The sequence below is a fragment of the Vipera ursinii genome (assembly GCF_947247035.1).
Source record: "Vipera ursinii genome assembly, chromosome: 1".
Classification (NCBI taxonomy): Eukaryota; Metazoa; Chordata; class Lepidosauria; order Squamata; family Viperidae; genus Vipera; species Vipera ursinii.
In genome coordinates this window covers 114,392,697-114,450,208 of record NC_139512.1, presented here as the reverse complement: position 1 = coordinate 114,450,208, position 57,512 = coordinate 114,392,697, and the positions used below count along the sequence as shown (strand labels likewise).

Below are 57,512 nucleotides of genomic sequence, written 5' to 3'. Positions count from 1 at the left end.
GGCATATTGAAGGCAGGGATTGGCTGAAACACAACCAGTGGCACGTGCTCTCCACCTTTCTTGTATGTAAGATGTAGCCTTTGTATCAAAAACACTTGGGCATGAGAACCTACCAATTAAAATCTGGTGTGGTCACATGAATTTACCAGTAACTCCTTCAAAAATCAGATTGCAGAGAGGCAGAATTACCATATTTATTTTTCCCATCATGGTTCTATGATGAATAGGAAGACAATTGGTTTATTTGTAATATATAAACCAATGGGATTACACTATTTAAATCATGTTTTAAAATTATTTATTATTAAATTTATATGCGATCCATCTTGCTATCCCACACAACTGTGAATGATCTCTGGCGGGCTCGGGACAGGGGTTGCTCCTCTGTCCTAGTCCTATTAGACCTCTCAGCGGCTTTTGATACCATCGACCATGGTATCTTACTGCGGCGTCTTCGGGGGTTGGGAGTGGGAGGCACCGTTTTACAGTGGTTCTCCTCCTACCTCCTGGGACGTTCACAGTCGGTGTTGGCAGGAGGGCAGAGGTCGGCCTCGAGGCCTCTTGTTTGTGGAGTGCCTCAGGGGTCGGTCCTCTCGCCTCTCCTGTTCAACATCTATATGAAGCCGCTGGGTGAGATCATTCGTGGTTTTGGGGTTGGGTATCATCAATATGCTGATGATACCCAGCTTTTTATCTCCACCCCAAACCACCCCAGTGATGCCCTCTCCGTGATGTCCCGTTGCCTGGAGGTGGTCCGGGTCTGGATGGGGAGGAACAGGCTTTGGCTCAACCCTGACAAGACTGAGTGGCTGTGTGTGCCGGCGTCTCGGGAAATTCAGAATATTCCACCGTTAATTATGGGGGGTGAGATATTACCCCCCGTAGATAGGGCTCGTAACTTGGGTGTCCTCCTAGATTCACAGCTCTCCTTGGATGATCATATAGGAGCTGTGACTAGGGGGGCCTTTGCTCAGGTTCGCCTGGTGCATCAGTTGCGGCCCTATCTAGACCGGGATGCCTTGCGCACAGTCACTCATGCACTCGTGACCTCCCAGTTGGACTACTGCAATGCTCTCTACATGGGGCTGCCCTTGAGGACTACTCGGAGGCTCCAGCTGGTGCAGAATGCAGCCACGTGAGTGGTGGTGGGAGTTTCCCGATACTCCCATGTAACACCTCTACTCCGTGAGCTGCATTGGCTTCCAGTTGTCCTCTGGGTAAGATTCAAGGTGCTGGTTATGACCTATAAAGCCCTAAATGGCATGGGTCCGGGTTACTTACGGGAACATCTGCTGCCGGCATCAACTTCCCTTCGTCCAGTGCGTTCCCACAGAGAGGGCCTCCTTAGCGTGCCATCAGTGAAAGAGTGTCGACTGGCGGCCCCCAGGGGGAGGGCATTCTCTGTGGGCGCGCCAGACCTGTGGAACCGTTTACTGGTGGAGCTCCAGACGGCTCCCGACCTTCGCTCCTTCCGACATGACCTAAAAACATATTTATTTGAACAAGCCGGCCTGGTCTGATGGGTTTAGGGGTATTTTAACGTTTTGTAATTTATTAAATTGGGCTATTGTATTTAATATTTTTTAAATTTTTATATATTGTATTTTATTGTATTGCCCTGTACACCGCCCTGAGTCCTTCGGGAGAAGGGCGGTATAAAAATTAAAATAAATAAATAAATAAATAAACCTAGGAATGGCAAAAAGTTGGTGCAAAGAAACCAGAAGGTATCACTGGGATTTTGAGGCCATTCTGGTGATGTTGTAAATCTGTTTTAGGAAGGCTTTTAGACATATCTGGCTGAAGTAATTCTTCTTTAAACAATAGCTGTGGGAATATATATGAAGGTGGCACGGGTTATTTTTATTTATTTGTCCAATGTATTTAACTACCCATCTCATCTAGTAATCCTGGGCTCAAATAGAATTAAATAAAAACAATAAAAACATTATAAAAAATAAAATACAGGCAGCTGAGAAATAACAATCCAAATCACTAACAGAACAAAAAAAAATGGATCCCTGTACATACTTGTCTAATGAAATGACTCCAAGCAGTTGAAAGGACTTTCTGACTTAAGTGCCTACTCTTTTTATTAATTGTCTTCTTATATGAACATTTATGGGGAAAATGCATGGTCAAAGCCATGATTTGGATGTAGGCAATATAAGACTTGCATATTTTGTCATATGAGTTTCTCTTTGGATATGACAATAACAAACAAAAAAGTAGAACTGTGGAAGAACAATGCACCCAGTTACCAGTATTTGTCCTGAGATTAAATAAAGTCCATCTGTTATCATACAATAATGATAAAGTAAGTGCAAACGGAAATTCCTAAGGTCCAATCATTGCAACTCCATGATGCATCTTCCATACTGAGCTCTGCTACATCTTTTCCTGCTTTCAGTCAAACCCATTGTGTTTTCTCTCCATTGCCTTTATCATCCCTACACTGCAAACCTATGGAGGTTTTGCAGAGAGAGCACCTGCAGCCAGCAGAGCCAGATACAACAACAACAACAACAACAACAACAACAACAACAACAACAACGATGATGATGATGTTGGAAGAGGCCTTGGAGGTTGTTATGTATTGAGATAAGTTGCTTGTAAACTGTGTATGCAGCCATTAACAGCCGTTACAGTTAAACTCCAGACAGCTTGTCTCTGGAGTTGTTGCTTTGCATTTTAAGGCGGGAAGTTACTGTTTAATCTCATTGGCTGCTGACTAGCGGCAGCCCAAATAAATAGAAGCTGAGCAGCTTTTGGGGCTGCTTCTGTAGTGTTGAATAAAGATGTGACTATTTCACCATTCTGCCTCGTTAATGTCTCATAGAACCTGAGAACTTAACAGAGGTCATCTAGTCAAACCCCCTGCTCAGGCAGGAAAGCCTATACCATTTCAGACAAATGGCTGGCCAGTCTCTTCTTAAAAACTTCCAGTGTTGGAGCATTCACCACTTCTGGAGGCAGGTTGTTCCACTGGTTAGTTGTTCTAACTGTCAGGAAGTTTCTCCTTAGTTCTAGGTTGTTTCTCTCCTTGACTAGTTTCCATCCATTGCTTCTTGTCTGTACTCCATGCACTTCTAAAAACAAGCTGGGAGGGAGGAAGTGATCAGGCCGTTTCTCCCACATATTGAAGTGTGAGTGGTATCTAGCACTGAGGCACCCTAGAGAGAAAACATTAGATGGTGAGGAGACAACAGGGTTTCTCATAGTTTACCACCGCTTTGCACTGACCATTGTCCAATGAACAGGTTTGTTCAGGAGCAGGTGGGCAGAACACAGAGGGTTCATCCTAGCAACATTACAATTGAATGCTCCCCCATGTGTTTCTGTAGTAATGATAAAAGTCCATTGGAGGGCAGCATTTCAAAGCTTCCTGGGATTTTGTAAGAGAAGACTAGAGGCCAAAGTTAAAATTAAAACTGTATGGTGACACCCTTTACTGGCACATCGGGTTTTCTGATTTTTTTTACTTAGAGTAACAGATTGAAAGCTCATGCATGGGCAGTCCAGTGTAAATGATATTACAGAAAAAGGAAATCATTAAGGAACTAGGATTGAGCTGAACTGATTTTATTCAGTACAGATGAAGGATCTTAAGAAATTGCCAAAAGATGTTTCAGTTTGGCTTCAAGTGCCTATCTTTTTCTGTTAGCGACCGAAATGGTTTCCCTTGAGTTTTACAGCAGGGAATGTGGGGATATCAAACCAAAGGGACTATGAATCCGAAGGTAAAAAGAGACAAAAAGAGGTGGTTGAAAAATAATGCACAGAATTTTATAATTTCAGGATTGACATCAACAATCTTGATTAAAAAATTCAGCCCATCAAAAGAAAAGGGAATATGTCCATTGTAGAGAAAAAGCAACAGCTAAATTGTGCAGTTCTGAGAAAAAGAACCAAGATAAAACTATCAAGCCTTTGTATCTCATCGTTTCTCCTGGAAGAAGCCCTAGTAGTGCTTTCTTTGTAGCATCTTGATCACCAGCATCATTTTTGATAAGAGTTTCATTTTGTTTCTCCCTCCACCTTCTGAATGCTCTTGCCTCACTTTGCTGTAATTTTCAGCTTCCTTGAGCTGCCACCCAGTCTAGGACCATATTGACAGTTTCTTGATGAGTGAAACCACAAGTGAGAGAGGGATGTTGCTGTATGGAAATTAGTTACAACGTCAGGAGAATGAAATACACAGCTTGCTGGGAGAATTTTTTTTTTGCCTAACTCTGAAGATCTTTGTATTTAATATACACTCAAGAGAAATGGATCTGGTGGAGATGTTCGTTATGGCCCTTTTCCTAATGGCGGTCAGAGAAGGTACCTCTTCATTCTTGCTTATTTTTACGTCTTCATTCCTCTCCAACTTTTCTTTTTCTTTAGGTTTTTCTAAATAGTTTGCCTTCAGAAGTTGTGGGTGCTCCATCACTGGAGGCTTTCAAAAAGGGACTGGACAACCATTTGTCTGAAATGGTGTAGGGTCTCCTGCTCAAGAAGAGGGCTGGACTGGAAGACTTCCAAGGTCCCTTCCAATTCTATTATTCTGTGTTTTCAAGGACCTTTGGATGAGGCCTCAGCTCAAAGCCAGTATGTCCCTTCTTTTATTATTCAAACCTTCTCCTTCCTTTAGGCCCTTCCTTTTCTGATGCAGTTGTAATTTCTGCGATTTGTTGGCATGAGCAACACTTTGAACTTAGAGCTGCTGCTTAGAGCTGCTGCTTCTCCCTTCTTTCTTCTGTTCAAGGCAGAAGTGATCTGATGCGATCCCGCATAGATTGCAAGGAAGGGCTCCTGATTAACCCCATTGCCCAAATGGATAGGAGTAGACTTCTTTATTCATTTCTTCTGCAGTTCTTCAATGGCCCTCCAATAGCTGCAGAAGTGAAACTGAAAAGGCAATTGAGTAGCCAATAGATGACAAGTCTCCTAATCTTCTAAGCCCTTAATCATCAATATTATTTCACTGCTCAGATTCCAAACATCACATCAAATATTTGGACTAAGAAGAAAAAGTCCCTGTTAGGAAAAGTGGAAGAAGAAGCAGGCTACAGTCTTTGAAAAGTTAATACTGTATGTAAAGAGGGGTGATGCAGTGCCCGTTTATCACATTACCCCAAATGCAGATTGCAGGGACCTCTGAAGGAGCTGCTTAACAAAATAAAAGAAGCTAAATGGTTTGGGACAAGGATCTATCTAATCCAGCACCACAGCCAACAAACCATTGCTGGACAGTGCACAAGCAGCCGAGTCCAGCAAAGATTCTACTCCTCTCCTACCACTACAGTCTCAGTTTGCTCCTGGCTAGGAATCAGCAGTCCCTGCCAGCTTAGTTTTAGCAGCTACTCAGTTAATATCTGCTGTTAGCTTTATTCACCTACTATGTGTTTGCTTAATCCTCCTTTAAGAGCTATTTAATTATTTCCGAAATAGTAAATTCCTTAAGGGACTATTTACTTTTGTTCTGAATCTACTGCCAGCTAATTTTGACAGGTGATTCTTAAATAAGAATGGTAAAATCAAACATTCAATTAATTTTATAATCTTCCACCATGTCTCCTCCACTCCCGTAGTGATCATTTTTCCAGAACATTAAAAATACTGCATAATCAAAAAAAAAGGTTGCTCTAAGCACTGAATCTCAGTTATCACATTATCATTCTTTTTCTGAATATGAAGAGACATCTTTGCTCTTTACACTGGACTGTTTCAGATTTCTCTTTCCTGATAGTTCAGGAGAAAGAGGGAGAGGGAGAGAGACAGAGAGAGGCACACAGAGAGAGACAGAAAGAGATCTGATAGGAATGAATTTCATATTAGGGTCTTTTACTTCACTGTTGTCATTTTATTTTTTTGCAGTTGGGAAGGAACCTCATAGATACTAGAATTTTCAGAATTTCCATGTATTAGCTATTTTCTACAAGCTTGGTCAATATGTGCTGGTAATAGCACTGGTCCAAATAAGATCACTGGAGGACCTCAAAATTTGTGGTCATTGTAGGGAATTCTGTTTAGCTCTTTAGCTGTTTAGTTTTTTGTACTTTAATAGTTATCAACTCATAATGCAAAAAGTTACATTATCCATATGCTACAGAATCACAACTTCCAGCAGCTCCAGTCCCCCTGGATAAGGGGAGTGGGATGCTGGGAGTTACAGTTTGATGGGAGCTAGAAGACCTCAGATCTCCTATATTATGCTGTAGCTGCACATTTGTTCTGCATTACTTTTTTAAATTTGATTCACAAGGTAGAAGAAGAAACCATCTGACTGTGTTTAGGCTGTTAGCGTAGCATGAACTGAATGCAAGAATACTGTCCACCTCTAAGATGTGCGCTGAATGACAAGTAGCAATAGGGCCATTTCAGTATGTGTAGCCTTTTTTAGAAGCTACTTCCCCTGGTGATTCCATGCACATTCATCGTGTATGATTCCTTAAGGGCAATAATTGCTAAATGGAATAATAAATTAAGCAATAAATTAAATAATAACTTATGGACAATAAGAGGGGAAATAAACAGAATTCTTACAAAGAAGCATATTTTGGGGTCCTCCAAGAATCTGTTTTGGGACTAGTATCTGGAATGGCATTTGATAACTGGTACAAGGTCAGTCTTAAAGCCTGAATGAAGTTCTTTTCGACCATTGGTTTTCATGATCATGAAAGTTGTTATACAGACCGACCTTTGGCCTAAGTGTTAGTCAATTATTTGGGTGTTTTTTGCTTCCTTTGGAGGCACAACTGCATCTTATTAGGCTGAGCTATTAAAGTTTATTGCCAGTCTCTTTGGAGGCCTAATGAAACCTTACAAATATACATTCAGAGCAATTGGCCATGCTTTTCCACTTTAGGAAACAGAGATTTTAAAATTCTGAATCCAGAAGTCGGGTGTGCTCCTAAAATAAAAGGAAGCAGCCCAGAACAAAAGGTGTGATGCTGTGTTACACCTTTCAGCTGCCCTTTAAAAACTCAAGTTGTGTATCTTGCCCAAGAACAATATTTTTTACCACCTTCCAAACACATTACTTGAAAATATATTTGTGGCATATAATTCTGTAATGAGGAGAACTGCAAACAGTCTTTAATTTGCTCAGGACGATGGGCAAAGTCTCTGCATTTTACACAGTGCTGCTACTTTCATTACTGGCCAAATTAGAAATTGACGCAGTTTATTACCCTTTTTGCCCTTGTAGTGTACAGTTGATATCTTTTAAAAACCAACCAGCAAATGAAGAATCTTGATAACTGATTTATTATGAGAGGAAATGACTTTTTTTTATCTTTTCACTCCCCTGCTCTTCAATCAAAAGGAAGCCTGTCTTTCCTTTTCCATTTATAAAATGGAGGAAATTGCTCATTGGCTCCAGCCTTGCTAATAATTGTGAAGGTGGGATAATTCCATCAGAGACTTGTAGTATACTGCATGCACAAAGTTTCAGTCTGATGTAGCCTCTTTCCCCATGTTAACTTCTATTTCTGTAACTAGCTATGCAGGTACAAAACTATGCATCCCTTATAGTTTGACCCTGTTGTATTTTATTTTATGGTACCAGATTTGTGTTTCTTAATTAATTGTTATTAGAAGACAGTACACGTGATCACCTCAACCCGCCGGCGAAGTATGCTCCACGACTGCTCTGTAGTCCACCAACACCTGTTAAGCTTCCATAATAATTTGCCGATAATAATCCAACAAACATTTTGAAACATTATAATCAATATTCTTCAATTTTAGCAAAGTTAATGTTACTTATAGATTGTGTTCAGGGTCCATTCTGAATGACTTCTTAAAAATTGGCAGAGGATAAGTCAACCATCCGTGCTTCAAATTTGATCTGTTTTGTAAACTTCAGTTGCAAAAGGTCTAAAGAACTTTCCAAGATTTACCTGGGATAGAAATACAAAGTTTTTAATTCTATACAACAATATATTGTTGTAAAAGGAGCCAGTGTTAGAGTGTATGCTGTAATTATTAATTTCTTTAGTCTCTAGGATGATAATTGTGGCTTGTCCTATCAATGTAAAACTGATGTTCCTTAAAAATATGGTTGCTTGAGTTTATTAGTTATTGCCTTTTGTCAATACTTGTTTGCTGTTTCTCCATCATTATTTTTTAAATATTTGAACAGCACTCTATGAATAGTTACAACATAGCCTTTTTGCACTTGTCATATATTATTTTATTCTTACTCAATGATTGTATAACAGAAATAGTGAGCAAGTTTACATGATACCAGTTCCTGCTGCCCTTAATATTAGCGCCTCTCTTTTCTGAACCTCTGAACAAATCGATCCTCTCTTTGAACCATCTTCTGTTTCTTTCAGATAAGGCTAAACAGATATTGAGAAGGATTTTAATGATTATTTGTGGGTTTGAATCTTGTTCATGGAGCTACAGTAAAAGTCATTTATCCTTTCAGGCCATTGAAGCATTTTTTATATATAACAATCGATATATATTCCTTCCCGGTTTTCTATCTTATATTTATAATTCACTTGATTGGAAAATCTCTGCCTTTCATTATCAACTCAAGGTTAGACCCGAAGTTTTGCAATTCTAGTATGTTCTGTGGAAATCTCACTGTTCTAAACCAGTGTTTCTCATACTTGGCAACTTTAAGATGGGTGAACTCCGGCTCCCAGAATACCCCAGTCAGCTATATTTTAGCTGGGGAATTCTGCAACTTGACATCCACTCATCTTAAAATTGCTAAGGTTGAAAAACACCGTTCTAAAACTCGAATAGAAAATTCCAGCTAGGAGGGGGCAGGAGAAAATATTGATGTTCCCAGAAATTGTTTATATATCTGTCTGATCCAGTGAAAGAGATTCTCACAGCAGCGGAATACTCTAATGCTAGGAATTAGAGTAGCAGCTCGCAAACAATTATAGTCAGGGTTAAGGCCGTATTGGGTCACTTTCTGGTTGCAACTGTTTTTTGGAGCACAATGTGACTATATGTTTGTCATAGTTGAGGCATGTAAATAAATTAAATTTACAGTTCAAGACCAAACATCAGCACAGAAGTGCTCAAGGACTGCGGAGATTCAGTGTTATTCTATGTTTGCTCACTGATCAAAAATCTAGTTTTATATGAGAAATAAAATTCATATTAGTAAGCTGTGAACAAAAGAAATCAACTAAGCTAAAATTAGTAGAAACAGAAAAGCAAAGATAGAGTTATTTACTTAAAGAATACTCAGATTTGTATCACTGTGACCCAGTAAAAATATTTATTTATTTATTTGTTTATTTACTTACTTACTTACCGGTACTTTATTTTATTGGCTTTAGGGTACAGCAAGAAATAAATATACATTTATTTTTAATAATTAAATTATTAAATACTACTTTACTAAGATGTACACTTCTGTAGACATTCCAAAGGATATGGATGAGGTACTTAAGGTCATGCTAGTAGAGTTGCCAAAGATCTTCACAAATACAAAAATATTTCCAAGTTAAGACAAACTCATTGGCGGTTACTGTCAATGGATCAGGAATAGTTTGTCATATCATCAAAAGTGGCAGTTGCCATACTCTACAGAAATGGGAAATTTACCCATTTCAATTGCCCCCCCAAAAATAAATAAATAAATAAATAAATAAATAAATAAATAAATAAATAAATAAATAAATAAATAAATAAATAGATAGATAGATAGATAGATAAATCTGCCTGACTCCCAATGATTTGGGGCAGTTTACAAATGGCTAAAACATTTAAAAACAAGCAACAATTTTTTAAAAAAAAACCACATGGGCATCAATCATCTTTGCCAAAGGCCTGGACGAAAAGCCACATCTTCAGGGCCCCTTGAAATACCAGAAGGGTGGGGGCCGTTTGAGTCTTGTGGAAAACCTTGTTCCAGAGGGTAGGGGCTTCTGAGCAGAAGGCACTATTCCAGGCAAGACTCTTGGGTCTTGAAGACAGATGGCATGTCTTAACCAACCGAACCCTGAACAGGTCAATCCTGTCAGATCAAACTGGACAGGCAAAAACTCTGGAAGATAGACAGTCCCTCAAATAAACAAGCTCTTTGCCTTCTGGGGCTTTATAGGTAGTGACCAGCATCTTGAATCACACTCAGAAAACAGACTGGCAACCAGGGCAGCTTGTGAAGTTATATGAAGTTACATGGTCATACTGAGACATGCCCATCACTGCCCATGCCACTGCATTCTGGATCAATTCTATTTTATTTAATTAAATCACTATTATTTTAATAATTTTAATTTAAAATTTTAAACAATTTTGATTTTAATTTAAAAACCAGTTAATTTTAATTACCCTTTAGAGCAAATAATAAACACTTTCAAAATACCTGACACATGCACAGTTTTTGATGGAAATGTTGAAACGCATTGTAAAATAATAAGAGAGTCAAGTATTAATAAAGTTCATTTTGAAATGCTATTCTGTGATGCAAATAATAATTTAATCAATACAATTTGGCCACAATTAGAAAAAGCAAACAAGTAAAATCTAATTTTTAAAGGATTTTTTTTTAAAAAAATGATTGCTTTAAGAATCTACACATGGCTTGAGAATTCTTAGGTTAGCTTAAAATAAAGCAGTGTTAACAATAAGGCATTTTGCAATTGCAATAGATCTATTCGAATTAATAGATTTTTCAAGGCTCTGCTAACCCTAATCATTTCCAGACCTGTTGTTATCTGGATTCCTAACCTTCATCTTGGAATCACTTATAATAGATAGATGATCTTTCTACTATACATAACAAAAAAAGGAAGCACCATGAATCTTAATCAAACTCTGAGTTCCTTAGGAAGGACTCTACAAACCAAAAATCTGATTTATCTTTTGTTTGTGGAGTCTGATTTAGGTTGGAATATCCTGTTTTGTGTTGTTGGTATTTGATCAGTTTGTTAAATTGTATTTCTCTGCAGAGTTGGCTTGCTTCACTTATCTCTCTCTAGACCAATCTTTTCCTATATACTTTCCAAGTATGTGGAATTCAATTCTAAGAATTTCTCAGCCAATACTTTATGCCCTCCCTAAGGATGTAAAAAGCTGAAGTTCATATATATGGTAAAACTGCTGTAGGGTATCAAAAATATACAAGAAAGGCAACTATCCTGATCAAAAAAATATTTATAGAGTTACAAACTACAGGAACAGAAAGTATTAAAATGACAAAGAGTTTTGTAGTATCACCTTAAAGATGTAATGTTTTATAGACCTAGGAAACTATTCTATAAAACATATTTTGTTATTCATGAAGGTATCACGTCCAACTGTAAATCACAGTAAATTGAACATATATGAGGTATCTTGTAGTACTTCTCTGCTTCATTGGAACTAACATTCCTTGAGTGATGCACCTCTTCAATAAAGAAACAATTAGTGATATATCAAAAGTATGCAACCTATTGAATGATGCCTTTTTTAAAAATAGATTAATCCCGCTCTTTAAAAATAAAACTAAAGCAACCTGTTTGGTGTAACGATTAAAGCTAGAAACTAAGAGACAGTGAGTTATAGTCATGACTTGGGTATGAAGCCAGCTGGGTGATCTTGGGCCAGTCACTTTCTCTTAACTCTAGGAAAGAGGCAATAACAAACCACATCTGAAAAAGCCTTGCCAAGAAAACTGCATGGACTTTTCCAGGCAGGCTCCGAGAATCAAACGTGATTGCAGGAAAGAGGGGGGAAAACATACAATTAACCATAATTTGTGGCCCAGCAAAGTTAAGTGTTGCCCCAAGAATTCTCTGTTATACTGTCAATATGCCAATGCATTGTGTCAGAAAACAACTGTATGTGTTACAGCAGGCAGCACCAAAGACTTCTTCAAGCCATGTCTTCATGCACTTGCCTGATGACCTAGTTACTTCAGAGCGGAAAAGAAAGACATCTCACTGGAAAAAGCAAATTCTTTGTTGCCTGTTATGGAATCTAATGAAATACAAAACTGGCATGTGTAAATCTGCTAACCTAACTCACATGGCCTAATTTAAATGAGAGAGTGATTGTGTGCAAATAATTATATTATCATTTCTTAGGTGTCTGTTTGAAGAATGAATGGCCTCCAAGAATACAAATATCCATGCTCATAAAATCCTTGGCATTTATACAATTGGAAAAAAAACCCATAATGAATGATTTAAAAATTGAAAAAATTCAATTTCCCATGCAGTTTTGCAAGTGCCCTAGTACAGTTAAGTAGCGCTAGGCTTGACAGTCTCACAGAAACTTCCTTTAACCAGACAAGTCAATGACATGTGTCTTCTTTGCACCTTCTTCAGTCTTAGCTGACTGATTCAGTTGCTCTGTTGCTTACTTAGAATGGGATATCAGGTTCAGAAGGTTATTTAAACATACTTAATTATAAAAACAATAATACAAAGAGTTGGGTTGTGTGCACACACAATTCTGCCAAATATCAATATATTTTAAATCCTAAAACAAACCTATTGATTTGAAAATTGGGATTTAATTGAATTTCAGTTCTGCCCAATAAAATTTCCTTCAAGAAATGGGCCCCTTGGCAGGAAAAAAATAGGATTTTTAATTTGCTTGCAGTTTTTTTGAAAATATATAAGACAGAAGTAGAGATTGGGTGGGTGGACTCTGAGAATAGGAAAAAAAATATTTGATGCTGATGACAATTAAAATCTCCTTATACTGCTTTTGTATATTTAGAATTAAAGAGTTTAAAAGAAATTTGGTCTCATTTCAATCCATAAGAATTTATTTACCATTAATTGATATTAAACTAAGTCAACATTCATGTGAGGGCTTGAAGCAGTATAGTTTTCCAGTCTCATGTTTTTCAAAGATGTGCTGATTACGTGCCATTTTCTTTCTTTCAAATTCATGCAAATTTTTTCCCCACCAGGAATCTATTCTGGATTTAGGAGATGCGATTAATAATTCATTGCATTTCTGCAGAATAAATTTTGATGTGATATAGCAGTAACTGAGAAAATAAACTTCAGAACAACATTAATTTGAATTACGGGAGTGATTTCAACCCAGGAATTTAACATATTTTCCTTCTTTACAAGCCTTTTGCAATTATTAACAAGGGTCAAATTGTTTACAGAAAATAAAACTATAATAAATATGCAGATATTCTTACTCATGAGTATTTCAGGAGAATGGCTTTCAAGAGAAATTAAAATATTGCTTAATTAGATTTGTGTACTGAGATGAAAGATCAAATGTCGATAATGCAGATTTCTGCTACAGTAATCTGCTTACTACCTTGGTTGATCATGACTGTCAGGGGGAATCTCAGGTTATTATGAAAAAAATCAAGATGGGCTGTGCAACACATGCAAAAGCAGATGAAGCATCAATTTACCATTGTGGTCACCATCGTCACATTTTTTACCATATCCCGAGGATACTCCTGAGTCCTGTGTAAATTTACGTACAAGAGTATTCCTGGAAAATCTGTGAGGATTTTTAGTAACTTTTTATTGGATCAGGTCACACAGCAAATACCAAGGTAAGTTCTTCAAGATATTTCACTGATCACTGGAAGGTGTTTTGTACAAACATAAAATAAATGCAGATGTTTTAGTTTATTAATAGAACTAGACACAAAGACAGTTTTTTCCCCTCATGCCATCACTCTGTTAAACACCTAACTCCACCAGCACTGTCTTATGCCTAAAGATATCTAACCATGTAATAGGGCTGTATTACTATTATTCTTCTCATCTTACCTATTAACTGCGTCTATTGGTATTTTATGACTTTGTTGGTTGTATCTTATGATTTATGATTTATCCCTTCATTGCTTGTATATACACTGAGAACTTGTACACTGGAGACAAATTCTTTGTGTGTCCAATCACACTTGGCCAATAAAAATATTCTATTCTACTCTACTCTACTCTACTCTACTCTACTCTACTCTACTCTACTCTACTCTACTCTACTCTACTCTATTCTATTCTATTCTATTCTATTCTATTCTATTCTATTCTATTCTATTCATTTGTATTTAAAGGTACTGAACTACGGTAAGATAGAAAGATGATAAACAAAGTATTTTGGAATTAGTGTGCAATTCTAATTGTTTGCTTGTTTGCTAGATTTGAGATTTCTCTTCTCCCCCTCCCCGCATGATGTTCAAGGGAATTAGCAGAGCGTAAACTGCAGCGAAATATATTTCGGCTTTTGATGGCTGCTGTAGTCAGTAACTAAAAGTTGGTCAGGATGGGACAAGAAAGTTGGCTAACAAAAAAACAGCAGCAATTAACTCCCTCAAAAATATTAATGGATTTAAATTGCATTCACTATACATCCTTAAAGTATATAATGAATATATTTCATAATTTCATTCTATGATATGGCAAATTGTCTTTCAGTAGTCGTTTTTGGAGGGACTCTACTTGTTTTGAAAGTTATTCTGTAGCTTTGTATTTATATATGTTATATAATACTTTGGCTTCTAAACAGTGGGAAACTGTAGCCTTCCAGTTGATGCTGGTCTGCACATTCCTATAGTTGTATGTAACTTTATAAACAATATTTTTGCTATATAGTTATATACAGTATTATATGTATTATGTTATAAAATTGTATATAATTCTATAGACTATAATTCCTGGCCATGCTCAATGCAGCTAGTGGGTATTGCAGTTTAGAAAGCCACCGATTTTCCAAATCTATGATTACATTTTTGCCATGATCAGAACCAACCATTGGACAACCTGTGACCCATTGGGTCATTGTTTCAGAGATATTTCCCTACAGAGAAACAAAATGATTATGGGTGAGCAAAAAAGCAGTGGAAGCAGGAGTGACTCCCAACTTCCTGGTGGCTTCCTTATTGATTTTTCTTGTAGGAAGCTGGCAAGGAGTATTGGAAATGTCATTCACATGAATGCAGTTGATCATGGCAGCACGGTAACATGACATCATGGAAGGACTAAAGTGCCCAAACTTTGACAAATTTCAGTTGAATGGGAGTCATGGATCCCAGATTTTAGATGCAGTCTTCAAGTTAACCCATTTGAGGTGTGTTGATTCCAAAAAGATGAATTCTATTGATCTTTTTTATCTATTTAGTTTTACATCTCGGAATTTTTTTAAAAAACACACACATGTTCTATAAATATTTTTTTAAAGATTTTGAGGCAATTCATAGATTCCTCCATATTTTCTATATGTAGAACTATGATGTTTTTCAAAATTCATTTGGCAATCTGTGCAGATTAGATTTAGAGATCGGACCAATTTATTAAATTGCAAATTGAGAACAAATTAATTATAAAATTTGAAATAGATTAGATCATTTCCCATACCCTTACTAATGATTTCTACCATGTTATAGTTGTATTACATGAGCCTTATACAGTCACATCCCAACGCCTGGATGAAAACAGTGTTACAGGCCTAGGAAACTACAGTATAAATTTGCTGCTAAGGAAATTGGACTGGATTTGATCAAAATTTGAATATCAGATAAACTCAATAGATGGGCAAGGAAAAATGGGATGGCTCAAAACCAAGATTCTACAACAGATTCTTTACTTCTGAGCAGTTACAGAAATATTGTTCCCATTTTTCCATTAAAAGCATGGACAGAAAGAGGATTGGAATGAAATGGTTAAGCTGACTTTATTGAATCTGTGAATTTATTAGTGCTCTCCACTCACAAACCTTGGAGAATATCTTTGTTTATGGCAAGTTTCCCAAACTGAAGTGTACCTCCCTTGGGGAGATTCAGTCAGATTCTGAGAGAAGTATGAAGTATCTTTTAATTCTGCATTGTTACAATAAATCCAGCTTTCCCAAAATACAGGTAGTCCTTGACTTATGTCCTCAACTAAGCCCAAAATTTCTTTTGCTAAGCAAGACATTTGTTAAGTGAATTTTGCCCTATTTTATGACCTTTGTTGCCACAGTTGTTAAGTGAATCATTGCATTTGTTAAATGTTTTATGCCTTATTAAAAATAAAGCTTCACTGTTCGTATAGGTTTTTGGATTTTTAGGGGAGGTGTGTATATTAAGATTACACTAAAGAGAAGTGTGATGGGAAAAGGTTTAGGAACCTCTGCTTTATGGGGTCTTTGCTCTGTTCCAGAAGTAGCTCTAGTTTCACGTTGTTTCTTACCAATTACACTCATCTTTACTTAGCAGTGGAGCTAATGAATTTGGCCTGGAATTTGTGGGAATATTTAGAATTGCAAACAGTGTGCATGGGTTATCTTGGAATGAGGTATAATGACTATAAAGGCTGTTCTGATTGCAAAGAGCAAAATAACACACAAACATTGAAAGAAACTATATTCCTTCCATTCAATTGCATCCAATTCTCAGAGATTGCCTGGAGTAATGGCAAAGGGAGCAAGCTACAAACCAAGGCGCTGGGTGTTCTAGAATTCTAATCCTGCCTTAGGTATGAAAGCCAGCTGGATGACTTGGGCCAGTTATTCTCTCTCAGCCCACAACATCAGGCTTGTATGGCAAGCTGGTTCATCAATTCATGTTGCAACTAATGAATAAAAAATCAGTTATCCACCCCCCCAAAAAATGTCATTTTCGCTTGTGGAAAAATACTAGGAAAAAAATTGTGAAGAGAATTACTTTCCTTCAATATATTTATTTCTTTATGGGCATCTGTAGGGCAGAGAGAAGGGACGCGGTGGCTCAGTGGGTTAGGACACTGAGTTTGTCGATCAGAAGGTCGGCAGTTTGGCGGGTCAAATCCCGAGTGCCGCGTAACAGAGTGAGTGCCTGTTACTCGTCCCAGCTTCTGCCAACCTAGCAGTTCGAAAGCACGTAAAAATGCAAGTAGAAAAATAGGGACCACTACGGTGGGAAGGTAACAGCGTTCCATGCGCCTTTGGCGTCTAGTCATGCCGGCCACATGACCACGGAGACGTCCTCAGACAAGCGCTGGCTCTTCGGCTTTGAAACAGAGATGAGCACCGGCCCCTAGAGTTGGAAACGACTAGCACGCATGTGTGGGGGAACCTTTACCTTTACCTAGGGCAGAGAAGACAAATGTGCATTACAACATCATTACATAAATTCTGCCCTCTTTCTACTTGCATTGAGATCTTACAAGCATCTATCTATCTATCTATCATATATCAATCAAATTATTTGGCTGTCCATTTCAGAATAAGTGACTCTGAATAGCATACAACAATCCAGTAAAACAGTAAATACGTAAGATAATAACTGGATAAAACCATTGTCTAATAATTATGAAAAAGAATTAAAAATTATAAAAGCAAAATCAAACCCATGTAGCCACCCAGAGCCACCCATGTGTGAATTGGGTGGCTAAATAAATAAATAAAATCTGAGTTATGCCAGTGATAGAACATTTTATTATTTTCTTTTAAAAAGTTTCATCTTTTTTATTTTGTGAGCATAAGTTTACAGTATGTTCTTCATACTGTTTTCTAAATAATTGCTAAATCCTGTGATATGCATCTTAAATATTTCACTGATTAATTCTATTTCTTTTCTGCTTTTCTCAACTGCATAGAACAGTGGTTCTCAATCTGTGCTCCACGGACCCCTGGGGGGCCCCCACAACGTCATCACAGGGGATCCACAAAATCTTGAAGCAATGTTATGATTTAAATCTTGAGTTAAGTCTTGTGATCTGTTGCCACAAAGAATATTTAAAGGGGAGGAGGTCTGTGCTGAACAACAGGTTGAGAACCACTGGCGTAGACCAATAGATTCTCCTCCACTTGTCCTTAGAATCTGACTCCAGTCATTCCAGATTGTTGGTGATGGTTTCAGCAACATTTCAAGGGCCACAGATTTCCTTTTGGGAGCATAAATCCAAAGATGGTGGCAGTATTACCTGGTCCCAGAAAGCTAAGTGTGCATTACTTGCCACATCTCTCTGGAGCATAAGATTACTTAAAGCTGCTGTGGGAGGAGAACCATGTTCATTGCTGGTGGCAAAAATCAGGAGAGTCTGGTGGCACTTTCTCCAACTAGCAATTTTTATTAAAAGGCCCAAGCTTTTGTGAGCTGCAGCTTATGCCTTTTAATGAAGTTTATTAATTGGGAAAGGTGCTGCCAGACTACTACTGGCTACAGCCCTGCTGTACCTCCAGAAAAAAATATTCTGTTTTAAGTTTTTTTCAAAGAGAAACATATATCCCCATCAATCTAGTTTAAAAGGAATATTGGAGGAGAAGATGCCCATTTTCAAGAATATGTGATAGTACTGATAAAAAAAAAGTCATCTGCTTTCTCTTCTCCAGGAGAACTTGTTACTCACTTGATTTTCCAGTCAAAAAAATGTAGGATGGTGTTACTTTCAAGACGCAGATGATGAGGTTTAAGTGACTGTGTCTTAAGTTGATGGGGTCCCTCGCTATTTGATTTTTCACAAGTTTTTAATTGCCTTTTAAAGCAGGGGTCCCCAATCTCCAGACCATGGCCAGGTGTCAGGCCACAGTCTATTCAGAACTGGGCCACAGAAGTGGTGGATGAGAATGCGTGCATGCATTTGTGAAAGCACCATACGTGCATGAAACATCCTCTCCTCCCCCGGAAAGGTTGGGGGAAAGGTTGGGGGATGCTGTTTTAAAGGATGAAGCCAACCAGATGAAAAAATAGACACAAAGACATTTTCATTTAGCAATTTAATTAGTTGTCTTATAAGTAACTGTTAATATACTGTAAAGTAAGTTACTGTAAAGTTATTAAATGTAATATGTAGTGTTTCTTTAGCCTGGAGGAAAGATTACAGAGAAAGTGTTTAATGCACTAAGGTGGTAATTTGCTTTAGATAAGTAAATGTTTAATTAGTTTTTAAATAACTGTTAATATAAGCTTTTATAATTGTAAGATTAAATACAACATACATGGTATTTTTAGGTTTAAAAAATGTAAAAGAAATGAACGATTACAAAGAAACTGTAGTTAGCACGCTGATGTCGCGATTTGCTTCGGATCAGTAAATTCAAAGATTTTCCTTCTGTATCATTATTTATGCAGTACTAAAATGAAATGAAATGTTTTGCCAATTCTGAGAGCAGTTATCCTTATATCACACCGTTAAACAAATGAAAATGACAATTTTGATGTTCCTGCTTTCTATTCTTCCCACAACAACAATCCTGTGGGGTGAGTTGGTGTCAAAGAGAGACTGTCCGGCACAAGAAACCAGGATGCAAGATAGAGTTCAAAAGTACTGCAAGTTTATTCCCATGCAGCCTATACAAGAACCTGATCTACTAACAGTCAAGGCAAATTGACGGCAGATAAGAATCAAGGGACTTCAAGGGTGGGGGGGTTAGACCTGGGTATCTTTAGGGGACGTAGGGACTCCAGACTGATGATGCGTTTGACCCTGTCCTCAGGCCCATCTCCTACAGAGCCTGTCCCAGACAGGAGGAGGGTTCAAGCGGGGGTCAGTCTGGAATTGCTATTTGCAAGAGGGCAGGGTGTGCCCCCCTCTTGAATGCCATTGAACCTTATCTAGTTTTTTTTCCCCAGAGGCAAACTGCCCGCCTGAAAAGATTGCAGTGAAATCTTGCATTGAGCAATAAAGCAGGTAGTTTATACATGTGGATCTGGTTATTTGTACCTAACGGTTGGGTTGGGAGAGAGTGCCTGGTCCAAAGCTGGCTTTCATACATAAGGCAGAACTAGAACTCACAATCTTCTGATTTCTAGGCCAGCATCTTCAACACTACACCAAACTGACTGACTGTTAGTTCTCTCCCAATCACACAGGGCTGGAATCATGTGGGCAAGGTGACCAAAAAAAAATCGGGAAGAAATTTGGATAAGTAATTAAAAAAAAAGTCGGAAAGCCACCACTCTATGAATTTCAGCTGTCCAACTTAATTATAGTAAGAATGTTGAAACCTTCTTCAGTTTCATTTTATCCCTGCCTAAACAGCAGACAACTTGGCCTCATCTTTTGAATGGGCTGACCTACTTCTATCTGGTTTTGCAATGGTCAGATTTGCTCTCACTTTCTCTGACAGCATCAGAACTAATTTTCACAAAATCCACTTTCCACAATGCATGCACATTTGCATAGTCTGTAGAAATGCCATTCAGGTCATGTCAGTCATTTAAATTAATTTCAGATCATGCATATACTTAGTTTGAGTTCAGATGCTAACACTGCAAAAATTTCAAAATGATCTCCCGCTGGGACCTGCTTTGTTGTTAATCAAGAGCGAAAGCATCTGAATAGTAGGGGGGGAGGTTGGTATAAGGAAATAGAAGCTAAAATCTGCCATGATCTACCTGAAATGAGAAGGAAAAAAAATCTCCAATTGCTCCTCAAGGGCAGATTCTCTTTTAGTATTAATAGTAATTTTACTCAAGGTAAATAGCTTACCTTGGATGGATTTCCTCCTTTCTCCTTTCTCTGTGGAAGTGTGGGAAGCCAGGGAGGCTGCAGATCACTGGGGGAAATAACTTTCCTTCCAAAAGAAAATACTGATATTTCCATCAAACCCATGGCCAACATGCAAATGCAGAAATGCAAGAATAGTCCACCCCTAGGAACGTCTCCAAAGTTGTTTTCTCCTTTGAAAGAGATGTCTATCTAAAGCAAATTCTTTTTCTAGGAAAGGAAAATATAGAGAAGAATGACTTTGCCAAGCTCCTAGTTGGATGGTGCATTTTCTAGAGTTTTTGTATTGTGCATGATCCATTCATCTTTCATTAGCTAATTTATCCATGTTGCCTGGAGATGATAAGTTATCTATCTATCTATCTATCTATCTATCTATCTATCTATCTATCTATCTATCTATCTATCATCTATCTATCTATCATCTATCTATCTATCTATCTATCTATCTATCTATCTATCTATCTATCTATCTATCTATCTATCTATCTATCCCATCTCAAAAAAGAGTGACTGAATGATTTACCTCTAATCGACATAAACAGATACAGCATTCTTTTTGCCATTGATAATGGGCTGAATAAAACAGGGGTATCAAATGGCAGAGAATAAGCAATATTCTCTAAAAAAATACTTTCATTAAGCTCTGCTTGATACAGCTCTGATAATTTCATAGGTCTTATTGGGGATCTGCCTGGAATCACAAAAAGTAAGTGTTGATTTGGTTGTTTTTAAAGAGGTTACCCTCTGAGCCGTTTGCAGGAAAAAATGAGCTCATGATGAATACATTTATTCTGAAGTTAGGCTTCAGGAATTACTGACTACTTAATCAAATGCCATATTTAATTTTGTAGTACTCTCTAATAATAGATTGGCACTTCATTTGCAAAATAGTCTTTGGTTCTGAGCAGCAGGTAAACTGGAATGAAAATCAGAAATGGGAAATATTTAAAATAAACTTCTATTGCAGTTTCATTTTTACAGCAAGCACTGACATTTCATGTTAAGTAGATGATGATATTGATGATGGTGATGATGATATCCATTCAGTCGTGTTTGACTCTTGGCAATCCTATGGAGTGATCCACGTCTTCCGATCTTGCACTGCTTCTTTGAGTTTTTCTATGCTTTGGCTGGTGTCAGCTTTGATGGTGTCCATCCACCATGTTCTTTGATGGCCTGGTTTCCTTTTACCACTAACTCTTCCAAATATAATTGTTTTCTCCGCTGAACTCCCCCCCCCCATGGCATGACCAAAGTAAGTGAGAATCAGTTTCGTGATTTTGCCTTCTAGTGACATGAACCAGAATTTAACTTGGAACAGGTTAAAATATTTCTTGGGGAAAAATGCCAAGAAATATTTACAATTTTAATTGCTATATTTTATACATTATTATGTTGTTTTGTAGTTTTTATTATTTATTAATTAAAGTAATACTCCACTCACCTCACTATGAAATGTTTAATATTTGTGATTTAATTAATTAATTAATTAATATATTTATATTTAATATGTTTATATGCCACCCATCTCCCTGTCTAGAGACTCTGCATTTATATTTGGAATGAATAGTTCTTGAGCATCCATTAAATCATTTTCTCAGTAACGTAATTGCTAGACTCTAACTTTTTTTTATGTTCAGATTGAATGCTAAAGGAATTGAAAGCTTCGATGCATATAAGACCAATTTGATCCGTATTGCAGAAATAGTACCTGCTAATAGAAAAAGCCTTCAAAAATATTCCAAACATGAGATTGGGTTTTTTAAGAGTTTATTACTCACAATGTACAGAATATTGTTTCTCAAATTTGAACAAGTTTTAAATTAGATACAGCAGCTTTCTTTCAGATTATTTGTGGCTGTTCTATTGTTTTAGGTTAAGGATGGAAGTGGTTTTCTGTGGTGACATATTGGTGACATTTCACTTAAAATTCTCCTTTAATTTCAGTCAAAGCCAAGCCAAGCGAACCTCCTGCCCTCAGAAATACCAGCAACAACACCACAACTGCAAAACCAGGTAAAAACATGGGAGGGAAAACTTTACTTAGGAAGAACCTTTTTAAACTTACAGTATGTTTTGCTCTCAAGATGAGAGGACAAATATTACAGGCCTAGAGCCCTGAAGCAGAGCATGTAGAAATAAGGAATGACTCACAAGCCTATTTCTATCCATGGTATCAGGGTGTCTATAGGGTAGAGTCCAAACAGTGAAGATGGTGCTGCTCACTATGTGATCAAAGCACCATCTGTTTAGTATATTCATTGTGGCCAGTTTGATGTTTTGGACCGCACACTGCTACATCCCCGCTATGTTCCTCCATTGTTACTTTGTACTCTGTGTACCATGTGGATAGATTTTTGTGGATATGATGACATGGTTCACCAACTCTTTGGAGATGCACATGTCAGGATCAACTAGCAAGTAATCTCCTTATTTAAGTTGCACATTGTAAAACTCTGCGTGTATGAACTCTTTTGAATGACCTTTGCTGCTCTGCTTCTTGGGCCAGTTCCTCACTAGTGATTTATACTATTTTACAATTTCGTCCAACTAACACTGAAATGGTTGAAAGCCTTCATTATTACAACTATTTCAGCACTGTAAATGATGGATGTAGCTGCAAAATACCAATAAGGAAATGGTCTCAATCTCCCTCTTATCTTTTTTCCCTCCTCAAATCAGCAATTAATTTTGCCCATTGTATAGCTTTCCAGGGAAGGAGAAGGAGGGGAAAAAATAGGATGGGAAGAACAGAAAGGGTCTCACTATACTATGGGGGGGGGGAAAGTGAGGTTGCCCAGCTACAAAATAACAAAGCCTGTTGGACAAGCAGCTTCTTTGGGCAAGACTTCAGTTGTTGTAAAAAGGTAAAGGTTCCCCCGCACATGCGTACTATTCATTTCCGACTCTAGGGGCCGGTGCTCATCTTCGTTTCAAAGCCGAAGAGCCAGCGTTTGTCTGAGGACGTCTCTGTGGTCATGTGGCCGGCATGACTAGACGCCAAAGGTGCACGGAACGCTGTTACCTTCCCACCGTAGTGGTCCCTATTTTTCTATTTGCATTTTTTACATGCTTTCGAACTGCTAGGTTGGCAGAAGCTGGGACAAGTAACAGGCGCTCACTCTGTTACGTGGCACTTGGGATTTGGCCCGCCAAACTGCTGACCTTCTGATCGACAGTTGTTGTAGAATCACCCCAAAAGTGACTTTGTTGGTTCTGTGATGTCTTTATACTCCTTGCTATTCCCTCACAAGGGGAATCCCAAGGAAGTGCTTTGGATGTTGACTTTAAAAAATATGGTTATCTTTCATATTGATCACTCACTTTTTTACTGTCATTTATTCATTACCCATATATTCTTGATTCTTTCTCTTCTGTTTTTACTACATTCGTTCTTGCTACTACTTTCCCTTTTGTGCAAGGAAACAGTACAGGTTGTCCTTGACTTACAATAGATCATTTAGTGATCATTCAAAGTTAGAACACCACTAAAGAAGGTGACTTATGACCATTTTTCACACCTATGACCACTGCAGCATCTTCATGGTCACATAATCAGAATTCAGACATTTGGTAACTGACTCATACTGTATATATGGTATTATGGTTGCAATGTTCCTGGGTTGTATCATCACCTTTTATGAACTTCTGATGAGCAAAGTCAATGGGGAAGGTAGATTTACTTAATCATGTTACTAAACAACTGCAGTGATACACTTAACAATTGTGGCAAGAAAGGTCATAAAATGGAGCAAAACTCACTAACAAATGTCTCATAGTAGCAACAGACATTTTGGGCTCAATTGTAGCCATAGGTCGAGGGCTATCTGTAGCATCACTTTCCAGGCTGATAGGCATAGATGCAACCTAGTTGCTCAGCAGTTCCATAAGCAAATTACTTATGAATTACAATACATTTCCAATTACACTAACCTATGTTGGCATATTTGCCATTTTTCAACTTCTCCACAACATTTATTACCTCCTTTTCCTTAATTTATTGTTATGGGTTTTCTGTACTGAAGTCTTAAAGCTGCTCAGCTTCTATTCACAAGATGACTGGAAATGAAGCAGGCTTAAGAAATTCAGAAAATTTTCTGAATTTTCTCTGATTTGGCCAAGATGATGGCTTGATGCACAGACTAGATTTACCATGAGCCCTGATTGGTGGTGGTGGTGGTGGTGGTGGTGGTGGAGGTGGAGGAGGAGGAGGAGGAGGAGGAGGAGGAGGAGGAGGAGGAGGAGGAGGAGGAAGAGGAAAAAATTCTCTTTCACCATTCCATTACTGAACTTATAAAAGAAAAAGCACCACTTTTCACCTTCTCATTGGTGAACTTGTAAAAATAATACAGCCATAGATGGCAGTGATTGGCGATTGGAGGGAGTGCTCCTGTCACTATAGTCAACAACCAAATGGAATGGAGACGTTTATCTTTGCTAAAATGAAAAATGCTTGGACTGATGCAAGTTAAAAACACTACTTAGGTCTATGGCAGGAAATGGTATGGAGAGGTTGCCATCCTAGTGGGCTGGGAATGGAGAAAGGAGACAACATCATGCAGTCCTTTTCTTGAGAAACGGTCAGTGGACCATCCTCATGCTAAGGCAAGCTGATAATGTTGACTATTGTGTCTATAATTCACCTACAAATCTTTAAAAGACTCCTTCATTTTCAATTCTACTGTAGTCTCTCTGCTGGCTGGTCCTTGTTTATTCTTCTCCACTTCCAAAAGAACCTCTTATTCACTCTGCATTTTCTCTGCTTCTTTTTCTCTTACATTCCAAGTTTTAATGTTTCATATGCCACTGTTATCAGTAGAGGGGTAAGCTTCTTCAGTGGCACAGAATGAGATGTACGGGTCTCCAGGCATCTTCCTTCATCTGACTGCTTTATTCTGGCCATTGATGGAAGATAGACTCTTCAGAACAATAGCATCCCAAATATGATGATTTACCATTGATTTAAAAGTCTGCATGGCCCTGTCATTGCTTTCCAAAATCCATGTGCATAGAGATTGGATGGGAACGGGCTGACCAATTTTCACTACATCTGTCCCATCTGCTCCTGATGGTCTGTGGAATATCATCTGTTTTTCTGTTTGGAAAAGAACTGCTGCACGATAAATTATGCTGGCGTTTTCCAGGAATGCAACCCTTATTTTCAGTTGTGGAGTGGTGCTCAGTGGGTGCCTGGGGATCTGCTGGACAAAAATAGCTAAGTGCCCCACTGGGATTCTTCCCAGGCAGAGGCGTCTACCTCAACAGCGGTATTTGAGGTTACCTGTACTCCATGCACACTCACCTCAGTGACATTTTTTATCAGAGGCAGGAAGCTGTGTGGGTGGTAGTTTTTGTGTTTACCCAACCTCACTGATAAGAGGGCTGGGGGGTGGTGGTGGTGGTGGGGAGAATGATTTTTATTTCTTTTTTAGTGACCTTTCTGGAGACCCATTGGGTGGTGCTGGGGATTTCTACCACAGCCTAAACTAGGGTGGTTCTTGGCAGACTCTATTTTTTGATAGAGTCAGTCCTTGACTTATGACCATAATTGAGCCTAAAATTTCTGTTGCTAAGTGAGATATTTGTTAAGTGAGTTTTTCCCCATTTTATGACCTTTCTTGCCACAACTGTTAAGTTAATCATTTTAGTTGTTAACTTAGCAACACAGTTGTTAGCAGATGCTGTTTTCCCCACTGACTTTGGTTGCAAAAGGTGATCACATGAGCTCAGGCCATTGCAACCGTCTTACATATGAGTCAGTTGCCAAGTGTCTCAATTTTGATCATGTGATCATGTGGATGTGGCAATGGTCAGAAGTGTGAAAAACAGTTATAAGTCACTTTTTCCAATGCCGTTGTAACTTAGAACGGTGACTAAGCGAACTGTTGTAAGGCAAGGATTACCTGTATTATGAAATCCCTAATAGTTAATCCACCTGGGAACATTCGTTTTATCAATCCAACTGAAGTGTGTGTATATGTGATAGAAGGACAGTGAATTATTATATACAATTCCCTCTTATGCCTTTTCTCCACAATAGTTTCATACCTGCTTAGCTATTAAAAGCTCTGGTAGAAAGCAAAAGTGAGTGTCACTTGCTGCTTTGTGCTCAAGTGCCATCTAATGTAAGGGAAAGCATTTTTTTAGCATTTAAACAATTGTCTACTTCTTTGGAAAGGAAGTATGCTTCTGCATAATGCTCTTAACTGGAACAGGGGACAAAACACTCTCAAATCCTCAAGACATTTTGCCATCCTATATGCTACATTATCATGAGAATGTCTCTCAATTAAAACTCAGGTTGGAGAGATTCCTCAGTGATTGGATTCTGCCCCTATCAGAACATATTTCAGATGGATCCCTTTGTGCTGTTAAAGCCTTTGGTTTCTTTGTATTTAAGATCAGGGCTTTTCAACCTTTTCACTCATTGTACCACTTTTGGGATATGACAATATCCAAGTACCACCAGTCCGCCTAGCAAGGTGTCAAAAACTTGACCAAAAAAAAAAGGAAAAAAGTGATGAAGTACAGGTAGTCCTTGACTTACAACAGTTTGCTTAGTGACTGTTTGAAGTTACAAGGGCACTGAAAAAAGTCCCCCCTAAGCCACAGCCGAGCAAGACACCTGCCTGCCCGCCCGGCGGTGCTCTTCCTCCTGTCCGAGGTTTTCATTGTTGTGAGCATTTCTGTTGAGGATTGGCAGCAGGCAGGGAGGGGGTGTTGTTTGGTTTTTATTCCACCCCCCCATCTGCTGGGTGGTTGCAGCAGGTTTTGGTCACTGTGACCGTCATAAATATGAATCAGTTGCCAAGCATCTGAATGTAAATCACAAGACCCTGGAGATGCTGCAACATTCCAGCTGATCGGTGCTTCTTCTGGGCTCAGCGGAAGCGCCAGGATCAGCACTGAGCTCCAGCTGTAGCCTGCCGCTGATCCTGGCCTTTCCACTGAGCCCTGACAGCCCTGAAGCGCCAATTAGCCGGAAAGCGGCACTGATCCTGGCGCTTCCGCTGAGCCCTGACAGCCCTGCAACTCCAGCCATCTCTCGCTCAGGCATGTGCAGTGCTGCCACCAGTTCAGCTCATTCCCCTCCCCCGCTACTACTTTTCTAGGATGGTCACGTACCACCTGCCAGGTGCCAATGTACCACAGGTGGTACCCATACCACTGGTTGAAAAGCCCTGCTTAAGATGGCTGGCACAACAAGCACAGAATGAAGTGGATGATGATACCTGAAGGAGAAACAATTGGCTGTAGCATTACACATTCTCTACATTCTCTGATTGTTAAAAAAAAAAAATAGAGCAGTGTTTTTCAACCTAGGCAACTTTTTAAGATATGTCACTTATGCTGGCTGGGGAATTCTGGGACTTAAAGTCCACACATCTTAAAGTTGCCAAGGTTGAGAAACACTGCAATAGAGCCAACTTTAAAAAAAAAATTCTAATAGGTAGGGTTTTTTAAAAAAAAATTAGCAGGAACTTTTGGTGCATGATACAGCAATCAAAAAGTTAACTGCTTATCATCTGATATGGTACAATTCACTTTACCGCCACTTCATTCTGCTGTTAGGTGTAGACACTGATCTTGATGAATGAATATTAAACTCCTAGTTGGGATAAATGTAGTACCCTACTATTACTACTAGAGTGGGCGGTAGAACGTCATTGCATAAATGGAACTATCACTTGCCCGCAAATAGGAAATCAGAAAAGGAGACTCTCCTATGGTTCATTCACCATGCATTGAATGGTTATAAGATAATATGAAGTGGAATAAAAATAATCTACTATCTTCTTTCGACAGTCACTTAGAGCTTTTCCCACTTGTACTTAACTGTAGCACAAATGCACCCTTGCAACATGTTCTTGTTATGATAATAGCCCCGTCTTGTCCCCAGCCCATGAGTGAGACATACTTAAACTCTCCTTAGCTTTTATTGTTATTAATATATTTGTCTCCTTTATTCCTACATCATCAGGAATGTATGAAATATGTTAGGCTTTGTGCCCCACTGCCTTAGTGGGAAGGCAAATGATTGACAGTGACATGAAACAACAGTTGTACAGGCAAATGTGTTGTTCTCCTCTCAAGGATTGACAAAGTTTCAAATAGCAGTGGAAAACAGTCCACAGACTCTAAATAAGCTTCCTGTTTTTAGGCATTCATCCATTTCTTTCAGAAATCTTTAAAGTATTACATGTTTCACACCAGTTTGAGATGGTTTCAGGTGAAGATTTTCATCATGCAGTTATCATGTTTTTGTAATTTTGTATTTGTAATTATCCCACAGTTCTTCCATCCTCCCCTGTCTCCAAAAATCTGTCAAAGAAAAGAAATCAGAATAGTTGCATTACGTTTTTTTGACTGACATTGCTAAGAGGCATTCATCTAAAAAGCACCTTACATTGCAAATCAAGTACCTCGTAATGAACGAACAAATTTAGAATAGCAAATCTTGTAGATTTCCTCCAGCTATATTTATTATCTTCCTATTTTTTTCAGTCTACAATTGTATGACCACTGATTATCTTTAATATCTCAACTTCTTATCTTGCAGAAATTCAAAAATTACGTCTGATGGATGGAGGAAGCAACTGTTCAGGCAGAGTCGAGTTGGAAGTCATGGGTACCTGGGGCACTGTATGCGATGACAACTGGGACCTGGTTGATGCTGAAGTTGTGTGTCAGCAACTTGGTTGTGGTTCAGCCTTTCAGGCTCTCAGTGGCTCTCATTTCCCAAAGGGGACAGGACCCATCCATTTGGATGAAGTGAAATGCCTGGGAGATGAACTGTATCTATGGGACTGTCTGTCTAATAGGAGCCATGACTGTGGACACAAAGAAGATGCTGGTGTGATTTGTTTAGGTTTGTGAATTTCTGTTGTTTGTGTTTCATGTTTAATTAATATTATTGGGGTTCAGGCCTGGATATGGGACCCAGACAGCACTGATTGCTTATGTTGGTGACCCGTGGCAGGACAGTATAACTATCCCAACCCCTCTGAGCAACATCCAATACCATCGGTCATAGTATCCTTTTGGACTGCCTACAAGGGGACTTGTGGGGGGCACGATTCTACATGGGTTCTTTTATTTGTCAATTTTTATTTATTTGTTAAATTTATACACCGCCCTATTCCCGAAGGACTCAGGGTGGTTCACAGGGCAGTTAAAACAGTACAAAAAGAGAATAAAATGGAATTAAATTAGTACAAGCCCACAATTCATAATAACAATAAAATTAAAATTTTAAAATTAATTTAATATGATTTAATATGATTTAATTAAAATACTTTTCCTCCCTGAGCAGTTGGTTTCATTACTTGCACTAGTGGATGGAGAGTCAAGTGTACAGAGTCAATGCAAGCTTGTTGTTGTTGTTAGTTGCGAAGTCGTGTCCGACCCATCGCGACCCTATGGACAATGTTCCTCCAGGCCTTCCTGTCCTCTACCATCTTCTGGAGTCCATCTAGGCTCACACCTACTGATTCAGTGACTCCATCCAGCCACCTCATTCTCTGTCGTCCCCTTCTTCTATTGCCCTCAATGCAAGCTATAAAAAGGCTAATGGTTGGAAACTGATCAAAGAGAGAAGCAACCTGGAATTAAGGAGAAAGTTCCTGACAGTGTGGACAATTATACCAGTGGAACAACCTGCCTTCGGAGGTTGTGGGCACTCCATCACTAGAGGTTTTTAAGAAGAGACTGGACAGTCACTTGTCTGAGATGGTATAGGTTCTCCTGCTTGAGCGGGGGGCTGGAGTAGAAGACCCTTCCATCTCTATTCTATTCTAACACTGTCATATGTCAAAGACATCTTAGAAACACCCAACAGACACACAGCTTACCATAGCACACAAACTAACTAAAGCCCTCCACAACATATTAGGTAAACCAAAAGACCCAGTAGCCCAAGAATAAAAAACATGAGTCACCCATAATAGAGTCAAAGGACAAACTGCCACTAAATAGGATAGGCAAGCGGAAGACTAGCAGAGTATATCCATGAACACCAACTATGGTAGCAGTCAGAAGATTATTTAAATTAGATTTGTAGCTACTTTAATTAAAAATTAGAGGAAGATTTAGTGCCAAGTTTGATATGGGTTATTATGAAATGGTTTTGTGAATTTGTTTTATCCATTGGGGAATTGGATTGTCCCATGAAGAAAAATCCTCATGTTTAGTAGTGCTGGATACATTTTATTATTTACTTCTGCTGACTACCGGCTGCCTGCAGTTTAGCAGTTCGATTCCCACCGACTCAGGGTTGACTCAGGCTTCCATCCTTCCAAGGTATGTAAAATGCAGACCCAGATTGTTGGGGGCAATTAAGCTGACTCTGTGAACCACTTAGAGAGGGCTATAAAGCACTGTGAAGCGGTATATAAGTCTAAGTGCTATTGCATTGCTATTATCTGAAAGTTTCCACTAATGAATGCTTAGGCAAAATCTTCAGTTTCCTTTGAAATGCTTTTAATCTCGCTTTCTAAAGCAATAGGAAGTACATCTGATCTGTTCTCTTCTTGAATTTTAAATTAGCTTTTGTATTGGGGTTTTATTTTTATAAGCCACCCTGAGTCAGCAAGAACGAGTTCAGTAGCCATATAAATTTTCTAAATAAATAAATACCTAGGCTATCATGTCTTCTTTTAGTTTACTCTTCTCAAGGCTAAAAATATGTTGGTCTTTGGGCCATTAGTTGTAAGACTTGGTTTCCAGATTCTTCAAACCTTCTTAAAATGTAGTGTTAAAACTGGACTTGATAATCTGCCTGCAGCCTGACCAGTGCAGAAGAGAAGTGAATGATTACTTATTAAGCTCTTGTAAACTAGGCTTCTCTTAACACAGCCAAACACCACATTACCATTTTAAGCAGTTATATTTCACCACAAGTCTTTGTCCAGAACAAAAGATGGCACCCCCTCTCCTCAAAATAAAATTGCTTCTGAAACCAAAACTGCCTTATCTTATTAACATTGACTTTAAGATTGTTTCTCTCCATTGAGACCAATACAGCCTCCAGACACAGGTCAAGACTTTTATTGCATCACCCACACATTCTGAAGTACAAATGTAACACTGAGTATCATCTGCATATTGTTAATATTTCTGAGGTAAGTCAGGATAGCAAAATGACTCCACGAATGACTGGAACTAGATTTTATTGAGATAGGTTATAGCAACAGAATCTTGAAACCCTGACTGAGTTTTCCTCTCCCTCCCTTTTATACTAGTGAATTAGTGAGTAGTCGGTCTCAGTTTCTTTCTCACACTTTCTCTGTTTCTCAGTCAACATGTTGTTGCAACCACCATCTCAGCTTTGTTTCTCCAAGATAATCTCTATAGATGTTCTGTACCAGCCTGCTACCGGCCCTGCAGAAAAGGCAGGGACAACCCCTTTTACAAGAAGGCAAGAGGCTGGAATTACGCCTGCCAAATTTATTGCTACAAAAACAAATAGAACAAGACACAAACCAAGAAACAGGAGCTTTTCAAGCGGTTGCCTTCAGCAAACCAGCCCTCCCACACATTCCCCCTTAAATACAGTTCAGGGCGTGGCTTCTCTCTGCCTCCTTCCGAGGAGCCCCATTGCCTTCCTCTGTTTACTCCTGATTGACTGCCTCCTGCGTTGGGCGTCCTTGAACAGGGCCAGCTGTGGGTCATCTTCATCCACGCTGTCGGGCTCACACAGCTGGGTCTGTGTCGTGACCAGATGAGAGGGGCCTGGCTGAGGACTCTCATCAAGCTCTTCAACACCCCCCTCCTCCTCCTCCTCTGAGTCGTCCGACCCAACTGCCGAACCCACAGGCTGACCCTGAATCACAACAATAGATCATCTCCAAGATCATCTCTGCAATACCTTACTCTAAATAGCTGAACATCTTTTCCAGTGGTTTTATGTTAAATAAGATAGGAGAGAGCCTGTGGCATCTCATTACTAGCCCTACAAGGTAAACCAGGACATGAAAGTGACACCACAGGAAGACTAGAACTATGGTTTATTAAGATAGGCTATAATAACAAAATCTTGAGAGTCTGATTGTGTAATTCCTCAGGGAGTAGTAAGCATCTTCTAAATATTCTCTCCTTTCCCAGGACATAAAGAATGCTTCTGCCTGTTTTGTTTATGTAATGGTTTCTGAACGTTTGCTTCAAGGCCACCTCTCTGGGTCTCTACACCCATATAGAAGAGCTCTACAGCTTATCTAATCCTTTCCCCCCACCTCAACTGTAACTGACCACACATACAATGGTCAATGGTATTAAAGGCTGCAGAGGGTCACTCTCCCCCTTTTGAAACCCCATCATCAGTAACCTACCAGAGTGCCAATGTGGGTTCAGTTCCAAACTTTTCATGCTCAGGTTTCAGCGCTGACTGAAAAGGAACATGTTCAACTTGTGAGCAACCAGGAAAATTAAATTATTTTTACATTTATTATATCCTAGCTGGCTGTATAATTAGGATGTTTTACTATTCAAGTTGTAGAACTTCACATTTCTCTCTTGAATTTCATCTGGATAGCTTTGGGCCCAGGGTTCCTTCCATCTGTCAGAACTGTTTTGAATTCTGTCTTTGATTCTGCATTTTGTACTGTTAGTCACTTAGTTCTGTGTCATCTGCACATTTGATAAATGTCCCCAGGTTGCTTTATTTCAAGTCCAAATATAACACAAAGCCTAAGACAGATCGTTGGCATTCTACTTGCATTGGTGCAAGCTGATATTTCTTGAGTGATACAAGCTGAGCCATGTATTGAGCATTTGAGGATAATGGCTGTTCAATTAACTGTCTCTTGCTAACAGTAATATTGTCCATCCTGCACTTAAGGTAACTTTTCACACAATACATGCATTGTTCTGCGTATTGGCTTTGTGTCCCTGTGGCATCATTTGTGTCCCTCAGCTCAACAGCTGAGCTGATTAATGCTGGCTATTAGCATTAGTGTTGAGTATTTGAAATTTGAATATCTTTGAAAAGGAGGAGCCCAGCCAGGAATCTGGTTTGCTTTTTGGCACATTGCAGCCCTGTAGGGCTTATGGACTAACCTTTCCTTGTTTACAGAGATCCTTTCTCACCCCACTACTTGGCCCTTAGGCTGCAGCCATACTAGCAGGTTTTTCAAGGGGAAAAGCCCTCAGAGGAGCTGCCATGCTTTTTTGGCAGACAGTCAGACAAATGAAATATGAAGTAATAAGGCTGGAGGAGTACAGGTAAATAATTTCCTTTATCAATATGAAGTGGGGTGTTTTTTGTTTTTTGTTTTTTTGCCACTGCAGGACCTGTGAGTACCCTTGAGCATTCTTGCTCTTTGTTTCCCCACTTCATGTCAACAGAATTAAAGACATAGGGAAACAGTGGATATGTGTGAATGTGTACCGTATATACTTGAGTATAAGCCGACTCGAGTATAAGCCGAGACCCCCAATTTCACCCCCAAAAACTGGAAAAAGTTATTGACTCGAGTATAAGCCGATCCGCCATTCTGCAAGCCTCCGCCGCCGGCGGAGGCTGGATCCGCGCTCTGCAAGCCTCTGCCGCCAGCAGAGGCTCGATCCGCCATTTTGCAAGCCTGAATACACAGGAATACCCTGTGTGGCCGCGGCTCTCGGGGAAGCCCTGGCTGTCCGCTTCCTCGCTCCATGCTGCCATTCGGGGCCCGCGCGTTCCCCGGGCAAATCGCGGTGCCCAGCAGGTGAGGAAACACGCCCGCTCCAGTCGCCCCCCCTTCCCTCAGGAGACGCGAAGCAAGTGACCGCCCAGAGCTTACCGAGGACTTGCGCGCGGCCGAGGCTTCGGTGCTTCCAGGATCGCGCGCACCTCTCCCAAGCCGCCGCCGTCCGGAGACCTGCCGAAGTTTGGGGAGGTTTGGGGAGGTGTGCGCGCACCTCCCCAAACCTCCCCAAACGTCGGCAGGTCTCCGGACCTCCACGCCCTGCCTGCCTGCTTCTTTCCGCAGCGGAAAGAATCAGGCAGGCAGGGCACGGAGATCCGGAGACCTGCCGACGTTTGGGGAGGTGCCCAAACCTCCCCAAACGTCGGCAGGTCTCCGGACCTCCGCGCCCTGCCTGCCTGCTTCTTTCCGCAGCGGAAAGAAGCAGGCAGGCAGGGCGCGGAGGTCCAGAGACCTGCTGACGTTTGGGGAGGTTTGGGCACCTCCCCAAACCTCCCCAAACGTCGGCAGGTCTCCGGACGGCGGTGGCTTGGGAGAGGTGCGCGCGATCCCGGAAGCACCAAAGCCTCGGCCGCGCACAAGTCCTCGGTAAGTTTTTTTGTTGACTGGAGTATAAGCCGAAGTGGAATTTTTCAGCCCAAAAAGTGGGCTGAAAAATTCGGCTTATACTCAAGTATATACGGTACTTAAACAAGGAAAGGAAAGGAAAGGAAAGGAAAGGAAAGGAAAGGAAAGGAAAGGAAAGGAAAGGAAAGGAAAGGAAAGGAAAGGAAAGGAAAGGAAAGGAAAGGAAAGGAAAGGAAAGGAAAGGAAAGGAAAGGAAAGGAAAGGAAGATAAAATGAATAAGGGTAATAGATAGAATAAGGGTGAATGGCAAATATTCAGTTAAAAGGCAGAGGCATAAAGGCCATCTCTTCTGGTTGCTTGCTTATCAGTGTTCTATGATGGTAATTATGATTTTTTTTGCTACAGCATATACTTCATACAGTGAAGCTGTTTGGTTTTTCTGGAAAGGGCTGTTGAAAGAAAAATCAGATCCAGTTCTAAACCGGAAGTAAGACGTTGAAAATAAAATGGAGGCTAAAATGCTGGAAATAAAATGAAGGCTGGCTGCTTAGGAAAGGTTTAATGATGAGCAGAACCAACAACAGCATGTAGTTCTGGGACAGCTGACAACTTGATTTGATGAGTGCAAGGATTTTTATTCTTGTGATTTGGGGGAGGGTATAATAAAAAGGATTGGGGGGTGCGTTCTTACCACAGGGCACTTGAGATGCCATTTGGCAACTGTCTTACCATCACCATCTGCAAATGTCCTAACTGTGTGACAGATTAGCCGAAGTAGCTTGCTTGGAAAGTGAGAAACCTGCTATCATATTAGCTATTGTGGTCTGTAGGAGGTTTCAGATGGCTTTGATTCAAAAGGTTGTTTTGCTCAAAATCTCTGTTGTGTTTCATTCCTTTATTGATTCTGATCTATTGATCCATACAGCAATGTTCATGATGCAAAACCCATACACGCTCTATAATCCTGAACCCCTGAGATATGTACTGAGGTTAAGGTTTGCTTTCCCTGGAAGAATGCTGTTTCTTCTTGATGTGCACAGTTATCTTAGAATATACAGCCTCAGCAAGCTAAGACTCAGTATATCCCTATTTATCTAAATTTGAACTGGTTGGTGAAGATGATGAAACTTGTGGAGACTGCCAAATTAAGTTCTTTGATTAGAGAAAATAAACAGTGTCTACATTTACGGTTGACTATAAATTTTTTATAGACTTTTTGAATAAAATTGAAAAAAATGCACTTATGATTTGGGATTCAGGGATTAGAAAACAAACCTGAATAATACAAAAGAGGGAACTTTCTTTTGCAATCAAGAAGTAAGAGATAACTTATAACTTATATTTGTTGCAAAGGAAATCAGAAATTTTTTCTATTTCTTTATATTCTTTCTTTCTGCATTTTATCTTTTGTCTTTTTTCCTCTTGTCTCCCTTTTCTTGTTATTAGTTTGTGTTAGTTTTATGCTCTTTGTAAAAAAATCAATAAAAAACTGAAACTGATCCACTTTTCCAGTGTTAATTGTTATTTTCTTTTTATTTTTCGTATCCTTTTATAATTTCAGACTCACTGGACTTCCAAACAGTTACAGATACAACAGAAACTGTGACTTCAGTCTCCCATCTACCCAGTCTCTGTAAGTGAAATCTCTTTAAAGTACTTCAGTTCCACACAGTGCAATTACTTAAACAAACCTGTTCTACGTCGCCTTTGAGCAGTAGTTTTTTCTTTCTTTCTTTATCAACTATATCTTTTGGCTTAGTCCCAACTCATCTTAGTGGTACAAACAGTCAGAAGCAAAATTCCAATCTGATTGACATTTGGCAATAGACTGAATTGGTACTTCCTAAAATTTGCACTAGAATGATCTCCAGAATCATAAATGCATTCGTGCAACTTCCTGAATAAATATATTCATTTAATTGCTCTTAAGGTTAAATAAGAAATAAATATACCACTTTAGTTTTAATAATTAAAATTCAATTACAGTTCCTAAATATGTGATACCACATCTATCCACTACGGATTGGGGCTTCACAGGCAAAAGCTGCATCAAAGCCCATAGGAAATGTTGACCTCCCACTCTACCTGGGCAGATCTAATTGTGACCCGTGGCTCTAATTTGTTTATTTCTCAGGAGGTCAGAACCCACAGTCTCAGAACTTCTGAGTGAAAAAGTTCCCTAGAAGTTATTTTTTATGATGCATTTTGGAAGAAAGTAAAACCTCACCTCTGAGCTGAGCTCCTCTGAAGACAGAAAATCAGAGAGTTAGGATGAACCCTGGCTGCCACGAACTGAGCAGCTTTAGTTATAAGGGTCCTAGAAAGAGAAGGCACAACTGAAAAAGGTGGTCCTCCCAAGGAATAAACATGGGGGGGGAAAGGAGAGAGAAAAAGAGAAGAGCCCAGTCTGGAGCTTCAAAGCTGTGGAAAGCGAAAAATTTGTTATCTGTAAAATGTATTGGCCACTCATCTTACCCAGAATACCTCTGGGTGGCTTACAATCATACGGTATATCTGATTGTATATGAACCCACAAAGTTCATATATTGATCTGAAGACAGCAGCTGAATATCTGGCTAAAGGTCAGATAAGTCAATAAGGAGAAATTATTCAATCTATGTTCTTTTTATTGTCATTTTTCTAACAGATAGTTTTATTACCGTAATCCATGTGCAAACAAGCATAATTAAGATAAAATAAAACTAAATATTTTTTGAGGAACCAAACACGAACTTACATGTGTTTATATTGCCCAACAGTCTAGGAGAACTTGACCTTTTGATGTTGTACTATCCTTCCATAGTAGCATTTCAATTGTAATAGACACTTGTCTAAACCAAGATAAACTGAGAAATGAGTGGGATAAACAACTTGTGTCTCTTCAGATGCTGTGGTTTGGCTTGTCTGTTTCCAGCTGTTGAAAGTGTTTTCAGCATAGTTTGCAGGCAAAGCATTTGATGACCCGTGGATGGGAACAATTTCATATAAATGCCACAGTTTAATATACTTGCATCAGATATCAGAATGCAGATGTGTCATGAGTACATGTGTACGTTGATTTCATTATGTACCTATTATGTTGGTCTCATCATGGTTTTCTGTGGGAGCTGCAGGTGGAAATTGCTCAGTTGCTCAATTCTGAAATTGTTCTTTCAGGACATTCTGATAAAATCAGTGTTTTTTAATAATGCTTTGGTTTTTCCATATAATTTCTTTTCAGATAAAATCTATTGCTACTTTTTGATTAGACTTCTCTGAAAGCATCCCTTACCCAGCTCCATTCTTAGTCTATGTCCCTTAGTCTATGTTTGTGTGCTTGGTGGGTATGTTATTATAATAAAAGTAGTACCACAACATTTTATGGGCATCTTTTTCTGACACTGTACTAGAGATGCCTTCTGGATTTTCTGTTCCCTGGATTCTCATTTAATCTGATGGCAAAGAAATTGTTGTCAGATTTTCGTTTTAAATAAAGGAAATATTTGGAGAAATTCTCATGGGTAAAGAGTCTTATACTAACTTTAGATATGAGGTGAAAGGGAGTAATAATTTTATTACATTAAATAGAAAATAAAGTAAAAGAGATCCAGTTTGGTCTAGTGGTTAAGGCAGCAGATTAGAAAACAGGAGACCATGTGTTCAAGTCCCACCCTAACCGTGAAAGCTAGCTGGCTGATCTTGAGCCAGTCACTCTCTCGGCCCAACTCACCTCACAGGGTTGTTGTTGTTGTTGTTGTGGGAAAAAGAGGAGGAGGAAGGTGTGTTGGATATGTTTGTCACCTTAAATCATTTGTAAAAATAATTAAGGCGGGATACAAATAAACAAACAAACAAATTTATCCTGCCTTTTCTCAAACAGCTCAAGGCTGATTACATAAAGGATCTCCCCTCATTTTTCTCTGCAGTAAAATCCCCCTATGCAGTTGGTTTTGCTAAAGGCAGTGAATGGTTCAGTTAGGCACACCCAGAAAATTGTCATGGCTAAGAGAGTACTTGAATTTAGCTTCCTCAGTCTCAATTCTGACAGCTGGCAGCCCTTGTCTTCCCATGCTCCAGCTAAATTGTGAAGGAAAACATGAGAGAACTCCCACTGAGTATTTTCAAGTCAGGACAGCTATAACACAGAATGAAAGACGCAATCACCTCAGCATCCTTGGATAAACTACAAGCTCCAAAACATCACCCAAAGATCTTTTAAATACCTTTCAAAGCACCTGGGGCTGAAGTAGAAAAATAAAAACTTATTTTTGGAAGACGGATTTGGACAAAGTATTAAGCTGTATACATTTGGTCATATTAAGCAAGAGCCAACTACCACCACTCAACACAAAATACACACGCTGCTTCAGAAAGCAGTTTTCTTCTTCCATTTTCTCATTTCTATCAACATTTCCATTTGCAGCTTTTACAACTCCTGAAGTCATAAAAACAACACCAACAAATCGGAACCTGCAGATCACCTGCGTCATTCTGGCTTTTCTCCTTTTTCTGAGCATTGTGATTATCATTATCCTTCTGCTGAACAGACAGAAGAAAAATGGTATATTTCATGTACTGGGGATCACTAGTGCTGTGGGAGACGTGGCTAAGAAGAAATATTTTGTGTTTTTATTCATTCATATTTATATAGCTGCATATCTCACAAAATATAATTTTGAATGGCTTAAAATAAAAAGCTATAGTAATATAATATAAAAATAAAACAATTAAAAATATTATGATTAAAAAGCAAGGAGAGAGCAACATATTAAAATGTTGCAAAAACTATGGTGGGATGGGATTTTTACTGCGTCTTATTTAGAGGGCATAGTGTTTTGGGGTAAACTGTGATTTGAAACATGATACCAATTGTCTTTTTGCAGAAACAATGTAATTGTGAACGATCCCTGCTAAGATTTCATACAGTGAGCAAGCAACATCATCAGTCCAGGGCTGTTGTAGCTGTGCCATTTCCGAAAAACCTCCATTAGGCTACAATGGAAATTTCAATCTGCTGAAAGAACTTGCAGATGGAATATGGACTGATTAGCCAGAAGGCTAAGAGCCTTTCTACAGATGTATTTAATGCAGCCACTATTTCTCAGGATCTTTTACATTATCCTGTTTATGATAACTGCATGGTCAGATTTATTTGTATTGGAAGATAGAGATAAAAGGGGTGGTTTGTTGTTTTTTTTAATGCAGTACTGCTTAAGGTTGTGCAACACTTTGAATTTAATTGGCAAAAGATGCTTTAGAGCTTGTGGGAGTGTAAATCACACATGCAGACCACCTTAAACCAGCCGGGTGAGATAACTCTAATATTCCAGGAAGGAGTGCGGCTTCTTTAGCATGTTTCACACAGTCAGGTGCTCCATTTCTGCTCCAAAACTCCAACTGGAAATCAAACTCAAAGTGCTGTTCAGCTGTAATCACCTTCAACCAACTAGTGTCTGGCATCTTGTCACATGCTTTTCAAGTGAAACAGGCAACCTAGTGAAATAGCAAGCATAGTGGGAGAGGGAGACATAGATCTGTGACAGATGCATAAAATGAATGTGATCTTACTACGGAGGTGTCCTCTAATAGCAAGAAAACCTGTGGGTGAAAGAAGAGACAGGGGGGCCCTTTCCCAGTGACCCTACATAGTGACCTTTCAATTTGCAGATTGTGTTATTTCCTCTGCTCCAGTCTCTGTCCCCGTCCTGATGAATCACACCATGCAGAAGTCAACCCCTGGAGGGGATGTCTCCCTGAGCCTCCACAAAATAGAAGGTATCAAAAGCTCTTGCCTGGGTTTTCTTCTTATCTTTACTATCTTTCTTCTCCTCTCTTTTTTTCTTTCTGTTTGCTCCTGGACAATTTTTTCCCCCCAGCTCTGATCAATTAGGCTAGAATTCATCAGACCTGGGTATCCATAGGGGGCTGTAGGACACCAGCAGGCAAACAAGCCAACAAAGAACTCTTGGGGTTCTTGGGGAAAAATCTGTCTTTTAAAGTTAGTATTTGTATCTAATAAAATATTTATAAAAAAATAAAATAAAAATAAAGTTAGTATTTGTCTGGGTAGAAAATCTCCAACTGTTATCAGCTCTGTCCCCAACTCTCCGCCATCATCATCTGCAAATACTGAAAGCCTGCGTGTTAAATTCAAAGAAGATTCAACAGTCCTTTCTATTAGAGCACTTAACTTTATGCATGCTTGGGGGGGGGAAATTTGGGCAGATCCATTTTTATTTTATTTATTAAATTTGTATGCTCTCCATCTTCCTTTACAAGGTAACGGGGCGGCTTGCGAGTTATAAAGCAAGTAAAAAATAATTAAAATGTTAAAACTACACAGATTAAAACATTATGAAATCAGTACTTGTTTATTTTAAGCATTGATATGGTTGCCCAGCTTAGGCAACACGATTTTGGAGAGCAAATACAAAAACAAAGAAACAGTGAATATAAAAGAAAACAACAAGTACCATTAAAAACTAAGGCAATAAAATAGCAGTTAAAACTAAAATATATTAAAAACCCGTTTGATTGAGAACTCTGTTCGTTGTGATCCAAAAGCCCAAAGAAAGAGGCATTGGTGAAAATAGGAAGTATACAGAAAGGTGCATATTTAATCTTAAAAATACACCCTTTTAATCTATCTTCAATGCTGTATCCAAAGATGATTTTAAAAAAAATATAGGAAACGTTTTAGGAATAAATTCATCAGTACAACCAAAACAGCTGAGACCAAATATAAATTCAATGTCACGTCAAAAAATATTTACCCAGCAGCAAATAAATTCATACAGGCAGGTTCTGTGAACTTTTCTTACTCAACCTGAATTACATAAATATTAATTAAATAATTCCATTTGTTTATTTACAGGACTTATATGTCCACCTATCTCAAACAGTGATTCTAGCAGGCTCACAGCCATCTATAAAAACAGGGCTAAACTGTTAAATGAATAGTGCAGAGATATATCATGCAGATCCAGTTTAATGTAATTGTTAAGGCACCAGCCTAGAAACTGGGAGACTGTGAATTTTAGTCCTGCCCTAGGCACAAAGCCAACTGGGTGACCATTATCTCTCTCTTTCAGCCCTAGGAAGCAGGCAAAAGCAACCCTCTTCTGAAAGCTTGCCAGAAAAAAAACTGCAGGGATTTGCCCAGGCATTCACCAGGAGCCAACACTGTCTCAGAGGCACGCATGCATAGGTGTTCGTGTGCGCACACATACACACACATAATGTAGAATGTATTTGAAGATATTTTTTGTTATGATTACAGCACTAGTAATGGCCAAAATAACCTGCTGAAATTACTGGTGGACAAAAAAAAATGAACCAGAAGTTTTCATGAAAAATTTTGCTTTGGTATCCACTGAGTTTCACTGGTTTCAGTTGTACTTAATACTAATATGCCACAAGTCTCTTTGTTTCAATATATTAGCAAATCTAAAAACCATGCTCAGATGACAAGCAGGCTGGTCAATTCCTGTCACCATCAATGAGCCAACACTTGGTTGATTTGAAAAAGTGCACCCGGCATCTTCAGGAAAAATGCTAAGAAGAAAAAACAAATAGGAGAGATGCTACCTCTGGATATTTAGCTAATATCAAATGTATGTTTGCATTGTCCTGACAGTCAGCCTATGACAGTGCATGATACAATGGTAAACAAAAAGGGATAAATGACACCCCTTGATGTGAATTTAAACAGCATCTGGTAAAACAATCAATAACAATAGATCTATATAAAATCCCATCCAGCCAACATAAAAATCGTAAAAGTGCTTAACGCTAAAAATAAATTCCTTGATAATCCAACCAGCTTTTCAGAGTTCTCTTGAAATCAGTGTTTCACAATATTGATAAATTCCTTCAAATGATTTATTTTTAAGAGAGCCTTGTAATTATCCCTGATAATATTTGGGGATTACAGGCAGTCCTCGACTTACAGCAGTTTATTTAGTGGCCATTCAAAGTTACAACAGCACTGAAAAAAGTGACATGGCTGTTTTTTCACACTTACGACCATTGCTGCAACCCCGTGGTCATATGATCAAAGTTCAGACACTTGGCAACAGGTTCATATTTATGACGGTCGCAGTGCCCCAGGGTCATGTGATCCCCTTTTGAGACCTTCTGACAAGCAAAGTCAATGGAGAAGTCAGATACACTTAACAGCCGTGTGACTAACTTAACAACTGCAGGGATTCACTTTAACAACTCTGCCAAGAAAGGTCGTAAAAGGGGACAAAATTCACTTAACAAATGTTTTGCTTAGCAACAGAAATTTTGGGCTCAGTTGTGGTCATAAGTTGAGGACTACCTGTACAACAAAGATTTGTTTTGAAATTGTGACTGCTGCCAGTCCTACACCATAGCAGAATATATCAGAGTATATCAGAAGTTGCCTTTTCCAAACTCTGCTGGTGTCCTCAGACAATTGTTTCTGTTCTCTCTTCCATAAACAGGCGTGACCCCTTCACCAGCCCATGAAGACTCTGATTCGGATTATGAAGACTATGATTTCAGCAAGAAGCCCCCTGTGCCTCTCTCTAATTTCTACAGTGAGCAATCCCCCATGGCTATCTTTCACCCCACATATATGCACCTGCAGCTGAATGTTGTGTTGCTCCAAAGATTGAGGCAACTTGTGAGATCCCTTTTCTTCAAAAGTCAGTCTCAATCTTCACTGCAGTTCCCATAATGAAAACAAGCCAAGAAAGGATTTCTGTTCAAATTATACCTAGCTGCAGAAAAGTATCTTTCTTTCAAACCTGAAGATGTTCTTCTTGGGTTTAGAGGGGGAAAAATGCCTTCTTTCCTAAGATAATGGCTTCTTCCCCAGACTCTTTACTTTAAACCCAACCTTGGGTGCATACAGTCAGAACAAAACATGTAAAATGGCCTTATCTCCTGGCAATTATACCACTGTCCTTAAGACACATTTCAGACATCAGTGAATAATGGTGCAGAACGTATACCTAAATACAGTACAACCATGTCAGACATCTCCATTCTGATTTGGCCCACTGTTCCCAATGCCAATTACAAGCATTCTGTCTTATAAGCAACCCATTACCCAAACAGGGAGAGTTGCTGCAGAAGTGGCAGTGTTTCCCTACGTTCTGGTGCATGGATCAAAAGGGAAACTAGCCAGCATGCCCTGCCTTCAACCATATAGAGCAGACATGTCAAACTCGCGATGTCATGTGATGTCGCGCAACGTATCAGGACGGTTTTGCCATTGCCAGCTTCTGGATGACGCGTCCAGCCCACGGGCTGGCAGTTTGACACCCCTGATATAGAGGGACCAAATCTCATAGTGGAATAGGGGATTTGATGGCTAGCCAGCAGGATGAACACCACAAACACTATTTTTATTTATAGATAGATAAACTGAAGGAGCATGACAAGACACTCCTTGCTGGCCAGCAGATCTCTTTGTTCATCTGCTGATGTCAGGCCCAGCCCAAAGTGATCTAGAACCTGTACCTAGGTCCAGTCTAATTCCAGTCTATTCACACCAAATAGACAGAATTTTGCCAGACTAAATCTATCCTATTCTAACACTAATGGAGATTCTATAAAGGGACTATCCTAAATCTCTTCCTTTCTCTCCAGTCCCACTCTAGACTGTGTTGTCTCTTGTCTTGTTCCCCTTTTTTGGAATGTGCTTCCTCCTTTCTGGGAAATTGTCACTTCGTTGTAGTCCATCACAACATATCTCTTAGCAGACAAAGTCCATTATATCTCACCAAAAAAGGTAAATTCTGATGGACGAGTGATTCTTTGCAAATGCTGCAGATTGACAAGTGTTATCAGAGGTCTGATATATTTAAAGGTCTACAACATCCTGATGTTAAACAGGGTTCTAACTGTACAATCACAAGGCTTGGGTAATAGTTCATTTCCTGAAAGTGATCTTATCTCCCAGCTCTAAAACTTTTAAGGAAATAAGCAAGGGTGTGACAACCCAATTCTTTCCCCCCAAAGGTCTATTTCTGAAAGTTTAATGGACTATGGCTCTGTTTTCAGCTTCTCTTCACTGTCAAGCAACTGCTGACCAAGTTTCACCACCCCACAATTTCCCCAAAGTGACAATGCGCCAGGAGACCAAGCGTCCCAAGGATTATCGACAACAGAGTGAGAGCTGATGTTTTATCTTTTCGTACCATATCCAGTTCTTTTTGACTATAACTGTATTTATTTATTTATTTTATTTTTGGGACTTATATGCCGCCCCATCTCCCGAAGGACTCAGGGCGGCTAACAACAATAAAAACAACAATACAAAAGTTAAAAGAAATTAAATAAACAGCCCCAATAAATAAGCTAAACTAAACAATTAAAAATTAAAAAAACATATCCAGCTAGCTTTCCATATTTTATACCCGCTGGGGAGGATGAGGGTCCATTGGTTGTTTTTCCTCAGCCCGAGACCAGCTTAGCTAGTGCCACGTTTCTGGATTTTGTTTTTACTCTTTTTCCTTCTCTGTTATATGAAGTGCTTGGTAGGAGAATATTTTTTGCAATTCATAGCACCCTGGGATGAAACAATGATTTCTATCCCTTGTATTCATCATTTCAAATTGGCAGAAGTGGGGAGGGAAAAAAACCCTCATGGATTACTATCTAATAGTGTCTGAGAGTTTGAGAAGTGAAAGCAATAGCTTTGTAAAACTGCCCTTAGCAGCTCACCCGATTAATCAGATTGGTTCAGATTCTTATGCAACATTTGGGAGACCATCTTATACTATTATCCATGTAGCCCAGTCTTTGCCATTCAGGCATATTAAGAGACTGGAGTTCACCTAATTTCCCAGATTTTAACTATATTGTCTGAAACTGCAGTCTACATAATCCAAACATGTATCTGAAAGAGACAAGGTTGGGAATGCTGACACAGGTTTTCCCATCTCCTACCTGTTGTCTAGCTAGCAGATCATTTCCAAATAAAATCAGATCTCACATACAATACTTAATGATTTTAGGGATATTTTTAAAAAGGCTTCCAAAGATGGTTAAAGCCTCTGATTTCATTATTTTGGGTTTCAGGTTTATTTGGGGGGGGTTCATTTTAACTATGAATGAATGATCGGGTGTTTTCTCCCCCCCCTCCACACACACTTATGGGCTATGGCCAGGGGTCTTCAAACTTGGCCCTTTTATGACTTGTGGACTTCAACTCCCCAAATTCCTCAGCCAGCATGCCTGGCTGAGGAATTCGGGGAGTTGAAGTCCACAAGTCATAAAAGGGCCAAGTTTGAAGACCCCTGGGCTATGCTGATTCAGGAGTGAGATCACACAACCATTATTTTTGGATAAGCCTCTACACTGTTCCAAATAAAGTCTAGTATTGCATCATTTTCTCAGAGCTGGAGTTTACTTATGGGAACTCCTATTTTTTCTTGCCTCATGGATCCTGAAATTTTCCCCTCCCTCCTGAGATCAAGGGACTGTGCCTCTTCACTGCTCTTATTCTTCTCTCAAATTTATCTGAGGAGCAGTTTTGTAGCTCCTCCCACACAACGGTCATTGTTTTCCTTGCTAGCAAACAAATAGACTAGACTGAGTGAAGAATGCTGATTGGATCACAATTTTTGCAATCTCCTATTAATCAACTGGAGGAACCTTGGTCAAAATCATAGGGTTCTTTAGCAGCCAGTGGGACAGCATTCATAGGACACTGCATGAGTGCTTCAGAAGGGCAAAAATAGTATCTCTGTGATTCCATTCAGAGACTCATGGTTTGCTCCAACAGATCCTACAGCTGAAGACAGTGACAGCACATCTTCAGGAGATGCAGACTGGTATGAGAATATCCACAAACCACAGCAACATATGGAACAACAAAGAGATGAACCTTCCTTTGCAGGTGAAGAATGGATGTCTTAAAAACAGGTGCACAGCCTTTAATTAGTCAATTAGTGTATTGTTCATCAAAAGACACTGCGAAGTAAAGTACCACCCAAAACAAATATACAGAACCCTCTCTTTGTTTCTTTCTAGTTGTCCAGATTTTTGCAGAGCATACCATGGAAGCTCTAAATTGGACCATTTTTTCTGTATACTAGAAACAGACAAAATCTCTTACTGTCATCCTTGTGTAAGCATAGGTCCTTCATGTTGCAGTCCTCTGCATATGGCTATAGCCACAACTGGGTGAAATATCCTTTAAAGCAGCTTTGCCCTTCTGTCCCTTTCCAGATGTGTGGGGGCTAGAATTCCCAGAATTCTAGTTAAATGGGAAAGGCTGTTCAGGAAGGCTTTCCTTAGCTCTCATCTCTCATATCAATACTTTTCTCCCATTCATTCCTTGGCTAGATAATTAGGTCACCAGATTTCTCCACTCATTTCCTAATCTCTTCCTTCTGCGGTACTGCCTTTTGTTTCTTGGATCCCGGGCTGAGTATTCTTCTCATTTCTTTGATTCAGGCATGACAGTTTTTGCCAAACCTTGGTCAAATGGCTTGACTGGCTCTGGAAACGATTCATCTGACAGCAGTTAACATCATAACATGTGATCCTAAGGACCTGAACTGCTGAAGGGAGACAGCTTCATGCCTGGCCTTTCCTACAGAAATGGCTAAGGTTGGCAACAATAAACTGAGAACTGAGAGAGACCATTTCCCACAATATCAGCCTCGAGGACTCCACATTGAAGAAACAGACCAAAGGATCTCAGACTCTTCAGCAACTGCAAAGGCACATCAACGGCCATTTCCCTCCCTGATTGAATGAGAAATATACCACCTTTATAAAGACACATATTTCTATCCTGTCCTACTATGGGAGACCCCTGTGGGTAATTAGGATTAGCACTGAGCTCTGGATTTGATTCCCCTCATTTGATTTTGGTTTTGTCCTATAGTGAGGTGCCATCAAACCAAGATTCAGCTTCAAAATACGCTGTAACCCCTGTGAGCAGAATGTTCCAGCCACATCACCTTGTTAGGATGTTGTTGCCGCCTTTTGAGAACCTCCCTTCCAGGAGCCAAGACGCCAGTTTTCTCCTTGAGGAAATTGTTAGCTTAAAGACCTGAGATTGCTTACAGATTTTTGGGGTAGCAATGGGATTCTCTCATGGATGAAATGAGATGCCAGGGCTGCTTCCCTTGAAGAAAGTTTGACTGTCTCTTAAAAGATTCTGAAAGGAGGGTATAGGTGTTTACATTGAAGCCCTGGAGTAGATACATTATAAAATGCCAGACATGTATGGCAGGAATTGTCAGCCATTCAAAATATGTATGTCAGTGCACGCAAAATTGCACTGCCTTGTATAAGATATTTTACTATGTTTGGGCTGTTATCTTCCCAGATTTTCCTATGTTCTAATCAGCAAAAAAACCAAGAAGAAGGGAAAGATCAAGGAACTCTATAGTTAAGCACCTTATGGCTAAAGTGAAGGCTATCAGTAAAGAAAGTGTAGGATGCTTTCGAATTGGGTTTGTGCATCTGGGAGAGAGGCAGAGCAAGTGTGTCATTGGGTTCCCCTATTTATAGAATTGTAAGGTAGAGATCCAGACACCAACTCTCCTATGTTTCCCCACCTCTTGTTCTACTAAGGAGGAAGACACAGGTTGTTTAGGCCATCTCTTTTTATTGGTAGCTCCGGTCAACTTGGAAATGTCCTAAGTGTCTTACTGACCCATCGAACAAAACTAGGGCTACCATGTCTCATCTAGAAAATCTAGAAAACCACTAAATGGCAGCAAGGAGAGTTTTATGTTTTTTGATGCTATTTTAGTGTCATATGGATTGTTGCAGCCAAACAATAATTTGTCTGGCTTTGGCCTAGTATCTTATCTGCTGTGTAACCTTTGCCATTATGGCTTGGAAAGGATGACTTATGGTTTGAGGTATTGCAAGAACTAGTCTATGTTGGTTAATTCAATATTTAGACCAATTGTGACTTAGCATGCTGTGCCAAAGTAATTATAACATGGAAAACTTTCTTTTTGTTCTTGCATACAGGAAATGGGTAGTGATGTTCAGCCCCTTCATAGTAATATCATTGTTCTCCTCTGGGATGCCTCTGGAATGTGTGTAGCTTTATGATTTCATGAGCTGGAAGTAGGACAATACACTGCTCAAAAAGCATTTGTTTGAATGTCAAGCCTGAAGCCTCTCAAAACAGAGTAAGGTGCACAGTTGCTAGAACAGGAAGACTCTAACAACATAAGCGTAATATATATCTAAAGGAAACTGTGTGTATTCTTATTACTCATTCTCACAGTATGACCTAGGTTGCTGCATTTGTGTAATTATCTGACAAGAGAGAAAGAGAGAAAGGTTTGCCTTGGGTTTGGGTGTCTTTTTTTAATGCCCCTTATATCAGATTTTGCAAGAAGGCACTGAGACTTCAAATAGAATGTTGCAATATGATTGGCACCTGGATTTATTCTATTTGCTCACCCCTAATTACATACTTCCTGATCTCACCCTAGCTTTTTTACCATGAAGCATGCTCTTTATTCCTTGGACTGATCTGAACAGCAGTGGTGGGATTCAGCCAGTTTGCACCAGTTCTGCAGAACCGATAACTAATTTTTTGCTGCCCAGGCCCAGAATGGACTTCCAGAATTGGCATCCACACAGAGAAACAGTTGTTCACATATTTCAATCCCACCACTGCTGAACACCCCAGGAATAAGATGCCTATGTATGTTGATTGATTATGCTCCATAAAGTTGGCATTGACTCTTAGCAATAACACAGGCAGATTTTCTTTATGATGATCTGTCCCTAACCTGCTGCTTCAGGTCTTCCACCAATGTATCCATCCCCACTATAACTAAATCCGTCCACATTTCTGCTGGTCATCCTCTTCTTTTCCCTTCCACCTGTATTCCCAGCCTTTTCCCAAGAACTGGGTTTCTGCATAAAGTGTCCAAAGTAGGATAATTTGAGCCTGGTCATTTGTGCCTTAAATGAAAACTCTGAACTGATTTACTCAATGATCCAATTGTTGGTTGCCTTAGCTGTTCACGGTGTTTTCAAGAATCATTTTCAATACCTAGTTCAAGAGTGTCAATACTGTTTCTATCCTGTTTCATTAAAGTCTGGGCTATGCATTAGTAGGGTAAGTATTCCTTTCAGGGTCAATGGCTTGAGAGTTGACCATAAACAGAATGGAGGACAGAAAAACAGCATGATCTCCTAGTAGTCCTGGTGCTTCTAGGCACCTCCCTTGATGCCCAATAACTCCATGCACCAAATAACACAACATTCAAATATACATAGATACATACATACAGGTACATACAGGGGTCTGCAACCTTGCAACTTTAAGTTCCCAAACCAATATTGGGGGGTGGAGATGACTGCACTAAAGAGTTTTAGAAAGATGTTTTGTTCATTTCCCCTTGTGCTCCAAAGCAATTTTTCCAACTGTTTTCAAACTGCTGCACAGTCCTACTGTACTGATCAATCGTTAAAAAATAACAGCCAGAGACGTGGACAGGAGCAAAGTATGTATAATGTGCATAATGTTGTGAAAAATGGCTAGAGAAAATGATGCCTTTTTATGTTGTTTTTATTGGTTGCTCTGAGCTGCCTAGGATTACCGTGTGAAGTGAGCAGCCACATTGGTTCTTTAAATAAATCAAATCAAATCAAATCAAATAATGTCCTTTCTGCTGTGGACCTTGAGATGAATTAATTGATGGGAGATCCAACATGCAGAAAAGGAAGGGCTTCCTGACATAATAAAACAATAGAATTTGTTTTCGAAAGATTCGTTTATAAAGTACCACATACCAGACGAACAAAAAAAGACTATTAATAATTAAATAGTCTTAATGGCTGCATGTTCCCCCCTCCTCCTTCCCAAGGCATTCCGCAATTTCTCTGAAACTCTGTTGCTGTAGGGCACTCAACTAAGGAGGTATTATTTGTGCATTATCTGCTTATGATCTTCCACATAAGGCACTGCAGGAAGCTACAGTAGGGTCAGCCTTTGCCATATCCACTTATCATACTTTGGCTCATGAGAATAAGTGAGTAAAGAGTCTGCTCAGAGATAAAAAATAACCCTTAACAGGAAAATACGGAGTGAGTGTTCTCTTTTCTGTTTGGTGATTGGTATTATGCTGCTTCTGAATGTGAAGGAGCGATAGAAAAATTGAACCTTACATTCATTGGTCATCGAGTAGGGACTCTGTTTCATTATCTTAAAAATATTTCTTAAATTTATAACGTGCCTCCCTCCTCCAAAACCCAGGCGTGATCTAGCCTCTATTAAAATTAAGCTAAAAGCTACAGCTGCACAATTGCTGTAAAGGCAACATGCATATACAGAGATTTATAGTCACCGACATAATTACTGTGCTTAGAAAAGTATAAAATCTTAAATCAATGTGATACCCTGCAAACAACATTTTAATGGAAACAAAACTGAATGCTGAGATTTGGAGCAAAGATAGAATTTATGGGGAATGTTCTTCTTTGCCTATTCATAGAAAGAGAAGGAAAGGGAATATGTGAACTTTGCAGTACAGTATTCTGTCTAAAACATGACGTTGAAAAGGATTCCTGTCTTCTACATTCAACCCTTCTAGTATTTCTCCTGACATTTTATTACCACAAAATAGTTCATGGAACGGGTGGAAGTTGGAAGAGCTGCTTGCATCTTTCAGCCAGGGAAGGGTCAAAACTATCAGAAGGCCTTCAAAACTCCTTCCTCCCATAAACAGATGCCCTGCAGCTCATTGCCATCTAGTGGTCAAGGCTAAACAAGTGTACGGTTGGATGCTGATTTTACTGCACCGTAACTTTGCTCTTTGGCCAACTCTGCATATGTTTAAACTTGATCTGCACCTGCTGCTGCTGCTGCTATTGCTGGACCTGCTTCACTAACCCCAAGCTGCACTGGAGGGTGGGAGGAGAGATGACATGTTTGGCTGTCATAAGAATTGTGCTGACAATGAAGTTTGAGAAAATAACACCACAAGCATTTCAGTCGGTTCAGCAGCTTTCACTATCTCTGCACATCCAGTCCTTAAAAAGAGACACCGCCCATGTGAGTGCAAACTACTGCATGGGTAAATAGATGTAGATGGATGGATGGATGGATGGATGGATGGATGGATGGATGGATGGATAGATAGATAGATAGATAGATAGATAGATAGATAGATAGATAGATAGATAGATGTGTGTATAAGTATGTATATGTATTTTTTCTTTCATTTTTGTTACTTTATATTAGTTTTTACCTTCCATTTGTGTGCATGTGTGTAAAACTTAGTGTATAATTATACACACTGACATATGGAAGAAAAAACTAATATAAAGTAAGAAAAAGGAAAGTAAAAGAAAAAAGATCAGATAGAAAGCTAAAAGTGCAAGAAAGGGTGGTAAAATAAAACGAAAAAAAATACAAAGAAGTAGTTTCTGATCTTCTTCCAAGCAATTATAAATACAATAAATACTACCCTCTTATTCTATGATTACTACATAATCTCTCTTTTTTATAATCTCTCCCAATCAACCTTGTTGCTCTTCTCTCCACTCTTTTCAGAGTCTCAACATCTTTTTTTATATTGTGGTGACCAAAATTGGATGCGGTATTCCAAGTGTGGTCTTACCAAGGCATTATAAAGTGTTAGCATCACTTCTCATGATCTTTATCTATCCCTCTATTAATGCAGCCTAGGATTGCATTGGCTTTTTTGGCAACCGCAGCTCACTGCTGACTCATATTTAAGTGATTGTCCTCTAGGACTCCGAGATCCCTCTTGAGCCAAATTTCACCTACTCTGTACCTATGCATTTGATTTTTCTTGCCTCTAAGTGTAAAACCTTATACATTTTACAGAAAACATAAAAAATAAGGTTATGATTTATGGTTTTTATTATTAGAAAGGAGAGATTATAAAAAAGAGAGATTATGTAGTAATCATAGAATAAGAGGGTAGTATTTATTGTATTTATAATTGCTTGGAAGAAGATCAGAAACTACTTCTTTGTATTTTTTTTTTCATTTTATTTTACCACCCTTTCTTGCACTTTTAGCTTTCTATCTGATCTTTTTTCTTTTACTTTCCTTTTTCTTACTTTATATTAGTTTTTTCTTCCATATGTCAGTGTGTATAATTATACACTAAGTTTTACACACATGCACACAAATGGAAGAGCAACAAGGTTGATTGGGAGGCTGAAGGCTAAAACATATGAAGAACAGTTGCAGGAATTGGGTGGGTCTAGTGTAGTAAAAAGGAGAACTAGGAATGACATAATAGCAGTGTTCCAATATTTGAGGGACTGTCACAAAGAAGAGGAGGTCAATCTATTTTCCAAAGCACCAAAAGGCAAGATAAGAAGCAATGGATGGACACTGAACAAAGAGAGAAACAACCTAGAACTAAGGAGAAATTTCCTGATAGTAAGAATAATCAACCAGTGGAATAGCTTGCCTTCAGAAGTTGTGGGTGCTCCAACACCGGAGACTTTTAAGAAGAGACTTGGACAGCCATTTGTCACTGCTTGAGGAGAGAGTTGGACTAGAACAGAGGTCCCCAAACTTTTTGGGCGCCAGGGACCGGTTCCGTGGAGAAAGGTTTTTCCACGGACCAGAGAGTGCATGGTTTTGTGTGCTGCCTGCATCCCGCAGATGGGGCTTTGCTTGTTTGTGCAGATTGGTTGCTGGCATGCTGCAAACCGGTACCGGTCCACAGAGTGTGGGTTGTGGAACCCTAGACTAGAAGCCCTCCACGGTCCCTTCCAACTTGGTTATTCTGTATGTGACAAGTTCTATCATCTTTAGCAACCATTCCTCTATTGTGATAGTGCTGAAACTTTCCATCATTGTGCATACAATAATCTTGCTGTAATTACAATATATAAGAAAAAAGTTCCATGACTTTTTTTCAATCCCAAAAGAAAAACCTCTGATCTAAATTGTATATTAATTCTTAAAATAGAAACAGAATTTTCTGGCTTTTTTGCATGTTCGCCAAACATGATAAAATGTCCCTTTTTGTTGTTCCCATTTCTAACATAAATTTGAAGTGTCTTTATACATTCTAGACAATTTTTCTGGTGACATATTTCAATGGTACATCATCTTATAAAATTTCTATTTAAGATTGTAGCATAGTGCTAATTTCAATCCTTTCAATCACATACTTTCCCATTGTTCTATCTGTATATTATAAACAAAAATTTTAGCCCACTTTAGCCCACAACCAACTCCAAGTCATCTGCAAAAGGCCTTAACTTATAAGATTCTTTTTTAGACTTTACTCATACAATCCATTAATCCTGACATATATATCTATTCGTATTTCAAGAACCAAAATAAACAAGAGAGGAGACAGTGGGCATCCATGTATTGTTCCTTTTTGTATCTCACAGGGACTTGTTAAATCTCTATTAGCAATTATTTGAACTTTCTGTGAAGAGTAAATTGATTTTACCTATTTTACAAAGTTTTCTCCAAATTTCATATCTTCTAAAATCTTAAACAAGAAAGCCCAGTTTAAGCTGTCAAAGACCATCTCTCCATCTAAGATAATCAATGTGGCTTGTTTTTCATTACTGTATGTTGCTCCAAATATTCCAAAATGTCCACCATATTTCAAATATTGTCCTTTAATTACCTTTTAGATAAAATTTCACATTGCTCCTCATGAATTCTTGCAAAATTATTTCAGTCTATCAGCTAGAATCATTGTGAACAACTTATAGTCATAGTCAATAATGAAGTTGGCTTATAATTTCTTATTAAAATCAAATCTTGTCCACCTTTAGGTATTATTGCTATGTTGGCCTCTTTCCAACCCTCTTGCATCTTTCCTCCCTGTAAGGTAGAATTCATTGTGTTTTGTAAAGGTTGCAAAAGTTCATCCTCAAAACTTTTATAATAAAGACCTGAAAATTCATCTGCTCCAGGCACCATTCCTGGTTTAATCTTTTTCATAGCTTCAGAAACTTCCTTATTGTTATAGATCTGTTCATAATCTGTCTCTGTTTCTCTGTACTCTTAAATAAATTTCGGTTTTTTGCCATTACTGATTTTGATACTCAGGAAGGAAATACAATATTCTGGCCCCCATAATGATTTATTATGTCATGGTAGATATTATATAGAAAGAATACCTCAAACCCACAATATTTAGCCTTTAGAAAACTATTACTCTTTTCCAGCTAATGTATCCACTGCAATTGAAAATTCTAAAGTAGCTATGGTGTGCATTGATTTTAATAAGATAGTGCCTACAATCTGTAACATTTTTACTAATTGTTGACACATCTCTCAATCATCCCTCCTAGGAGTGTTAAATGATTGCTTTGGATTACAGCTTTAATAAATGAAAACATTTTTGCTGTACTGATACTGAAAATTGCATGTAAATACATTCCAACTCCCCTCACCATACGAGCTACAACACCAGAATAACTACCCTATTTAATAGAGCAACCTCAACAGACTTTCATCTGGGGGGGGGGGAAATACCTCCCTTTTCATGCTTTGCAAAAACTGTTCACTCCCTTTCTTCAATGCCTGGCAACACAATGTTCTTTTGTCAGAATGTAAAGGTAGAAAATCTTGTTCATCCCAAGAAGCTCTCCCTCAGTTCTGTTATGTGGGACAGAATATCCTCTGCATTGATCTTGAGTAGGCTATCTTACCTAGGATTCTTCTCGCAGCAGTTAAAGTGTTACCTATCAATTCTGACACAGGAGAAAACTCTACTAGCAAGAAATGAGCTCCTCTCACTAGCAAACCCTATCCAGCCCCAAAACAATGCTGGCAAGCAGCGCTTTGCTTATTTACAGCATAGAAATTCACTAACGATAGGAACTGGTTGATTCTCCCAGTTTTATTCCCTCCCCAAAGTCATCTGCAACCAGAGGGATATACTCATCACTCACTTTCCTAAATATGGATTGGAGAGGAGGCACGTTTTGACAGATAGCTGTTGATCGTCAAATTTAGTCATCTGTCAAACTTTTTACAAGTGTTGGTTATGGATGTAGTTAAAGGAAGCCTGAATGTTAGCTAACATCAACTGATGTTTGGGTGGCTTATTTTGGACATGGGCTTAGGTCTATTCCTGAAGAGCACTAAACCCATGTTCAAAAGCCATCCAAAGAACAGCCAGCAAGACACAGGGAGCTTTGCTTGTTAGCACCACTGCTGATCAGCTAGTTGGAGAACTTTGTTTGAAAAAAGCAAATTCTCGGATTCCCAAACTAGAATGAACCCTGAGACCTGCTCCGTACCTTAGAGAGCAGAGGGTACGGATCATGTCCACACCTGTCTAAAGTAGCCCATAGTTGCCCTGCTGATCTATCCCCTAGGGTACAGCTAACCATGTGAGAAACCTAATAATCAGTGAAATGTGCCTGATGCTATTCATGACAAAAATTATGTCCAGGTAAAAGGGGAGAAAACTACTTTAAAATCAGAACAGGTAAGAAGATTACATAAAAGATGTTGCCACGGCATGTCTGTGCCATGATTAGATACAAATGAGGTGAAATTCTTAATCATAACGTGAGAGCTTCCTGAATTACTGTGAATTAATACCAACTCTGCAGACATTGCAACTGTTGGTTTACATTATATGAAAAAATAAGGGATGATATAATTGCATAGATTCATTAGTCTTCCATTTCTGATGCTGTCTTTAGATAATCTATAACACAATGTCCATTTCAGAATTCGCAACACAGAGTATTACAATTATTACCATTCAAGATAATAATATCCAAGGTTATTTTTTAATTTCTTTAAGGAAACTCAGCTGAATGTATGCACATCCAAACCACCCCACTGATAGGTTATGAACCAGTGGCAGAATGGTTTAAAAGTCAGTGAAGTAGCAATGCTAATATTTATCTGATCTAGATGTGAGAAGACAAATGTTGCACTTAAAGTAAAGGTTGCTCTGTTAACACTCAGCAGTTTGCGTATTGAGGATGCTTAATCAAAGGACATAGGACTAAATCACAACATTATTGAAGTACAAACTGCCTTATCAGGATTTTTTCCAAGCCTGCTGTACTCTTCTTGACTCTATTTGTGGGTCACACTTTACTTCCTTGACAGGATTGTCCCCCATTTCACACACAACTCTTTTATTCAATCTTTAAATCAATGGCATCTACTGGGCTGCAACACAGAAGGCATTGTGTATGTGTGAATTTGTGATCATTCACAACCATTGCATGAAAGGGCAAAAAGGGAGGGGGAGCAGAAAGTGGTTGCAAAGAAAGCAACATTGGTGCAAACCAGCTTTGGTAGAAAATTCCCCCTCTGCCACATCCTTCAGCTATTTATCAGCTCTGATAGGTTCTCATAACAGAAAGAGAGAGGGAGGGAGGGAGAGAAATGTTGCAGCAAACCACAAAATGAAGGTCGTGTCTACAGGAAGAATTGAAATAGAAACAACCAACACCTGTGGCCTAGAAATGCAAAGTACAGAAAAGAAAGATAGGAAGCGCCCATTCAAAAACTCAGCATGTAACCCACAATTGCCAGAAATAGGGTATGCTATTCTTATTGTTGGTTTTGTTATATTAAAAGGCTATTTTTATAGTGCAGTTTTGCTCCCTCCCTTGCTTTTACACACACACACACACACACACACACACACACAAATATATCGGTAACATTTGACCTAAATACTTCTCCCTCCCCTTCTATGTTTCTTCAAGGGATTACCTCATAACTTCTCATAGATGTATGGATGCTTCAGCCTTCAGAGCAGGGTTCCCTAGCCCTGGCAACTTTAAGATGTCTGGCCTTCTACTCCCAGAATTCCCCAGTCAGCATCATGCACTATAGCTTTCATCATCCACAGCCAACAAGGCTCTTGCCCAATGGGGCAAAGCAGCTGTAGTTCAAAGCATCTGGAGTATGTTGGGTTAAGGAAAGCTGGTTCAGTATTCATTATATCTTCCCATTGCTAAATTTGCAAACTTGGGGGGAATGTTTTG

General features: G+C 39.1%; 1 protein-coding gene across 1 annotated transcript; it reads left to right on the top strand.

Moving 5' to 3' along the window:
* Positions 1 to 4,155: 4,155 nt before the first annotated feature.
* CD6 (CD6 molecule) lies at positions 4,156 to 46,460 on the top strand (the record flags this gene model as incomplete). The annotated part of the gene is made up of 7 exons (XM_083349702.1): positions 4,156 to 4,323; positions 22,287 to 22,355; positions 28,900 to 29,193; positions 40,257 to 40,340; positions 43,034 to 43,129; positions 44,601 to 44,708; positions 46,327 to 46,460. Exons 1-7 carry the CDS (start codon positions 4,269 to 4,271, stop codon positions 46,458 to 46,460), a joined length of 840 nt encoding a protein of 279 aa, XP_083205828.1. The 5' UTR covers positions 4,156 to 4,268.
* Positions 46,461 to 57,512: the final 11,052 nt, after the last annotated feature.